Raw genomic sequence first — 71708 nt, 5'->3', positions numbered from 1 at the left:
ATGACACCTGGAGGTGCTCTGCATCCAAAGGCCGGGAGCTGGGGCCACTCCTGTGGTCCCATAGGCAGAGCTCCGTCAGGTGTGACTGGAGCCTCGGGAGACAGTGTGCATTCAAAGTGCTCACAGTAACTTGGAAGCCTGCACGGGGAGTATTTCTTTAGGAAACAGAAAATCTCCAGGAACAGTTTGGGCAGACAAGATCATTAATGTGCTCACTCCCTCTCTCCGCCTCCCCCCAGATGCCAGGGCTGGTGTGTTCTCCATTGTTATAAAACCACTGTGTACAAATGTGAAATCAAAACTTTACATTTCTTTAAAACTCCCCTACTCTCCCTCAAGTCTTTTGTCTGGAAGGGCTGCAGGCAAGAAAGACAAAAGTACTTTCACAGCAAAACATGTTTTATAATTTAACTATAAAGACATTATGTTTAGCAATCAGCCAGGACAAAATCCTGAATTTTAAAACATTTTCAAAATGGGTTGACACAACCTCCTGTCCTTGTGTTTCTCTCATTGATTCCATGAGGAGGCTAGAAAAGCGCATTCTCTTGCAGCAAAGAGTCACGTGCCTAACATCTCATCTCAAATGATGCGTACATCCAGATGGAACAGCCACAATGTACAAAGCCACTTTTAAAATTCCCCCTTCTCCCTCTCTCAGGGATGGTTTACTCAAACCCCTAGCAGTAAACTGACACTCACCAGGGTACCACCGCACAGTGGCCGGGGAGCTTGGGCACGAGTGCTGGGAAGGGCTGTAGCAGCAGAAGGCAAGTCGAAGGAAAGCCTGGAGAGCTTTTTCCCCTTCTGGCCTCTAGTTATCTAAAGCTTTCTCCAGCCCAGAAGCTGATTTTATTCATTTCCTCTCAATTGTAGGAGACAGCGGGTCACACTTTTAACAAATGTACAGCAGTAAATGCTTGTATTAGAAAGAAGAACCCAAATCAATAAGGAAAGCTTCCACCTTAAGAAACTAGAAAAAGAAAACCCAAATAAATTCAAAGCAAGCAAAATAAGGGAAATAGAGATTGGAACAGATATCTGAAAAAGACCAGAGATACCCAACGGAACCCAAAGGTGGTTCTTTCAAGAGGTCAATACAAATTCATAAACTTCTACCCAGAAAGACCAAACAACAGCCACCAAAAAAAGCAAGACAACTAAAGACACAACTTACCAATATCAGGAATGAAATTGGTTACAGATCCCACAGAAATTGAAAGGATTCTATGAATAATTCTACGTAACCACATCTGGCAATTTAGGTGAAGTGGAACAAACTCTCAAGGCTCAGCCAAAAAGAAACAGATCATCTATTTTGAAATCGGGTTTGTAGTTGAAAACCTTACAGAAAAGAAATCTCCTGGCCTAGATGGTGTCCCTGGAAAACCCTACCAAACATCTGCAGTAACAGCAAGTCTACACAATCTCTTCAAGGAAACAGAAGAGAGTGAACACTTGTTGAATCATTTTATCCGATTAGCACCACCCTGATACCAAAATCAAACAAAGACAGTAGTAGCAAATCAAATTCAATATGCAAAAACAATAACAGACCACGACCAAATGAGGTTTATCCCCAAAATGCAAAGCTGGTGCAGCATTCAAAAGTCAATCAGCCAGGGGCTTCCTAGGTGGCACAGTGGTTAGGAATCCGCCTGCCAATGCAGGGGACACGGGTTCGAGCCCTGGGCTGGGAAGATCCCACATGCCACGTAGCAAACTGAGCCCGTGCGCCACAACTGCTGAGCCAGCGTGCCACAACTACTGAGCCCGTGTGCCACAACTACTGAAGCCCGCACGCCTGGAGCCTGTGCTCCGCAACGAGAAGCCGCCGTGATGAGAAGCCTACGCACCGCAGCGAGGAGTGGCCCTCACTCGCTGCAGCTAGAGAGGGCCCGCATACAGCAACGAAGACCCAACGCAGCAAATAAATAAATCAATCAATCAAATTAATAACAAAAAAAGATTAACCAACCAATCCACCATAGTGGCATACCAAAGAAAAAGAACCCCATGATCATATCCACCGGTGCAAAAAAAGCATCTGACAAAATTCAACAGTCATTCATGATGAAAACATTCAGCTAACCAGGAGTAGAAGGGAGCTTTCGTAACCTGATACAGAGCACAAAAATACCTGCGCCTCCATCCTACTTAATGGAGAAAGACTAAATGCTTTCTCCCTAAGATCAGGAACCAGGCCAGGTGGAGGGCCAGTCTTACTCCTGCTATAAGCCAACATTGTACTGGAAGTCCTAGCCACTCCAGTAAGAAAAGAAAAAGAAATAAATGGTTTACAGATTGGGAAGGAGGAAATCAAACTGCTCCCATCCAGCGATGACATGATTATCTGCATAGAAAATCCCATAAATCTCTTCACAAAATCTCCTGTAACTTATACGTGAGTTTCACAGTGTCGCAGGATACAAACTCAGCACAAAAATATCAGGCATATTTGTCTGTGCTAGCGATGAACAATTACAAAATTAAAAAAAGAAAAAAAAGACTTGTGCATACCATTTATAACAGCTCCCCCCCCCCCCCAAAACCCAGTGAAACATAAGCAGGATCTGCATGCTCAAAACTACAAAATGCTGAGGAAAGAAACAGAAGAAGATCTAACAAAATGGAGACACATACTGTATTCACGGGTTGAGAAATTCAATATAATTAGGATGTCAATAGCCCCCCAGTAGATCCATCAATATCATACAATTCCAATCACAACTCCAGGCAGGATTTTTTTGTACATATAGACTAACTGAAGATAAAATGTCTGTGGTAAGGCAAAGGAACTAGAATAGCCACATAATTTTGAAAAACAAAGCTGGAGGACTAACACCAGGTTTACAATTTACTATGCAGCTTCAACCAAGGTATGTAAGCAACTAAGTGTGCATGGAGGGATGAATGGATATAGAAAATGTGGTGACATGTACAATGGGATATTATTCAGCCACCAAAAAGAAGAAAACCCTGCCTTTTGCAACAACATGAATGGACCTTGAAGGCTGCATGCTAAGTGAAAGAAGTGAAAGAAAGACAAATATTGTATGTTCTCACTTACATGCGGAATCTAAAAACGTCAAACTCACAGAAATAGAGTTTAGAATGGTGGTTGCCACGGGCTGGGGGAAATGTTGGCCAAAAGGTACAAAGTTCCAGCTACAAGGGTAAGGTGAATAAGTTGTGGGGACCTAATGTATAGCGTAGGTGACTACAATTAACAAAGCTGTATTATACATTGAAAGCTAAGAGGGTAGATCTGAAATATTACCACCACAACAATTTTTAGAAAGGTAATTATGTGAGGGGATAGAGTGCTAACTAACCTTATTGTGGCAACCGTTTTGCCATATATACAAGTATCAAATCATCACATTGTGCACCTTAACCTTACATGTTATATGTCAGTAATACCTCAAAAGACCTGGAAAAAATAAAAGAGTCCCTAGTTTTTCCAGTGGGAGAGCCCTCAAGCTATATTCTGTGTCCCTCTGACATCTCCCCTTCATTCTTTAACTTTCCCTTTTTACTGGCATTGCAAGTTGAGCCAGGCTCATTTATCCTGTCCCTCCTCAGCCTGGGAACCCATCATCTAGTGGAGAATGGTATTCAGAAGCTAGGACCTAGGGGGAGGTGTACTTATTGCCATTGGGATGGTGCTGTTTCCAGGAACTGTGGAATATACGTGTGTAGACAATCACACACACACACACATACACATCTATATTTATATATCAATCTATCCACATATGCACACATACCTATTGCAAACCAGGAATTCTCACGGATACTTTTAATTCCAGTACAATGCCTCAGAATTTGTTCTAGTTTACTTCCTTTCCATACTGGAAATTCCCTTTTCCAAAAGTGACAGACGTGGCTCCCACCATCCTTATATATTTACTGAGCTGATGAATCCCAGTGTTTATAAGCCATCCCTCCTCCACAAAGGGGTCCTGCTCACATGCTATGCTAAACCATCCCCTGCCCTTGACTTCCACACCTCACTCAAGCTTGAATCTCTGAGCCAATTAGCCTCCTCCCCACAGAACCTCCAGGGATATCCTCCTTACCGCTGTGAGCTCTTACTTCCCAAACCGGGATGCCCCTGCGCGCATATACTTGCCTTGCCCGGCAACACCTAATAACTTTAGCACTGAACTGCTCAGACACAAGAGAAGGGAAGGGAAAGAAAGGGTAGGGACGGGGGAAAGTGAATATAAATACAATCAGTTAAGCAAGGTGAATTGGGCCGAATCCAAGCAGTATGATGAAGGCAGTGTTTTTGTTGTTTTCTTCCTCACTGTCCTCCAGCTTCCCCTTCCTGCCCCTCTCCTTTGCCCCAGTTCCTTTCTCATTCTTAAGTCCTGCCCTCCAACAAGAGCAGCACTGTCATGAAAGGCATGATTCCCATAATACAACTGTTCTCCGCTGGCTGGCTGACGTTCAGTGTGGACGGCGTCCTCCCTGCAGCTCTTGTGATTGATACCGAGCAGGGCCCTGTGGGGGCTCCTGGGCACAAAGCCTTTCTGTGTCCCCTATGTCTTTGATTATAGGACATAGCCTTCATTCAGCCTCCATGACCTTCCCTGAGTTTCAATGGGCAGATTCAAGCAGTTGTTAATGAGTGAAGGGAGGGGATGTGTGAGACCTGGGAGAAACAGGCAAGAGCAGCCTTGGCGAAAGGTCCTGTTTCCCCAGCAACAACACACACAACAATATCTTTGAGCTATTCTGCAGAAGTTGAAACCCCCTCCAGGTGCGAGCAGTTAATGATTAACGAGGGTATGCTGCCCACAAGCATGTAGGCCCCAGACCAGCTGCACTTGAAGGTTGATGATGCGGACTCCTACTTACCTCACCACCCACCCATCAGAAGACTGCAAGACTGTTACTGCCTTGATCCTTATCGCCTACCCCTGACCACCAGCCCCGACTCTAAGACGTCTCGCTATTCCCCAGAGAGGGGGGGCACCGTTCTTGAGGCGCTAGCCACTGTGTTCCCCCTTTCCTTGGCACAGTAATAAAGCTACTCCTTTCTACTCCTCCAAAGCTCTGTCTCCGTATTTCCACTCGGCATCGGTGAACAGAGCCCAGGTTTTCCTCGGCAACATACTCAAGCCCTGTCTCTCATGATGGAATAGAAGGTTTCACCCCTCTTCAGTAATTTCAGGTGTAGGCAGGATAGAAGGTGCAGGGTACATCTTGGAGCCTCGAGTCCTTCATCTGTGAAATGGGGATGACCACAAATTGGAGTAACAGAGATAGCAGCACCAGACACCTTTCAATGAGCGCTACGTGCCAAACCCAGTGCATCACAGGACTCGTTGATACCCAGGAGCACACCAAGTAGATTTCCCTGCCAGGACTGTGGCCCCTATTCTTCCTTCTGTCTGGAATGCTCTTCCTTCAGGTATTCCCACGGCGTGCTCCCTCACTACCTCCAGGTCTCTGCTCAGTCGTCACCGTTCAGGGAGACTCTCCCTGATTACTTTGAATAAAATAATAACATTCTCCCCACATACCCTTTCCCTGGATCCAGCCTCATTTTTCCACGTAGCACCTGCCACCTTTGATGTGCTATATGTATTTACTGAAATGAGAGACTTTGTCAGTTTTGTGGTGTCACAAACTTCTAGAACAGTACTCAGACACACAGCAGGTGCTCAGAAAACACTCGCTGAAGGATGGCTGGGAGTCAGGTCCTTTACACACAGTGCTAAGATGCACAGAAACTCTCCAAGATGGGCACTGGCCCCGTTTTGTTAATTATGATACATATTGAGACTCCAGGAGACAAGTGAGTTGCCCAATGACACACGACCAGCACGTGGGGTTCCAGGCTTTGGAACCATATCTACCAGGTTTCCAATTCCCTCGGTTCCTGGACAGAGACCTCATAGCCAAAAAAGTCAAAAGAGATTTTCCTCCTTCACACAGACCCTAAGCAGCTCATATATTTTACACCTTTAGACAAAGACAAACCGCTCCCTGAAGCAGCTGAGACATCAGACCTTGGGAACCAGAATCACAACGAGTTTAGAAGCCTCACACTCTGGGGTTCACACATCTACCTAAGGGTCTAACACCCAGTGATTCTAATGCCCAAAAGCTCAGAAAATGCACACCCAGGTGTACAAGCACACTAAGCCCTAGAGGCTTTGTACCATGGCTCACGAAATCCACTCACATAAAATGTCCCCTTCACCAGAAACTCTCCAAAATGCTCAGAGACATCAAATGTACTCAGACAGCACCTGTGATTTCCGAAGTAGCGGTACACATCTCCAAACTGCATGACACACGTTACCTCCCAAGGAGAGTAACCAAAAAAGTTTAGAGATCTGTCCTTGGAGTTTAAGTACATGCATCTGTGCGAATGACCCTGCGGTACCACACGCTCCTGACTGGGTGAGAGCTAAACAAGAGTGAAAGAGCTCACGGGAAGACAGTCACACCCGTCACCCTGCACAGGTAGCGACTGAGCTGAACCGCGCCATCGACCTGTGCAGCTTATCACCACCCCCTTAGGGATAGTCAGTCTTAGAGTAGTCAAACTCGGAGAAAAATGTACATTGTGAAAACGTCCACGCGCGCACACAGGTGCACCCACGTTTCACCTTGACCTCCAACTCCGTGACCACTGTACCTATCCCAGCCAGCCGGCGAACCGAAACTGGGCAGGCGCGGAGGGGTGGGGCTGTGGGGGAAGAGCGGCATTTCCGCCGCCGCTTTGCGCCCCGGAAGAGCTTATTCCGGCAATCTAGCGGTGACCAATCACCGCCCAGGATGCTTCCTGACCCCCGACCCCGCATCCCAGAGCCAATCTCCCGTCCCATAGCCTTCCCCACCTGGATGTGACCACGTAGAAACGAAGGGGTGAACTTGGAGTAGACAGACACGAAGGCTGCAGCCTGATACCCAGTGTCCGCTGAGGCTCGAATGCTCCGGGAAGATGGTGTGGTGGGAATGAGGACGGACCCAGCGGGGCCATGAGTGCCTCCGCAGGGAATTGGGGTTGATGCCCGACGCGGTGTAAGGGGACCCTCAGTTTTGTCACACGCACAATGGCGTATTCCAGAACCGACGCCCCCTCCCAATGGTTCCTTCCGGAACCGAGGTCTTCCCTCTACCCCTCAGTGGTACATGCCACGACTTAACTGTTTCATGTGCGCGCCCCTTGGTGGTGGGATGGGGGAACAGCAAATGTAGATGTCCGTGCACCAGTCCAGGATGGTCCCCAAAGGGTGGGATGGCAAATTCAGGATGAATACCTCACAATTCTTTGTGGAGTCTTTCACTCGCGTGAAAGTCTTCCTAAACGGAAATTTACCTCACTGCTCTGTGGCAGGCATTGTGCTTGCTTGTGCGTCCGTGGATAATACAGAATACGTCTCATGGGGGAAGCCAGCCACAGTGCCCTAATGGGCAGGAGGGTAACCCCTGTGGGGGGAGCTCCCGATTGGGGTCTGAAGGCCTGGTGAGAGGCAGGCCCCTGTCCTTGACTGGGAGTAACAGGCGAAAAAGACAACAGGACCTTCGGTTCTGCTAGGAAACGTGACATCTCCAGAGGTCCCAAGGACACTGAGTACAGGAGATAAAGACCGTGGGCTTTGTTACCCCTGAACACGTACGCTGGCCGAATTATCGGCCTGTCGAACTATACCTGTCGCGACAGCCAGTTGTTGAACAGTCTAAGAGCAAAATGTAGTCTGAAAATCCCCGCGCGCACACCGGTCACCCAGAACTCCCAAGTCCGCGACCACCGCGCCGGTCCTAGACAGACGACCAACGGGAACTTGGTAAGCAACCAGAGAGGGCGGGAACAGCCGGACTGCCGGCGCCGCTTTGCGCCCGGAAGAGCTTATTCCGGCAATCTCCCCGTGACCAATCACAGCCCAGAACGCTTCGGGACCCCCGACCCCCGCAAACCGGGAACCAATCTCTCACCCCGTTGCTCTGCCCACCTGGATGTGACCATGTAGAAACGAAGGGGTGAACTTGGGGAACAGACAAAGCAGCTTTCAGCTTCATACCCGGTGTCCAGTGTTTATTGCGCCGGGAAGATGGAGTGGTGGGAATGGGTTGGACCCAGCGGCGCCATGACTGCCTCCGTCGGGAACTGTGGTTGATGCCCGACGCGGTGTAAGGCGTTTCTCAGTGTTGTCACACGTACAATGGGCTATTCCAGAACAGACGGCCCCTCCCTCAAGATACAGTCACAAGTCGAGGGTCTTCCCTTTGCCCCTCAGTGGTACATTCCACGACATTACCGCGCCCCTTGGTGGTGGGACCGGGAACAGCTGATATAGATGCCCGTGGACCATTCCAGGCTGGTGGCTAAAGGGTGGGAGGGCAAAGTGAGGATGAAAACTCTACAACTCGCTGCAGTCTTGGAACTGGAAAAAGCCTTCGTAATCTGAAAATTTACTTCTCTGTGATGCCCACCAGTATAACAGGGAGCATTACAAAGCGTTTTCTCTGTGTTGGGCATTGTGCTTGCTTGTGCCTCCCTGGGTAATGCAGAATAGGTCTCGTGGGGGAAGCCAGCCACAGTGCCCCGTCGGGCAGGAGGGATAAAGCTTCCGACCGGGATCAGAGGGCCTGGTGAGGGGCCGACCTGTGTCCTTGACTGTGAGTAATACGTGGAAAGGACAACAGGGCCTTCGGATCCGTTAGGAAAGGGGCCACATCCCAGGGGTCCCAAGGACACTGAGTACATGAGATAAAAAGCATGGGCTTTGTCACCATTGTGTTACACCTGTACACGCACCCTAGCGGAATCCTCGCCCTTTCTAGATATGCCTGTCGGGACAACCAGTTGTAGAGTAGTCCAACCCTGAAAAATGTACATTGTGAAAATCTCCGCGCGCATACGTACATCTCTCGCCCTGAACTCCAACTCTGCGAACACCTTGCAGGCCCCAGACTGATGGCCAATGGGAACCGGGCCGGCGGGGGCTGGGGGGGGGGGCGGGAGTAGCGGGATTTCCGGCTCCGCTTTGCACCCCGAAAGAGCATATTCCGGCAATCTCGCGGTGACCAATCACCGCCCAGAACGTTTTCTGACCCCCGACCCCCGCATCCCGGAGCCAATCTCTCGCCCCGTTGCTTTTCCCATCTGGATGTGACCATGTAGAAACGAAGGGGTGAGCGTGGAGTAGATAGAAAAGAAGGCTGCAGCTTGAGACCCGGTGTCCGCTGGGGCTCGAATGCGCCGGGAAGATGGAGTGGTTACAATGGGGATGGACCCAGCGTCGTCATGAACACCTCCGCTGGGAACGGTGGTTGATGCTCGATGCGGTGTAAGGGGGCCCTCCGTACTGTCACACGCACAATGGACTATTCCAGAACGGATGCCGCCTCCCCAGTGGTTCCTTCCCGAGTCAAGGTCTTCCCCCTGCCCCTCGGTGGTACGTTCCACGACGGAACTGTTTCATCTCGCGCGCCCCTTGGTGGTGGAATCGGAGAACTGTAGATGTAGATGCCGGCGGACCATTCATCCTGGTTCCCAAAGGGATGGAGGGCAAAGGTAGGATGAAACCCTCATAATTTGTTGGAGCCTTGGATTTGGGTAAAAGTCTTCCTACATGGAAAGTTACCTCCCTGCAGGGACCATTATAAGACGTTTTCTCTGTGCTGGGCATTGTGCTTTCTCGTGCCTCCCTGGGTAATACAGAATAGGTCTTGTGGGGGAAGCCAGCCACAGTCCCCCGAGGGGCAGGAGGGATAAAGCTTCTGACTGGGATCAGAAGGCCTGGTGAGGGGGCAGGCCTCTGTCCTTGACTGTGGGTAATAGGTGAAAAGGACAGCAGGGCCTTTGGTTCTGTTAGGAAAGGGGCCATACCCCAAGGACACTGAGCAGGTGAGATGAAGACCACGGCTTTTTCACCATCCTGTCACCCCGAACATGTTCCATGGCAGAATCCTTGGCCTGTCTAGGTATGCCTGTCTCAACAAATTTGCATTTATTTATTTATTTACTCTCTCACTCATTGATTCTTTCCAAAGTCCACATCAAGCACAATTTTGGGTGTTAGGAAAGAGAAAAAACAAACAAACAAACAAAACAACTCTTGCTCTCATGGAGCTTACATTCTATGGGGATCGTATAGCCCCCACATGTAAGTAATTTGTCAGGTGTTTGTAACTGCTGTGATTAAAATTAAATTGGAATAATGAAATAGAGGGGAGCATATCTAGAAGTGTGGTCAAGGAGGGTCTTTCTAAGATTGTGACATTTGAGCAGAAGCCTAGAGGAGATGAATATCTGGGAGAAAAGCATCCCAGAGAGAGGTAAGTGCCAGTAGGAAATTTCAGCAGTGGAACTCAGTCTAGTGTGCATGAGAACAGTGAGGAGGCCGATGTGGCTGTCATAGCATGATGGAGGGAGAGCTAGGAGATCTGGTGAGAGAGGTGATGAGGGCCAGGCCTTCTGGGCAATGATGAGGACTTTGATCTGAGCCATGGGAGGGTTCTTAGCAGAGAGGACCCCATGCCTCTCTCAGAGGCCAGAGGCCCACGTCACCCAGTGTATACTGAGGAGCTCCTGGTTTGCCCCAAGGAAGAAGCCCTTTCCCAGCCCCTCTGCAGCTGAACATGCCTTTCCTGGAATCCCCTAGACTCAAGGGGAATGCCCCCTACTGCTCCCTGTGAATATCCATGTCAAAGGATGATACCCTCAGGAGAGGCGGAGCAAGGACCCTCATGGTGTGAGTGAGGTTACATCTAGTAAAGGCACAAGAGCCACAATGTAACAGGCATATAGAGAAGACAGAGAGAAAGCGCATTAGAGAGACAGGGACAGAGACAATTTCTGGCAGCAAGGTATCCCCACTTAATTAGCACCCACCTGTGGGCCCCCAGCCCTGCTACTGGATGATGTGCCTGTCTCTACAGGAGAAAAGAAGCCGCTCCCCAGGGACTGTCTCTAGGGAATGACTCAGCTGCCCATGGCCTGGGCCTCAGTCACGCTGCCTCGACACACATCAGGGCCCTCTGCCCATCAGGACAAAGACACATTCCAGTTATGGGGAGGCTCACGCAGTACCCAGGGTCCCCCACAACCTCTCCAGCCCCGACTGCCCTCCTGCTGATCTCAGTGCCAAAGAATGCTTTAAAGGGGGACAGAGAGGCAGGAATCTCTACATTTGCGGTGGGGCCTTGTGCAAATTGATGAATCTGAGGTATTTCCCCACCTGCTTGGAGGCTCACCACCACCTCCCCAGGGAATGTGAAGATTACATTCCGTACATCAGGTAACGAGCAGGGTGTGTGATGGAGAGACACAGAAGCATATCCTGACAGTGAGTCAGTGACAGGGTCCTTGTGGCCCTCTGCAAACCTCCCCCTACCCCCGCCACGACCTGGCCAGGGTTGTGCTGAGTCTCCCCTGCCTCCTCCAAGGAGCCTAAGTTTACATCCAGTTCCTCCCCTCTTCATGAGCTGAGAACTCCCATCCAGCTCGGCCTCAGGCTCCCCACCCGCAAATGCTGCCCTCCTTGTTGGGGGTTGGGCAGATTAACTGAGGGAATATGTGTACATAGTTTTTGTCACAGAGCCCCTATCAAGGGTGGTAGTCATGTCAGCAAGTATTGTTCTTATCAGTATTATTACCATGGGCTCCTGTGAGCTGCACATGGCTGAGGACTTGCCCTCCAACAGGATGCGGACCCTAAGCTTTCATCTCTGTAGGGAGGCATGGTAGAAATCACAGCAAATGTGAAATCACAGGTCTACTTCTGAGACCTGTGAGAGTAGGGTCCATCCAGCCTTCCTCTCGGGAACATTCTCAGATGCCGATACGTGAACAGCTCAGAGACCCAACCCGCAGGACAAAGATCCCCCAAGTAGTTCAGAGAGTTCATGCCCTGGGACAGAGACCCACAAACAGTTCAGAGACCTCTCATCCCAGACACCAACCACAAACAGCTCAAGTATGTCACACCTGAGAACACAGACGTCCACCAGCTCAGACAATTCCTACTGGGGTGGCCTCAGAAAAATTAGGATCCCCAAGACAGAGAGCGTTGCTTACCACCCAGTTCTACAAGGGTTAAGTTGTAACCACTGTGGTTGCTGACCGACGGTGCACTCTGAAGGAATTCAGAGTGAAAAACAGGATGAGGACTCCATGCTTTGGACACGCAGGCCCTTATTTAGTTACCTGCATACCTCAGGAGAAGATTCAATGACCCCAGATTCTTGTATCTTCCCACACACAGAAACGCATGAAAATCATTAACTTGAGATATCTGATCTTTGTGGCTCACGGTAGTCTTTTACCAATATGCATGTTCGACTGCATGTATTTCGTAGCCAAAAATCACATTGACGTCTCCTCTGTCTCTTCAGAACAGTTTCCTGAGAGCTAACCGAGTAGCTGTCTCCTGGGCTATAGTCCTCAGGAGACCCTGGATACAACTTGAACTCACAACTCTTATGTTGTGTGTTTTTCTTTCAGTGGGGACTGCTCTAGGTAACAGCTCCCCTTCAATTCAGAGGCCTCACACACCTCCCCACAGAGCCTACAGGCTGCACCCTGGGACACAGAGCCACAGATCTTCCACTCTGGGCTGCTCTGTGGGCCACAGTGAGTCTCTGTTCAGTCAACCCCAAGGGGGAGAGGCTTCCAGTCTTGCAGTCCCTGCAGCCACCAGCATGTCATCCTGAAGAAGGCAGGTTCACTCCAGGGACAGGGAGTGCCTTAGAGCTGAGGGGTTCTGAAATTGACTTCCCATGTCTGAGTCCTGGGAATGGCCATCGTCTGACCCACCCTGGCCATCTCTGGTCGTGGTGACTTTGTATCCTGCCCCACGGGGCGGGGGGGGGGGGGGGGCGGGGTTAGAGTGAATCCCAGATCCACAGGAGGAGCCCCGGGGACCTCTGCCATCTCTCAGCACCCACTGTGGGATACTGAATCCTGGAGCTATGAGAGGTCTTCCCGTCTCAGTGCCTATGACAACCCCCGTAAATCCCTCTGGTCATCCCCGTCATTTTCCAAACTCCCTCTCCTGGTGACAGCTGCCACAACTCCTCTCTCTCTCCAAATCCCCACCCCTCCCCTCGCCTGCCACCAGGCCTCCCCTCCCAACCCAGGGGCCTCTTTAGCCCCCCTCCCCAGCCCTATTCACATGGCCTCAGTTATACCCTCACCCCATTTGCAGCCACTCACCCAACACCCAGTGCTGCCTCAGAGGATCCCCTCAGGACCCCGCCTGCTCCCTGCAAGGGCAGAACATTCTGCAGGACACTTCTCTCCTGCCCACACACAGGGGTCTGTCATAAAGTCCCTATTAGGGCGGAACTGAAAATCTCTCCAGGATCCAGATGAAATCCAGACCTAGACCAGGAGTCCCGGGCAGTTCCCGCAGGGCTGGGGGAAAGGGAGAGGGTCTCTGAGAGGAGGAGCTGGGCTGGGTGTCCTGCAGGAGATGGGATGATACAGGGCGGGGCTGGGTCTGTGAAGACAGGGAATGAACCCTGGGAGGGCTTGGGGCAGCGTAAGCACCAGGACTGCCCCAGATGCTATCCTCATGGGCTTTGGCACCTGCCCTACCTGAATGGCGGGGCCGGTTAAGTGCCTTCTCTGTGGTGGGAATGTAAGTTGGTACAGCCACTATGGAAAACAATTTGGAGGTTCCTTAAAAAACTACAAATAGAACTACCGTATGATCCAGTCATCCCACTCCTGGGCATATACCCAAAGAAAACCATAATCCCAAAAGAAACATGTACCATAATGTTTATTGCAGCCCTATTTACAATAGCCAGGACATGGAAGCAACCTAAATGCCCATCAACAAATGAATGGATAAAGAAGATGTGGCATATATATACAATGGAATATTACTCAGCTATAAAAAGGGACGAGATGGAGCTATATGTCATGAGGTGGATAGACCTAGAGTCTGTCATACAGAGTGAAGTAAGTCACAAAGAGAAAGACAAATATTGTATGCTAACTGACATATACGGAATCTAAGTTGGTACTGATGAACTCAGTGACAAGAACAAAGATGCAGATGCAGAGAATGGACTGGAGAACTCGAGGTTTGGTGGGGGGGGGGGGTGAAGGGGAAGCTGAGACGAAGCGAGAGAGTAGCACAGACATATATATACTACCAACTGTAAAGTAGATAGCCAGTGGGAAGTTGTTGTATAACAAAGGGAGTTCAACTCGAGGAAGGAAGATGCCTTAGAGGACTGGGATGGGGAGGGTGGGGGGGACTCGAGGGAGGGTGGGGGGGGAGTCGAGGGAGGGAGGGAATACAGGGATATGTGTATAAAAACAGATGATTGAACTTGGTGTACCCCCCCCCAAAATAAATAAAATCTAAAAAAAAAAAAGTGCCTTCTCTGGGTCTGAGTGTCCTCGTCGGTGCCAGGGGTGACAGGGTTTTCTTACAAGGGGCCTCTTAGAAGTGCTTAGGACCCTGCAAATCAGAAGAATGACCACCTAAAACTCACAGCCCCGCGCACAGGTGCCAGCTGACTCCTAAAGTGGCCTCACTAAGCCAGCTCCAGCCTGTTGACTGGGCAGGGGACACTCCTGGAGACGGTTCCACTGGTCCTGCGGTGCTCAGCTGCGAGGCCCGCAATGCGACCTCCTGCTCATCAACCTCAGCACCTGACTGCAGGCACGGGGAAGGGTTTGAGGGCTCTGCCCCGGTAAGAGCCTGAGCCGGCGGTCTCCACGTGGGCTGCCCAGAGCGGTCCAGGATTCCTCGCCTCCCAAGCCCCACAACCAATCAACTGCCCCATGGCCAGCTCCCGGTTTATTCAAATCTGCAGGAGATGGGCGTGGCCAAAATAGACTGGCGCGGCCTCCCCAACCGTCTGAGAAAGGACGCGGGGGCCGTCCCTCAATGCCGCTATTGACGGCTGGGGCACCAGTACAGCGTTCTCCCCACCTCCGGCAAAGGCTGGCGCTGGTCCCCCCGGAGAGGGGCGGGCGTTATCGTCCCTCCATACACAGTATTTGCATTGTTCCACAATGGAACCTTCTCTCCCGTGGCACCTGTGGTGGTGTCTTCCATCTCTGCCCTCGCAATGGTACGTTCCAGCAGTGGAGTGTTCCATCCTCACACCTCATCCTCCGACACCCCCAGGAGGTGAGACCCTGGGGGGGGGGTGCTGTTTCTCACTTCAGTCCTGTGGGTTACACTCGTGGGTCTAATGTGAATGTGAAACGTTAGCATGCATCCCATCACCTGGAGGGCTTGTTAAAACACTGACTGCTGCCCCCCATCCCTGGGTTTCTGATTCAGTGGGTCCTGGGTGGGGCCTGAGAATTTGCATTTCTAACCAGGCTCAGCCTCCCTCCCACACAACTAAGTGGTCGAGTCTGTGATTCCTCCCTCCCTCCCTCCAGCACATCACTTGTGAACTGTCCCTTCCCTTCTCTCCCTCCCTCCTTACCCCCCCACCCCCCAACACGTCCAAAGGAACAATCTCACCGCCAGATCCTGATGATCTTGGAGCGAGCAAAGGTCTAAGCATCCTGTTCACAGCAGCAGAGCATCTGCCCCAAGAATGATGTGAGGAGCCAGTAAACAAGCTTTACTTCTCCTGCACCACTGATGGACAGCATTGTGGCAGCATCTATCAAAGTGAAAATTCCTTACAATGCTAGGTCCGTGAGGGCAGAGAGACTTTTTTTTGTCCGGTAAGGTCCGTCTCCCCACTGCCCAGCGCATAGTAGGTGCTCAGTGGATGATTGGTGAATGACTGAGTTGACCCAGCAGCTCCAGTTTAAAAATGTATAATCAACACACACAGTCACAGAGCTGTGTGTCGAAGGAAGGCAGCAGCAAACAATTTTGTAAAACCTCTTTATGTCAGTTAATAGTCAATGATGTTTGGATGGTAAATGAACGGTGAGGGGTTCATGTTATACCATGGAACACACACTGGCCATGGAACACAATGAGGGGACCAGTGGGTACTGATCAGAGGGCTCTTCTTCAGGACATGCTATTAATATTTGGGGGGAGGGGAAGCACATGGGAGATGCTCATAGTGGGGCCTGCTCTGTGTGTGTGTGTGTGTGTGTGTGTGTGTGGTTTAAATACAGAGAAATGTGTTTGAAAGGAATAGAGAAGCACCTATAACTAGCCCCATTGGCAGGCCCAGAAAGAAGGGAATGTGGAAGAATGTGATGACCTGTTTAATCCATGTACGGGTGTACTGATGGAATCTTTTACAGTAGCCCGTTATTCAAGTATTATTTGCATAACTGTATATACAGCAAAGTCATGTGGTGCAAACAATACCTGTACCACAGAGCATTTGTATGTGAGGGCATCTGGAGGGTCTCTAGGAACAGGGTTCTCAAACTTACATGGCTCAGGGCCAGGCAATTATTGTGCATCAGGAACCCAGCTCATGTGAGGGTAGGGAAGAGCAGCACATGGGTGTGGTAAGTGTTCCCTTCCAGTCTGCTTCTGGAGTGGGTACAATATAGAAGATGAGGCTGGTGCAGACCCCAGACCCTCATAACAACCTCCTCTGCATTAAAAATAGTGGTAATTGTCAGGATAGCAACTGTTGTTACATCTTTACACTGATGTAAACTCTTCAGGATTTTCCCTCAACTTCTTCATCACAGGACACACGCACGAATCATATGAGTAGGATAACCGATCCTTTGAATACAGCATTCAAGGACTAATTAAGACTGACTTAAGAATTGGTTGTGCCCGTGATGAATTAACAGGTTTGGATTTATCCTTCCACTTTAAGTAACTAAAAATTCGGAAGTGACAGTTTTCAGATATAGTACAACAAGCATGTAGGATGCTGATACCTGAGAAACGGGGAAAAATGAAGTGAGCACTACAATTTCCCCCAGCTTACTTCCTGGAGAGGATTTCCAGGCATCAGTGCAGGGGGAGGGAACCCAAACAGAGGCCAGCATTCCCACAGAGTTGAGGAAATAGAGTTCAACATTCAAGGAGGCCAAGGCAGCTAGAATTCCTAGAGCACAGGACCAGAGAAAAGGGAGTTGCATGGAGAGGGAAGGACTGCAGAGAGAGAGAAAGAGAGAGAGAGTGCTCTTGAGATCTGCAGAGGTTTCCCTTGGGAGTCTCCTGCTGAATTCTGGCTTAGAAAAGTACCACCAAAAAGGTGTGGGTGGACGACTTCAGAGTTCTCAGGGGGATGGAAATAGTTTATCCTCTCATCTGCCAGAGGTAACAAAACCTCAAAATATTCAAGGTATTGGGTTGATTTCTCAGCTAGGTATTATCACAGTGATCAGAAAAATTCACCTTTGACTAAAGACTGTTCTGGTTCCTTCTTTTTTTAAAAAAATTTTATTTATTTTTGCCTGTGTTGTGTCTCTATTGCTGCGCACAGGCTTTCTCTAGTTGCGGTGAGCAGGGGCTACTCTTTGTTGTGGTGTGCGGGCTTATTGTGGTGGCTTCTCTTGTGGCAGAGGACAGGCTCTAGGCACACGGACTTCAGTGGTTGTGGCATGTGGGTTCAGTAGTTGTGGCTCACGAGCTCTAGAGCGCAGGCTCAGTAGTTGTGGTGCACGGACTTAGTTGCTCCCCGACGTGGATTCTTCCGAGACGAGGGCTCGAACCCATGTCCCCTGCATTGGCAGGAGGATTCTTAACCACTGCACCACCAGAGAAGTCCTGGTCCCATCTTAACAACATTTGAAAGCAAGCCTCAAAAGGATAAAACTGTTTCCGAGTAACTCAACTTTGTCCCAGGATGAAGCTCAAAATCATTTAAAGGAATTATTACTATTGTTATTATAAAATTCAGAACTCAAGAAGATAAAATTCACATCTGGCATCAATAAAAAGTTATTAGGCATGCACAGAAGCAGAATATGTAATCAGTAATGAAGAGAAAAATCAGGCAATAAAAAACAGGCTCAGAAATAACACAGGTGATAAAGTTACCTGACAAGAACATTAAAACAGCTATTATAAAAGTATTCTGCATGTTGAAGAAGATAAAGGAAAAATTAAGTATGCTAATAGAAGACATGAAGTTATTTTAAAAGACCCAAGTTGAACTTCTAGATATGAATAACACATGGTCTGAGACAAAAAACACACTGGATGAAATTAACATCAGATTAGACATTTCAGAAGAAAAGACTAGTGAGCTTGAAACATCATGAGATTTTAAAAACATCCAAAATGGGGACTTCCCTGGCGATCCAGTGGTTAAGACTCCGAGATTCCAAAGCAGGGGACACAGGTTCGATCCCTGGTCAGGGAACTAAGATCCTGCATGCTGCACCATGCAACCAAGAAATTAAAAAAACAAAACAACAACAACAACAAACATCCAAAATGAAGCACAAAAGAAAACAAGAAAGCTCCCTTAAGAAAGCTACAGTTTTCAAGACAATGTAGTATTATTGTAAAGATATACATAAGAGGGACTTCCCTGGTGGTCCAGTGGGTAAGACTCCATGCTCCCAATGCAGGGGATCCAGGTTGGATCTCTGGTCAGGGGACTAGATCCCACATGCATGCCACAATTAAGAATCTGCAGGCTGCAACTAAGATCCCATGTACTGCAACTAAGACCCGGCACAGCCTAATTAAAGAAATGTATTTTTTTTTAAAAAAAAGGAATGGAGTAACGGTGAAATGTAGGACAACTTCAGGTAGCCTATATATTAGAAGTTGCTGAAGGAAGGTGAACACAAAAAATAGCTATAGAAATAATAGCTGAAAATTTTCCAAATTTAATGCAAACCATATACCTACATCCAAGAAGCTCAATGAATCCGAAGCACAAGAAACAAAACTACACCAAGGCACATTATAATCAAAATGTTTAAAAGGTATAAAAAGGAGAAAATCTTAAAAGCATCCAGAGGAAAAAAACGACTCATCATGTAAGGTGGAACAAAGATAAAATATAACAGCACATGTCTCTTCAGAAACAAAAAACAGTGGAACAGCATCATTAATGTAAAGAAAGAAAAGAATTATCAAACTGAATTTGAAACCCAAGATAAAATAATGTTTAATAATGAAGACAAAATAATGACTTTTTTAGAGATACAGATGCTGAAAGAATTCATCAGCAAACCTACACACAAAAAAGTTTTAAAAGTCCTTCAGATAGAATGAAGATGATATCAGATATAAATTGACGCACAGAAAGAATGAAAAAGCACCAGAGATGATAAATATGTGTGTAAATATGAACTGCCCATTTTCTCATTTTTAAAACAACTTTAAAAATTGACAGTTTAAGGCAAAAAAAATCATATATTTTGTCATTTATAACTTAAGAAAAAGTAAAATGTATGCCAACAAAAGCAAAAAGGCTAGAAGTGAAATGGAATTATACAGTTGTAAAATTCTTACGCTGTATCAAAATGGTATAATACTACTTAAGAGTATATCGTGATAAATTGTGGATATGTACTATAAACTATAAACCATGAATAAACTATTAAAAAGTAAAAGTACAGCAAATCAGCCAACAAATCAACAAAGGAGATAAAATGGAATCATAAAAATACTACATTACTCCAAAACAAAGCAGAAAAAGAGGATACTGAGAACAAAGAACAGATGGGACAAATAGAAAATGAATAACAATATGAAATATGTAAACCCAGCCATAACAATCATAAAATTAAACAGAAAGAGTCTAAATGCTTCCATTAAAAGACAACAATTGTAGGATTGGGTAAAAGAGAAAGACTGAACTATATACTGCCTAAAAGAAACCAAATTAGAATACAAAAACACTAAGTTAAAAGTAAGAGGATGGACCACTCAGGGGAGTCTACCTCCAGAATAGCAATATAAGATGCTCTGTGGATCTGTTCACCAGTGAAAAAACTAGTGAAAATTATTTTTTAAAAACCAGTGTTTAAAGTCTCCAAATATTGTCCTAAGGGTATAAAACAAATAAACATTTATTCAAAAAATTCTAATAAATCTCAGAAAAGTGAAAATTTGTGGCACTTGAACCATGACCCACTCTGTCCCTCAATTCCCAGCTCAGCTAGACGGAAGCGCCACTGTGGGAGGATGTGCAAAAAAAGATGAGGCTCCTTCTCCATTCAGCTCCCAATTGAGGGATATGCTATCTCACTGAAAAGGGCAGGACACCAACATTTTTCATCCCCTCCCACTCCAAGTTGCAGAGGCTAAATTCCTAGTGAATGTGTCTGAGAGGCTGGGGACTCCCTTCCTCCATCCAGCCCCCATTCATAGAGTGGAAACTTTACCCTAGGCACAGCAGGCCAAAAATACTAGAGCATCTATAGCCCCTGCCCCAGCTTACTCATAGAAGAAGTTTCAGTTGAGAAAAGCAGAAGTTACCACCATCACCCAGTGCCTGGAGCAGTGGCTCAGAGATTTTACCCAGGGAGATAGGCAGTCCTTAAGAAGAGAGAGCTCCAAAGTTAACCCCAAGGGAACTGACTTTATTTGAAGTAGAAGGTGGAGAAGTTCAAACTTAAGGGCCCTCAAAAACAATGGAGATTTTGCTGTAAGCAATTAAGAAGAGGCTAGTAGCTCTATGAGAGCAACAAGCTAAACTGACTGCAGGCTCTAGCCAGGGCAATTAGGTAAGAAAAAGAAAGAAAATCCATCCAGATTGGAAAAGAAGTAAACTATCTCTATTTGCAGATGATGTGATCTAGTATATAGAAAGTCCTAAGGAATCCACTAAAAACTATAAGAGTTTAGAAATGACTTCAGAAAGTTTGCAGGAGAAAAGATCAATACACAAGAAAAATTTGTATTTCTATACAGTAGCAATGAACAACCTAAAATGAAATTAAAGAAACAATTCAATTTACAATAGCATCAAAAATAATAAAATACTTATGGATCAAGTTAACAAAAGAAGGGCAAGACTGTGCACTGAAAACTACAAAATATCACTGAAAAACCTAAGACCTAAATAAATGGAAAGGCTTAACGGATCAGAAGAGTTAATGCGTATAAGAAGGCAATACTCACCAAATCGATCTATTTCAATGTAACTGCATTTTTTTTTTTTTTTTGCAGAAATTGACAAACTGGTCCTAAAATTCATATGAAGCTGCAAGGGACCCACAATAGCCAAAACAATCTTGTAAAAGAAGAAAAAAGTTGAAGGAGTCACACTTCCTGATATCAAAACTTACTGCAAAGCTACAGTAATCAAGACAGCGTGGTACTGGCATAAGGATAGACACATAGATCAATGGAATAGAATTGAAAGTCCGGAAATAAACACTCATATTTCTGGCCAATTGATTTTTGGCAAGAGTGCCAAGAGGATTCAATGGCAAAGAATATTTTTTTCAACAAATGATACTGGAACAACTGGATATCCACATGCAAAAGAATGAAGTCATATACCTATTTCACACCATATACAAAAAACTAACTCAAAATGGATCAAAGGTCTAAATTAAGAGCTAAAACTACAAAAATCTTAGAAGAAAATATAGACATAAAACTTCATGATTGTAAAATAGGTTCCTTAGGTATGACAACAAAAGCACAAGTAAAAGAAAAACAAATAAATTGGACTTCATCAAAATGAAAAGCTTTCATGCTGCAAGGGACACCATTAGAAAGTAAAAAAGCAACCCACAGAATGGGAGGCATTTTTTTTGGAAATCATATGCCTGATATCTAGATTGTAGAGAGAATCCTTACAACTCAATAGTTAAAAGACAGCCCAATTTTAAAATGGGCACAGATATGAATAGACATTTCTCCAAAGAAAATATGCAATGACCAATAAGCACAGGAAAGAATGCTTAACATCATTAGCCATCAGGGAAATGCAATCAAAACCGCATGAATGATCACTTCACATCCAGTAGAATGGCTTAACTCCAAAAGACAGATAATAACATGTGTTGATGAAGCTATGGAGGGTGGGACCCCTCATACACTGCTGAAAATGTAAAATAGTGCAGTTGCTTTAGTTAACAATTTGACAATTCCTCAAAGATTATATATACAGTTACCATATGACCCAGAAATTTCACTCCTAAGTACAATATATACCCAAGAGAACTGAAAATATGTCCACACAAAAATTTGTACACAATTATTCAAAGCAGCATTATTAATAATAGCCCCAAAGTGGAAGCAACCATAATGTCTATCAACTGATGAATGGATAAATAATATGCGGTATATCCGTACAATGGAATATCATTCAGCAAGAAAAAGAAATGAAGTATTGATACATGCTACAACATGGATGAGCCTGAAAACATTATCCTAAGTGAAAGAAGCCAGTCACAAAAAAATCACATATTGTACAGTTGCACTTATATGAAATTCTGGAATAGGCCAATTGATAGAGATGGAAAGCAGATTCATAATTGCTTAGGGAAGGGGTGGGGAGTGATTGCTAACGTGCATAGGGTTTTTTTTTTCCCCTTTGGAGGGGTGATGAAAATGTTCAAAAATTGTGGTGAGTGTTGCATAATTCTGTGAATATAATTTTAAATTTTAATAATTTTAATTGTATCTTTAAAAGGGTAAATTGTAAGGCATGTGAATTAAATCTCAATTAAGCTGTTATTTTTAAAAGGACATGATAAGATTTTTGGGGGTGACAGAAATGTTTTGTATCTTGTGACGGTTGTTATATGAGTATATATGTTGGTCAAAACTCATCTAAATGTACACCTAAAATGAGTGCATATTATGGAATGTAAATTGTACCTCAATAAAGTTGTTTTCTAAAGAAAAAAGTTAAAAGATGATAAAAGATATCCCATGCAAATACTAATATAAAGAAAGCTGGGTGGCTATATTAATATCAGAAAAAATAAAGAAGTATTTCAGAGTAAAGGATGCTACCAGGGATGAAAAGGGCCATTTAATAATAATAAATGGGTCAATTCATCAGGAGGATACAGCAATTCTGAATATTTATGCTCCTAATAACAGAGCATCAGTATACATGTACAAAAACTGACAGGAAGAAAAAACTGATAGAACTGGGACTTCCCTGGTGGTGCAGTGATTAAGGCTCCGCACTCCCAATGCAGGGGGCCCAGATTCGATCCCTGGTCAGGGAACTAGATCCCACATGCATGCCACAACTAAAAGTTCACATGCCACAAGTAAGGAACCTGTGAGCTGCAACTAAGGAACCTGCCTGCTGCAAAAAAGACCCAATGCAACCAAATGAATATTAAATAAAATTTTTTTAAAAACAAAAACTGTTAGAACTAAAAGGTGAAATAGAAAATTCATAATTACACTTGTAGGATTCAACACATCTCTCTTGTAATCTATAGAACAAGTGGACAAAAAATTAATTAGAATATGAGTTGAACAACACTATCAACCAAATTTACCTGATATTTATAGAACACACCATCCAACAACAGAATAAATATTCTTTTCAAGTGCATACAGAACAGTCATCAAGATAGGCCATTGTGCTGGGTTTAATAATGGCCTCCAAAAAGATATGTGCAAGTCCTAACCTCCAGAACATGTGAATGTGACCTTATTTGAAAAAAATAGTTTTTGAAGATGTAGTTAAAGATCTCAAGATTAGATCACGCTGAATTTAGGGTAAACCCTAAATCCAATGATAGGCATCCTTATAAAACAAAGGCAGAGGAGATTTGAGACACAGAGAAGGCAATGTGAAGACAGAGGCAGAGATTAGAGTGATGCATCTACATGCCAAGGAATGCCAAGGATTGCCAGCAGCTAGCAGAAGATGGTGAGGAGAGGCATAGAACAGAGTCTCCCTCGAAGTCTCCAAAAGGAACCAACCCTGCCTACACTTTGATTTCAGACTTCTGACCTCCAGGATGTGAGAGAATAAATTTCTGTTGTTTTAAGCCATCAAGTTTGTGGTAATTTGTTACGGCATCCTCAGGAAACTAATACCATATTCTCTGGATTGTAAAACAAATCTCCATAAACTTAAAAGACTCAAATCAGACAAAGTATTTTCTCTCAACACAGTGGAATAAAATTAGAGATAAATTTTTAAAGGTATTTGAAAATATGCAAATATTTTGAAACAAAATACTTCTAAATATTGTGTCAAAGAAGAAATCAAAAAGGGAAATAGAAAAATTTTCAGCTTTATTGAGGTATAATTGACAAATGAAATTGTGATATATTTAAAGTGTACAACATGATAATTTGATATGTGTATATTATGAAAGTATTCCCACCATTAAGTATTCCCACCTCACATATTAACTTTTTTTGTTTTTTGGGTTTTGTTGTTGTTGTTTGGTGAGAACATTTAAGTTCTACTCTCTCAGCAAATTTCAATTATACAATGCAGTATTATCAACTATAGTCATCAAGTTATATATTAGATCCTCATACCTTATTCACCTTATAACTGAAAGTTTGTACCATTTTACCAGCCTGTCCCTATTTTCTCTGCCCTCCAGCACTTGGCAATCACCATTCTACTCTCTGTTTCTGAGTTCCACTTTTTTTTTAGATTCCACATATAAGTGATACCATGCATAATGCCTTCCAAGTTCATCTATGTTGTCACAAATGGCAGAATTTCCTTCTTTTTTAAGGCTGAATAATATTCCAGTGTGTGTGTGTGTGTGTGTGTGTGTGTGTGTGTGTGTGTGTACATGCACACGCACGTGCACACCACATTTTCTTTATCCATCCATCTGTTGACAGACTCTTAGGTTGTTTCCACATCTTGGCTATTGTGAATAATGCTGCAATGAACATGGGCATACAGATTAACTCTTTGACATAGTGATTTCATTTCCTTTGGATACATACCCAAAGGTAGGATTGCTGGATCATATGGTAGTCCTTTTTTTAATTTATTGAGGAATCTCCATTCTCTTTTCCATAGTGGCTGCACCAGTTTACATTCCCATCAACAATGTTTCCCTTTTTCCACATCCTCACCAGCATGCATTACTGCTTGTATTTTGTTTTTTATAACAGACATCCTAACAGGTGTGAGGTGATATCTCCTTGTGGTTTTGATTTGCATTTCCCTGATGATTAATGATGTTGAGCATCTTTGAAAAACCTACAGCTAACATCATACTCTATGGAGGAGAGACTGAATGCTTTCTCTTTAAGATCAGCAAGAAGGCAAGAATGTCCAACCTCACTTCTATTCAACATTTTACTGGAGGTTCTAGCCCTTGCACTGTGGTAAGAAAAAGAAATAAAAGATACCCAGATTGTAAATAAAGAGATAAATCTATCCTTTTGCATATAACATTATTGTCTATAGAAAATCCTAAGAAATATACAAAAAAACTATGAAATAGTTTAGAAAGTTTGCAGGATAAAAGGTCAATATTCAAAATCAACTGCATTTCTATATGCTAGCAATTAACAATTGGAATTTGAAATTAAAATACCCTTTCTAATAGCATCACGATATATACTTAGGGATAAATTTGACAAAAGATGTGCAAGGCCTGGGACTTCCCTAGTGGGGCAGTGGTAAAGAATCTGCCTGTCAATGCAGAGGACAAAGGTTCGATCCCTGGGCCAGGAAGATCCCACATGCCATGGAGCAACTAAGCCCATGTGCCACAGCTACTGAGCCTGCGTGCTGCAACTACTGAAGCCCGCACACCTAGAGCCCATGCTCCACAACAGGAGAGGCCACTGCAATAAGAAGCCCACGCACCACAACGAAGAGTAGCCCCTGCTTGTCACAACTAGAGAAAGCCCATGCAGCAATGAAGACCCAACACAGCCAAAAATAAATATTTTTTTAAAAAAGATGTGCAAGCCCTGTACACTGAAAATTACAAAACATTACTAAAAGCAATAAAAGATCTAAATAAACAGAAATATACCCTATGTTCACAGACTAGAAGATTTAATATTGCTAAGATGCATAAATTGACAAGCCAATTCTAAAATTTACATGGAAATGCAAAGGACCTAGAATAGCCAAAATAATTTTTAAAAAGAACAAAGAGGACTTACACTACCTGATTTCAAGCTACAGTAATCAAGACGATGTGGTATTGGAGTAAAGAGCAGTAAAAAAAGAAGAAAGTCAAGGAATAGGCCCATACGTGTATGGTTAATTGATTTTCAACAAAGGTATAAATGCAATTCAATGAGGAAAAGAATAATATTTTCAATAATTGAATAGCCATATGCAAAAAAATTGAACTTTGACCATTACCTCACAACATGTACAAAAATTAATGCAAGGTGGGTCGTAAACCTAAATGTAAAACCGAAAACTACAAAAATAAACTAAAGAAAACTTAGAAAGAAATCTTAGTCACCTTTGGTTGGGCAAATATTTCCTAACTAGGACTCAGAAAGCATGGATATAAAAGCATTGATAACTTGGACTTTATTAAAACTAGAAATTTTTTCTTCAAAAAGAGACAATAGTGAAAATAAAAAGGCGAGCCACAGACTAGAAGGAAGATTTTTGCAAAGTATGTAACTAATAAAGGACTTGTATCCAGAATATGTAAAGAACTCTGTAAACTAAATAACAAGAAATCAAACAACCCAATTTTTTAAATGGGCAAAAGATCTGAGCAGATACTTCACTAAAGAAAATATACAGATGACAAATAAGCCCACAAAAACATGTTCAATATCATTAGTCATTAGGAAAATGCAAATTAAAACCATGATTAGGCACTAATGCACACATTAAAATGGCTAAAATTTAAAAGACTGATCATACCAAGTTTTGGAAAGGATATGAGGGAACTGGAACTCTCATACACTGCTGGTGGGAATGAAATGGTACAGCTACTTTGGAAAACAGTTTAGCAGTTTCTTACAAAGTTAAACATATACCTACTATATGATCTAGACTTCCCACTCCTATGTATTTACCCAAGGGAAATGAAAGCATATGTCCATACAAAGATGTGTGCACAAATGTTCATGGCAGCTTTATTTATAATAGACAAAAACTGGGAACAAACCAAATATCCATCAATGGGTGAATGGATAAAGAAATTGTGGTATATAAATACAGTGGAATACTACTCAGCACTAAAAGGAATAATCTATGAAACGCAGTCACAAGGGTGAATCTCAAACTAATTATGCTGAGTGAAAGAAGCCGGACAAAAAAAGAAAACATATTGTATGATTCTATTCATATGAAATCTAGGAAGTGCAAACGAATAGATTAGTAGACTTCAGGATGTGGGATGTGAAAGAGAGGGAAGAGTGATGTAAAACTCTAAGAATGAGGCCTGAGCAACCAGAAGGATGGAATTACCAACATAAGAGAAAGACTGCAGGAGGAGCTGGTTTTGGGTGTAAGGTCAGGAGTTCAGTTTTGGTTGTGTTGCGTTTGAGAATGCCTATTAGACTTTCAAATGTGGATACTGAGTAGAAAGCTGGATATGGGAGACTGGAGAACAGAAGAGAGAACTGGGCTGGAGAAAATTTGGAAGCCTGCCTCCAGGACTTTCAGGCATAACCACCAATATGTATCACTCCATGAATGTTGCTATGGCTTCCTCACAGGTCTCCCTGCCTCCTTCTCTTAACCCTCCAATCCATCTTCCCTGCCCACTGCTGGTGGAATCCTTCTAAACTGCAAAATAGGCCATATAATGCCCCTGCTTAAAAAATAAAGAGGAAATTAAGAAGGAGAAGAGAAAAAATTTTTCAGTAGCATCCCAATCCCCTAAGGGATAAAGTCTCATTTTCTTAATCCAGCACCCTAGGATTTTTGTGACATGTTCTTTGCCTCATCAACCTACCCTACAACCTCATTTCTCCCCTCCATCTCTAAATGGAGCACCCTGTGACCCAGCCTTCCCAAAATGGTACCAGCTCCTAGATCTCCCCCTGTGTAGAATCTCTCTCTCTCCCTATCTCTCTCCCTCTCCATCTTCCTCCCTCTCCCCCTCCCCCCTTCTCCGTCCCTTCCCCCCCCCCATATCCTCTTAAGGACATTATATCTTCTCATCCTTCAAAACTTTCCTCAACGTCTCAAAGTCCATCTATCCATAACCCCACATGTACAACTCTCATGAAGAGTTTATGCTGCAACTCTCAGCCTCATCTGTCTGTCTCACCTGCAGGGCCATGATCTTCAGGTTATTTTTTCCCTCTTTTACAAACTATGTGTATACAACTCAAGTTTCCAACAATGCCAGTGAAACAGATTTTTGAAATTGTGGCATATTCATACAATGGGATGCCATTCAGCCATAAAAATGAACTATCTGTTCAGTCAACAGAGTGGAGAAATTGCACAAGCATAATTAAATAAAAGAAGCATATACTCTATTAGTTTTCCATTTATATAAAGTGCAAAACCAAACCATGGCCTTAGAAATCAAAATAGTGGCTACCCTGAGGTAGAAAGTGACTAGGAGAGGGCACAGGTGGGCCTTCTGCGGTGCTAGTCATGATCTGTTTCTTGACTCGGGTATGTTCAGTTTGTGAAAACTCATCAAGTTGTGCATAATTTTTGTGCACTTTGGTATATGTGTTATACTTGAATAAAAATAAAACTAAACTAAGGTGATTAACCATAAAGAAAAGCAAGGAAGTAAATAGCATAAAATTCAGGGTGAGAGAGGGGGAGCTATGATTGGTAAAATCACCCAGAAGACTTCTAGGGTGTTTACAATGTTGTGTTTCTTAACCTGTGTGGAATTTATACAGGAATTTGAATTATAATTATTCTTAAAAAGTGGATATATGTTTTCTGAACTTTTCTGTATGTATATTATATTTTATCATTAAAATGTTTTTATAAGTACGTACATTTTCAGGATATATTTTGTAAAGCAAATAGTGCAAAAAAGCAAAGTGCAATAGAACATCTATAGTATGCTATCTTTTATGTAAGAAAGAAGTAGAAATGAAAAACTACATTGTTCACTTGTGCAAAAAGAAATACAGTAAGTGTAAATCAGAAATTAGTGGGATTTATTACCTACAGGGGATGAGCAGGAATAGGGTGAAAAGGATGGGAGGTTGGGAATGGGGAACAGGGGACAGGGGAGTGACACTTCTCTGGGTATAATTTTTCGTATGGCTTTCTGTTTTTAAATCATGTTACCCTTCTACATAGTTGATGGGACTCTAAACTGGTGCAGTCACTACGGAGAACAGTATGGAGGTTCCTTAAAAAACTAAAATAGAGCTACCATATAATTCTGCAATCCCACTCCTGGGCATATATCCGGAAGAGATGAAAACTCCAATTTGAAAATGCACCCCAGTGTTCACAGCAGCACTATTCAGAATAGCTAAGACATGGAAGCAAACTAAATGTCTATTGACAGATGAATGGATAAAGAAGATGTGATATATATATATACACAACAGTATTACTCAGCCATAAAAAAGGATGAAATAATGCCATTTGCAGCAACATGGATGGACCTAGAGATTATCATACTAAGTGAAGTAAGTCAGAGAAAGACAAATATCATGTAATATCACTTATATGTGGAATCTAAAAAATGCTACAAATGAACTTATTTACAAAACAGAAATAGAGTCACAGACATAGAAAACAAACTTAAGGTTGCCAAAGGGGGAATGGGGGAGGGAACAGTTTGGGAGTTTGGGATTAACAGATACACACTACTGTATGTAAAATAGGTAAACAGTAAGGACCCTGTACAGCACAGGGAACTATATTCATTATCTTGTAATAACCTATAATAGAAGAGAATCTGAAAAAGAATAGGTATATGTATATATGTATAACTGAATCACTTTACTGTATGCCTGAAACTAACACAAATTGACTATACTTCAATTTTCAAAAATCATGTTAATGTTCTACATAGTTAATCAATCAACAAGGATGGGGGAGAAACAAAATGAAATACAAACGGAAACAAATGAGTCTATTTCAAATGAATAACATAACTACACTGAAGTGGAAAAAAAACCTAAACAAATATTAAACCCTAGTTAGTAGCTTTATTTTTCACAGTAGTGGGTTAGCAGTTCTGAAACAACTATACGCATATCCTAGGATTGAACAAATAAGTAAATATATTGTGGATAATGAGAACCAGATTTCTCACTGTCAGAGAAGGGAGTTAGAAATATGGAAAGCAGGGGAAGGCTAGAATGAATCTTTTGGTTTGAGATTAGAATTGGAGTACCACTATGAATTCATGATTTTAAGATGATACAGAGATTTCATAGATAGATAGATAGATAGATAGATAGATAGATAGATAGATAGATAGATAGATAGATAGAGGTAGATGGTTGATAGATTGATAGATAGACAGATAATGTTTGTGTATGTTTAGGAATATATACATACACCAGCTCTATCCACTGAGATGGACTATAAGCAATGACTCCTAGTTGCAGCAATGAGTACACTTCATGCCCATATTTTGGTATCTTTACCAAAATGAACCAAGGCTGAATTCTTGAAGAAATGGCTGAATCCAGAGCTGGGGCAGGAAAAGTACAAGATGAGCCTGGAACATCTTGATGTTCCAGAAAGTAAGGGAATGCTCAAAGGACGATGGACATATCAAAAGGACATAAAAGCAAGCTTGAAAGGACTCCCCTTGTCAATTTCTCGGACAATTTGGGCATCAAAATAAATAATGAATGTAGCCATTTATAACTCATTGAATAAAATAAGAATCCACAAATCCATATGACAAAACTAAATGAATGAATAAATGAAGGAAGGAAGGAAGGAAGGAAGGAAGGAAAAGAGAGAGCGCTCTTCCTTATTGTAGAATGTGAACTAATAAATGTAGAAGTAATAATAGAATTAGAAAATCACCATTTGGCAACCACCATAGGAATAATTGTTTCAGTCAAGTACAGTGGGATGGGGCGAGAGTAAGGGCAAACCATGGCTTGTTATTCCATACACTGCTGTGTTGTTTGAGCACCTCACAGTGTGCATGTTCTGATGCATCACTTGTGTAATTAAAAATATGTTTGTTCTTTTGATATGCTGAGGGACAAGTGTTTGTCACTGTCAGTGCTTGTTGCAAGGTAGTGGGAGATAAGTCGTACTGAGGCGGCACCCAGGAGCACTGTCTCCTGAGAGACAGAGATAAGAGCAGCAGCTCTAATTAACTGTAATACTGAAAAAATACACTAGAACATGGTGATAAGTGGGATCACTCTTGCCTGAGTACCTCAGCACAGTGCTGGGAATATAATAAGCACTCAATAGAAGCTTGCATAAGGTGTAAAACAGTATATCCAGTTGCTACCTTTGCATAAGAAAGGGAGGAAGACAAAGTATTATATATTAGTATATATAGATATACATATATAAGCATATAGGTACTTATATTTTCAAAGAGGAACACTGGAAGGATAAACCAAAAACTCATTTTTAAAAAGTGACCTATGAAGGGGAGGGTGTAACAGGATGTAGGGACAGAATGGAAGTTATATAGTTTAGACCATATACTGAAAACATAAAAATGTTTTACATATTCAAAAATTTAAATTCGATTAAAATTTTAAAAATAATCCCTAAAAATTGAAAACAAATGGGACTGAAAAAACCTAACTATATCACATTCATAACATAACTTCCAAAGATAATACTGTATATTATTTCCAGCAACTTTAGGACACCATGATTTGAACACATGCCCTTAATGGAATATCGTCCAAGGACAAATAGAGCTGCTAAGAAATCTTAGACTTCTTTCAGGAGTCTAATTGCTAGTAGAAATATTGGCTTTGTTACTTTACTGCAAAGAAGCCGTTATATAAATGTTGTTAGGAACCAAGATTTTCTGTATAAAAGTGCCACTTTTGAAGTATAAAATTTTAAAATTGCATAAACACCTTGGAATGTTCATTTTGAATTGGAAATATCAATATGATCCAATGACTTTTTTGTTTCTCGCAAAGAAAAAATTTTCTTACTCTGTTCATTGAAAATACCTAGAAGCAGCGACACCCAGTATCAATGCACACACCTAGCACCCTTATCTTGTTCAAATACATCCCAACTAAAAAGAACCAGGACTCCTTGGAGAAATGGCTGATTTTAGATCTGGAGCAGTAAATGTCTACTGTGAGCCTGGAACATCTTTTCATACTAGAAACCATGAAAATTATCAGTTTTACTAGTCTCATGTCAAAAAAGTACAGGAGCAAACTTGAAGGGGTTCCCACTGGCCAAATGAGGGGCAATTTGAACATCAAATAGAATAATAATTGCAATGGATTGAAACACTAAATATATTAAAAACAAAAACAAAAAACATGAGTTTGGGACTTCCCTGGTGGACAAGTGGGTAAGACTCCACGCTCCCAAGGCAGGGGGCCCGGGTCAGGGAACTAGATCCCACATGTAGCAACTAAGAGTTGGTATGCAGCAACCAAGACCTGGCGCAGCCAAAAAACAAAACAAAAACAAAAACGAAAAAACCATGAGTTCATAATGACACTAAAAACAAGAAGAAGCAAAAAAGAAGTTTAAACAAAACCTTCATTTGAACCATTGGAACCATAGGGCATCAAATCCTTGCTCTAAAATTGGCATTTATAATGACAGAATTACATCTTTCCTCTACTAACTGTATTTTGGGTAACCCAATAGCCTGAGTTGATGAAGGAAAGTTTTTACTTATATGAAAATGCCAGTTAATATGTGTAGAAAGGTGATAGAATTTTAGAAAAATGACCACTCTGCAGGTCCTAATAAAATAACTGATCCAGGCAACTATCATCAGTAAATGAAATCATTGAATGAAAGGTTGATGGGGAAATTTTCCACGGAGGTATCAGGCTATTACCCACTGATGAATCTTAATGTCATTAAAACCAAGACCACCAGATATTATATGACTCCCAGTATGATGAAATAGGAAACTCACAGCACCACCTATGAAGTGTTCTTAATAATAATAATAATAATAACCTGAATGCAATAGAGTCCTCAGAGCTAACTTCCATCTCCAGGAAAAATGGGGAGTAGAGAACATATTAAATGACACCACAAGGGAGCAAACACATAAATTCAGAAGAGTCCTTCTACAGCACAACAGCAGTAAGTCAAGGGCATAACACAAAAAGTGTGAAGAGAGGACCCGCTCTAGATAAAGGGACCCTCAAGAGACATATCAAACAATGCAGTGTGTTCTGATTAGAACAAGCCCACTGTAAAAAGTCATTTGATTATGAAAACAATTGGGTGATTGCGGACTTGCTTGTCATTAGACATTACCAAGGAATTATTGCTATGCTTAAGTGTAATAATGGAATAGTGGTTTTATTAAATTATGTCCTTTTTTAAGAAATGCACACTGAAGTACATATGGGTATGATTCAATGTCTGAGATTTGCTTTTAAGCACTTCAATGAAAGAAAAAAATGGAATAGATTAGACAAATATGGCAGAATCTTATTATCCAATCGTGGTTGTGTGTTTCTGTGTGTGTGTGTGTGTGTGTGTGTTTATGATACTACTGTCTGTTCGTATGTTTGAAATGTTCATAATAAAAAAGTTAAAGTTTGCTGAGAGAATGAAAAGGGGCCCCGACTAAGAAAAATTCCAGAATAAGTTGGAAAGAAGCATTTTTATTCAAGCCTGGGGTAAAAGCCTTGTCTAGATTCAGTAACTAGGACAGGTAAACATGGGCGAAAATGTACCAAACAATTCCCAACTGTTTAGACATCAAGTAGAACATGCCTTATGATAAGCATGTGTTTTTTGTTTTTTTAAAACAAAAGACTCATTAATGCTAGGGGCTTCTGGATACCGTTAGTATTCTATTTCTTGAGCTCAGCAGTTAGTTACATGGGTGTTCACTTTACTTGTTAATCTGTATGTGTACATCTCATGCACATTTCTATCTGTATATTACATCTCACACTTTAAAATGTTAAATTTTTAAAATCATAATTGAGTGGTAAAACATGGCACTCTTTCTCCCAATTCAGTGCAGCCTGGACTTGTTAAGCAGGCCACAGCAACTCACTAAGATGCTTTTGCCCACCTGATAGTGGATTACTGTTATTTCAGAGAAAAGAACAGGAGGAAATGAAGAACTTTTAAACTCCTCTACATGGGGTAGGATGAATTGGGAGATTGGGGTTGACATATGTATGCTAATATGTATAAAATAGATAACTAATAAAAAAATTTTAAAAACTGTGAAAGTCATCCAAAATAAGGAGAGTTTAAGAAACTGTCACAGTCAAGAGGAGCCTAAGGAGACAAGACAACTGAATGTAATATGGTGCCCTGGATGGAATCCAGGAACACAGAAGAGAAGCTAGGTAAAAATTAAGGAAATCTGAATAAAGTATGGGTATGGACTTTAGTTAATAATAATCTTTCAATATTGATTCTTTAATTGGAATAAATGTACCATACTAATGTAAGATCTCAGCAACAAGGGAAACTGTTACAGGGGACATGGGAAAGTCTCTGTATTATCTTTGCAACTTTCCTGTAAATCTAAAACTATGTTAAATAAAAAATAGAGTCCCCTCCCCCAAAAATTTAAAAAATAAAATCCTCTAAAATGTGTTTATATCCTCACCTGCTCAGAGGGTGTAAACAGAAGGGCACAGACAGAAGGGAACCAGGGTTCTCTCATTCCTGGAATATTGGAGTTGATTAAAAATGGGGGGCTGTGGCTAGAAGTATATGACACAGTTTCCCCTGTCTTCTCCCCCTACAGCTCTGCCTGTTGGATGCTATGTGCTTATCTCATAGAGACATGCCAATTTTTGGAGAACTCTTTTTTTCCCCGTGCTAAAGGAGGAAGGTTACTTCAGGGTGGAGGGTAGGTTGAGGGGCTTGAGTCCTGCTGGCCTCTCCCACCCTCCTTTGTAAAAGCCTCTTTCCTCATCGCCGTTCTCTGTCATCTCCAATGACCTCAACAGAACAATCCTTTTCCCTGAGGGCCTTAGAAGGACACGAGTTGGAGGCCAAGTAAGGGCAAATCAGGAGAGCAGGAGCCCAGGTCAATATCTCTGTGTTCAAGAGAAAGTCTGAGAGCCTTAGCCTGGCATTCAGGGTCTGGCCTGTGTCGGAGGAGCCTCCCTCACCCAGGCCACAAAAAATTGCTTCTGCCATGCTCCAAATGCATCTTGCCTTCTGGGACCCTCAAGCTTTTGTACAGGCTGTACATTTTTTTTATTTAATCAAGATGCACATGGTACTAATTTTATGTCTTGACTTTATTATGAACACTTTACAAATATCTCATTTATCTTCACAACCCTATGTTGTAAGCACTATTACTATCGCATTTAACAGATAAGGAACTTGAGGTACAAGGAAGGTAAGAGACACAGATTTAAACCCCAGCAGCCTGGAGCCAGAGTCAGTGCTCTTAGCCACCACGCTATGTTGCCTCTTAAACTTCTTCCAACTCACTTCCACTTCTTCCACGCTTATCCTGGGTATCACCACCTCTCCCCACACTACCCTTGACATCTTCCAGCTGCCACAGCTACCAGTTCCTACCTTTGCCTCCCATTATGATGAAACATTGTGACTGCTTGTTTCACTTTTTCATTTTCAAAAACTTTAAAAAATTGAAGTATAACACACATAAAGAAAAGTACAAGAGGCATAAGTGTACAATGAATTGTTACTAAGTAACCACCTATGTAATCAGCACGGAAATCAAGAAACAGAACATTTCCAGCACCTGAGAAAGTCTCCTTGGGCCTCCTGCTCAGATCCCAAAGGCAATCAAGATTCTGATTCCTATCACCATAGATTAGTTTCACCTGTTTTAGACCTTTCTATAAATGGAACCAAAGGAATATGTGGTCTTTTGTGTCTGTTTTATTCTCCGCAGCATAATGTTTGCAGAATCCATCCACATTGTTGTATGCGGTTGTGAGGCATTTCTCCTCACCAATGTGTAGTATTGAATCGTGTGAATATACTACAATTTGTTTATCATTCTTCTGTTGATGACATTTGGGTTGCTTCCAGTTTGAACTATTACAAATAGCGCTTTTATGAAATGAACGTTAATGTATATGCCTTTTGGTAAACATATATAAGCATTGGTGTTGGGCATATACCTAGGAGTAGGATTGCTGGGTTATGGGGTGTGCATATGGTCACCCCTTGTAAATATTGCTAACCAGGTTCCAAAGTGATTATATAAATTATATCTCATCAGCATTGTATAAGAATTTCAGTCACTCCATATCCTCACATTCATTATTGTCTTTTTAGTCATTCTAGTGAGTGTGGTTTTATTTCATATTTTCTTCACTACTAAATGACATTGTATGTTTATATCTTCCTTTCTAATCTTTATGTCTTTTATTTATTTTCTTGCTTTAGTGTACTAGCCAGGACCTCCAGTACAATTTGAATAGAAGCAGTTATAGCGGGCATCTTTGTCTTATTCCCAATGTTAGAGGAAAGCATTCAACATTTCCCTATTAGGTATGATATTTGCTAAAGATTTTTTGTAGATAACATATATTAAATTAAGGAACTTCCCTTATATTCGTAGCAAACTTAAGTTTGCTAAGTTTTTTGTCATGATGCTTTTTTTTAATCTATTGAAATGATCATATAATTTTTCTTCAATTCCCCTGAAAATTTTGTGTGAAATTAGAAAAGTGGTGGGGTCTCTTTCCTTAAATATTTCGTAGAATTCACCATTGGCAGTTTCTGGGTCTGGAGGTTTCTTTGTGGAAAGCTTTTTAATTATAAATTCAACGATTTAATAGTTATAGCGTTATTCAGATAAAAATGTTTTTCTTGTGCAAGTTTTAGTAAATTGTATTTTTCTAGGAATGTCCTCATCTTATCAAAATTTTCAAATTTATTGGTATAAAGTTCTTCATAATACTGCCTTATTATATTTTTTAATGTATATCCGACTCATGTTGTTGTGCCCCCTTCTGTTCCTGATACTAGTTATGTGCCTTCTATATACTTTTTTCTGGCTCCGTCTCAGGGATTTATCATTTTTCTAGTTTCTTTTTTTTTCAGAGGAGCAACTTTTAGCTTTTTCAATCCTTTGTTGTAGGTCTGTTTTCTATTTCATTGATTTCTGCTTTTATCCCTGTTATTTCTCTCCTTCTACTTTCTTTAGTTTGCTTTATGTAACTTCTTAAGATGGATTTTCAGCCTTTTAAAAAATAATACATGTTTAAGGCTATAAATTTCTCTCTAAGCATAGCCTGAGCAGCATCTGACAGAATTTCAGATATAATACTTTCATTATCAGTCAGTTCAAAATATTTTCTAATTTCCATTGTGAATTTATATTTGACTCATGGGTTTTCCTCCCTCTCCAAAGCATGATACCCAAACATAACAATAACCACCTGAGGCCTTGTCAAAATGCAGGTTTTAGTGGACTTCTTAGGTGGCGCAGTGGTTAAGAATCTGCCTGCCAATGCAGGGGACACAGGTTCAAACCCTGCTCTGGGAAGATTCCACATGCCATGGAGCAACTAAGCGCGTACACCACAACTATTGAGCCCGTGCTCTAGAGCCCGTGAGCCACAACTATTGAGCCTGTGTGCTGCAACTATTGAAGTCCACATGCCTAAAGCCTGTGCTCCACAACCCACTACAATTGAGGAGCCAGCACATCACAATGAAGAGTAGCGCCCCCCCGCCCCGCCCCGCGCCCCCCCCCGCCCCGCCCCAGCAACTAGAGCAAGCCCCATGTGCAACAACGAATACCCAACGCAGCCAACGCATAAATAAAATTTTTAAAAAATACAGGTTTTGGAGCTTCATCTTAAATCTCCTAAATTAGTATTTCTGGGAGGTAGGCCTGGGGATCCACATTTCACAAAGTCTATAGGGGTTCAGATGCAGGTGGATTGCAGGACCACAGCTTGGTGATGGAGCAAGGGTATCCTAAGGGCAGAGAGCAAGTCTGATTCACCTATATCGCCAGGGCCCACCACTGGACCTAGCATACAGCCATGTTTAACAAATGAGTGAACTAACGAATGAGGGAAGAAAGAGAATAGAAGAAAATCGCTTATATCAAGAGAGCTGGAATTCTTAAATGCTATATACTAGGGGAACCATGGCATCATTTGGTCCCAATTTAATCTATTTAGGAGAGAAATATTTCTTCCTTGCTTTCAAACCTCTGCCTACAAGGCTTCCTCCTCACCTGTCCCATTCTGCTGTCCTGGGACGTGGCCTTAAGTATGGGTGCATGTCTGTCTACTGGCCCAGAAAAAGTAGGGGTGGCACGGGAGATGACGTCCTGAGAAGGGCTGTTCAGAGATGGGCAGCGCTCCCTGCCCCGCCCCCACCCCCCCACCCCCGCCCACCTGCAGGCCTTGCTGGGAAAATACCCATAGAACCCATTCTAAATAAGGTTGTCTATCCTACCTCTCAGTGCTTTAAGGATGCCTCCCATGAGAAAGCTTTTGAGAAACTTCCAGAGGCCCTTTCTGCCCTGACCCCAACCGCAGATCCCCCCACCCCTGCCGCCTCTGCACTTGCAGCCCACGTGAGTTGCTCTCTCAGCAGCCTCTTAGCCACCTCTCCCCACCTCCACACATGCCTCTCTCCAGAATCTCAGAAAGGCCAGAGTCTGAATTCCCCAGCCAGCTATTGTCCTGGCAGCACAGCCGCCAGGCCAGCATCCCCACCCAATCGACCGGCCAGCCAGCCGGCTGCTTCCCGGCCCCCCCCCCGCCCCGCCCCGCCCCACCCCGCCCCAGGGAGGACCGGGCTGGCGGCTGGGAGTCTCCCTGCCTGCTCAGCCTACCTCCTTCCTTCCCTCTCCCTTCCTTCCTCCCTCCCTCCTCCGCCCGCTCCTGAGGCAGGGACCGTGCAAATCGAGGAGAGGGGGGACGGACAGGCCGGATGGGGTCCAGCTTAGTGCCCTGGGCTCCCCGCCGATGCCCTATCCAGGCTGGGTGTTCCCAGCATCTTGGGACCTAAATTTGCGTGAGCTGCGGTGCTTCGCAGGCCCGGAGGGTCCCTTCGGCAGGCCCACGGTGCCCCCGTTTTGCATCAGGACCCCCCCTCGGATGCTCTGAGCCACCCTCCTCAACCCGGATCTAAAACCCGGGACACAGCTATCAGGCCAGCCTCTCTCTCCACCCCACCCCCTCTTTCTGGCGTCCATCCCCTCCCCAACTCCACCTCTGCTGCTGCCTGTGGCTGTGGACCTGCACCTCTTCCCCATCCCCGACAGGCCTGGGGAGCGGGGAGAGCCTGGATGAGAGCTCCCCCAGCCTGGGGCTCTCCCAGGCCATGGCCCGAGTGCTCCCAGGGAGGAGCCCCGGACCCTGAGCATCTGCTGGAGGCTTGGCAGAGGCCCCGCGGGGACCGTGTCTTCTGAGGACAAAAGGCGGCGGCCAGCAGGCAGACAGGGAGGGGGAAGGGGGGGGACCGGCAGCCAGGCGGGCAGACGGGTAGCAGGGGCCAGTGCTGGCCCCCCTCCCAGCTTGGCGGTGGCATGAAGATGGGGGTGGGAGTGTGTAGTTGGGGAAGCACCTGCCCAGACTCCCACCTGCCAGCTAGCTGGGCACCCCAAGGCTGTGTGTTGCCCACCTGGTGTTCCCCAACACCCCCAGCCCTTCCCAGTGCACTCCTCCAGTGCCTGCTTCCCTTGATGTCTGCAATTTAGACCAGCCCGGCTGTATCCACGGCAACAGAAGCAGGAGTGTCACTGGCTGCCAGATCACTGAGGGTCCCACAATGTGGCCTGGGCTGTGATTTATCCGAGTGAGACAGCTTGAGCCCCCTCCCTGGATTCCAAGACAGCCCTGCTGAGAGAGCCTAGGTAAGTAGTCAGCATCCCTCCACCATGGATGGGGGGCTGGGACTTCTCTTCTGACTCCCCACACATATTCCAGAGTCTCCATCACTGCCATGCTCTCTGTCTCTCTCTGACTCTGTTAGTCTCTCTCTCTTTCTGCTCCATCACAAGGGCTACTTGGGCACCCAAGCCTGGAGTGTCCTCTAGCCATCCCCATCTTCCTAAATCCCAAACGTCCCATGAGGAAGGGAACTACCACCTGTTTCCCCTTACAGGGTCTGTTTTTATCATTACGGTTGTGTTTGAGCACGAGGCTGTGTTAATATTGTCTTGTGTGCTCTCTGTGGAAGCCCGGCTGTGTTCCCCTAATGATGCCTGCACCCTGGGCAGGCTCAGCCTCCTGCAGCTGCCTCCTCTCTCTCTCCCTCTCCCTCCTCCTCCACTCTCCGCCAGGTTCCTTGGCCAGCATGCAGGGTGTGTGTGTGTCTGCCTGTGTGTGTGAGCTGGCAGGTGGGTAGACGTGACAGAGAAGCTGCTCCCAGCCCAGACCACCCCCCCACCCCACTCCTTCCTTGTTTCCTTGTTTCCTTCTTTTCTTCCTTCCTTCTTTCCTTCCTTCCTTTCTTCCCCTGTCTCTCCCCACAGGTAGCACAGACTTTTGCTCACTCACCATGGAAGATACTGCTGTGATTTCCAGCTAGGGGGAGGAAGCCACTGTAGAGCTAAAAGGAAGGTGAGGTGGGGGTGGGGAGCACTTCCAGGCCCTAGACTACCTGATGCCTTGGTGGGGGCAAGGACCATGCCACACAACACCCTGCAGGGGCCAGACACAACATGGCTGTCCCCACAGAGTGGGCCCCAGCCTTCATCTAAGGCTCTCAGTATCTGTTTCAGACTCCCAATGTTATGTCTAGGACTCCTCAGATATTATGGCCTTGTGGTCCCTCTGTCTGAAGAGGCAGGAAAGCCTGGTATACGGAGAACATGGATTCTCCAGGGACACCTCCCTCAACTACTGTGCAACTTTAGTGAATGTGTGCTACTTACTGAACCTTGGTTTTCTCGTCTGTCAAAGAGACTGTAACCCTTCCTTCATGGGTGTGTGTAGTGACTAAATGAGTTGGTGCATGTAAGAAAAGGATGTGTATAGAAGTGGCCGTGAAGCAATGTCAGCAAAGCTCATGGTCATTATTGTTGCTGATTGTTCATGATTAATATTGTCATTAATTATTTTGGGGAAGGTCTGGCCCCTCTGCTCCGGGGTCTTGGCTGAGATCTGGGAAGAGCAGCAGGTAGGTAAATGGGGGAGGGGAGTGGAGAAGGAGGCAGGAGCAAGTCTTTGTTGTTACTCCTCATTTGTAAGGAGGAATAAGTGGTGGCTGTGGGCAGAGCCTCCTGCCCCCACCCTCCTCCAGGCTCCTTCCCTGCACTTTCCCCTGGCTGTGCACACGTGCGTGCATACACACACACACACACACACACACACAGGCTTGAGCCCCCATGAGCTAGCAGAGGCCTGGTTTGCAGCCTGCAGCATTGCTGACCCTGGTGATGTGTGCATCTCCCTGTTGAGGGGAGACTTGGCAAGAGTTTGGCCTGTGGTCAGTGGTTGGCAGGGCCTGGGGACAAGGCTGAAGCTTCTGAGATCGCAGGGCTTCGGGTGTGGCCCATGCAGCAGCCAGAGCTTTGGGGGACGGGTCCCAGGGTTTTACTAACATAGAGTCTGGGCTGGAGGTATTGTTGGGTCTGCTGGCTGGTTTCTGGGCGTGGAGATGTGGTGGAACACTGAGTGAAGGGTCAGTGGCTGGAGGAGAGTCCTCAAGGCCAGGGAAAGAGTAGGAGGAGGGGAAACACTGAGGCCCAGAAGACCTCCTCTGTAGTGGCAGGGAGGGGTGGGGTTCTGGGATATAGAGTAGACTTTTCTGAAGAAGCATTTGGTGCAGAAGGGAGAGAACCCCGCCTGTGGTCCAGAGGCATCTAGGCCTGAGCGTGGGTGTATATGTGCAACTGAAAACATATGACTGTGTGTGTGTGTGTGTCTGTTCATGGGCATTATGAATATGTCTGTGTGTGTGAGCAGGTCACGTGATGGTGTACAAGGGTATGGGTGTCTGGGTAGGATGGTATGTGTACAAGGGAGTGGGTATGACTTTGCATGTCTGTCTGGGTGAGCAAATGGGCATGTTTGATCCTGAGCCTGAGTGAGGGTGTGTTTCTCTGAGCCAATAGGCCTGTTGAATGTCTGGCTGTATATGTATGTGGTATACATTTGTCTTTTAGTTTACATGTCTGATTGTGTGTGTGTGTGAATGTGAGGGTTTCAGAACGCCTGGGTGTGCATGTCCTGTTAAGTGATTGCCTAGGTATATCTGACTGTATATATTTGTGTGTGCCCATATGTGCATATGAGTACAGGTGCATGTGAATGGTGTGTTTATAAGTGTGAGGGTGTGTGTGTGTGCATGCATGTATGGGAGGGTAGGTGTGTGTGAACATGCTCCTGTGTGGGTGTGCCTGTCATGTATACGTATGAGTAGGCCTGTGTGTGAATGTCTTTGTGGCTTCTCCAGCATTTTGAATTATGTCTGTGTCTGTGTACGCTTGTTTGAATACGTATTGTCTCTAGACAGACCCATGGTTCACATTTGATTAGGGAAATATTAGTGTAGATGGTTACACTGGTGTAAGGAGGACTGTGTGGGTAGGAGAGAGTGTGTGAATGCACATGTTTTGTGTATGAAAGTATGTCTTGTGCATTTGCCTATGTGTGCACATTATACATATGGGTATGGCTGGGTGGGGTTACACCTTTAAATATATGCACAAAAGCTTGTGTGCATGGGTAAATGGCTGCATTCATGTATATGTCTACTTGTGTTTGTGGGTACACTGTTGTGTGTTAGTGCATGTCTGAGTGTAGTGTGCGTGAGTAACTACAGCTCATAATACTTGGATGCATGTCTCGTTATGTATTTTGTTTGAATTTCTGAGTGAGTGTGAATGTGTGTGTGGAAATGCCTGTGAGTGGCTGAGTGAATGTGTGTGTATATGCTAGTATGTGTGTGCACTTGAGTGAACATGTCTGTATGTTTGCCTGTGTATTCAAACACATCTAAATGTATGTGTATGTAACTGTGCCTGTGTGTGTCTGTCTGAGTGTACAGGTGTCTGAACTGTACCAGTTTGCACAGTTCTAATTATTTGCATAGTGTATTTGTGTTTATCTACCATTGTTTGTTCTGGAGCATATGCTGTAGAACAGTGTAAGTGAATGTAAGTACACACCACTCTTGGCCTATAAGTGCATTCGAATGTGTGTGTGTGTGTGTGTGTGTGTGTGTGTGAGAGAGGATGTCTTTGCATGTGTGTGTCTGTGATGAGTGTTAGCAATTCTTGTGCAGCTGTACAAGTGTGTGAGAATATGTGACTATTCTTCCATGTGTGCATGAGTCTTATTTTGTTTGCATAGCTTCTCACATGGGTGTATGAACGTGTGTCAACATACATGGCGTGCGTAACTGTGTGAGTGTGTTTTGTAAGTACATTTGTGTCTCCACATCTGGTTCTGTGCATGCAGGAATGAATGCTGTACAAGCCTAAGTTCATGTGAACATGCTTATAGGTGTACATGCCCAGTTGTGTGTATAAGTCTGTGTGTGTTAGAATGTCCATGTATGAGTATACCATCTAATTGACAAGCATGAGCACCTCTGGCTGTTTGTGTGTGTGAGTACATCCATGTGTGAGTATGTGTGAATATGCTTATGTGGTCGTGCCTGAGGCTGTATGTGTATACATTTGGGATGTGTGTCATGTTTGTTCATTGTCTCATCGGGTGTGATACAGAGTCTGTCTGTCTGTGGATGTATGTAAATATGCCTGTGTGTACACCTGTGTTTGTGAGTGAATGTATGTCCTTCATGGGCATTATGTCATGTGAATGTATGCAATGCATATATGTTTGTGTTTGAGAATAAATGGATGTGCATATGTGGGACCCAGTGCAGTGTGTGTGTGTGTGTACTGCTGTGGGTGTGCCTGTTGTAGGGGTGAGTGTAGGTATTTGTGCATGTGCCTGTCTCATGGTATGTATGTGAGAGAGGCAGAGAGATTTGGCCTTGGGCTTGTGCAGATAGGACTTATTGAGGGGGTGATAAGGGAGGGTACTTATGAGTCTGTGTGATGCTATGTGTACCCTAGCATGTATTTATATGCATGTCTGATAGTCAGGTACCCTGCTAGACCATGTCTGGCTCTAATTATATAGACATCCTAGATGATGGAAACCATAACACTCGAGCAATCCATGACCCCCTTCTGGGGTTTCTCTGGCCTTGACCATGTGCTGGGCTTTTGTGAGGGTCTCAGGATAATTCTTTTCATCATTCACACTCAAGAAGTGAGAACCAAAAATGACAGATATCCTGCTAGGGAAGAGGGCCTGTGACCTCTTTAGGAAAGGATATCTTGAAACACAAAGACCTTCCCCATCCTTCCCTGCACCATCAAAGGCCCAGGACAAAATGGCATTGTGTGGTATCAAGGGTTGGTAAATGGTTTTCACACAGCACCCAAATTGTGCTATCCAGGCAGAAATCTAGATCTAAATGTGTATGTATAAGTGAAAAGTGAAGGTATATCCAGGTAGAGTGGGGTGTGTGTTTGGAGGGGGTGCTATATTTGAAGAAAGAGAGAGAGAGAGAGAGAGAGAGAGAGAGAGAGAGGAGGGATCTGGGTTGTGTGTATGTAAGAGAAGGAAGGCCTGGGTGTTTCTAGGTAGGGTTTGTATGTGAGACATTTGGGTGTATTTGAGAGGGATGAGTATGGATGTGGGTGTATGTGAATGGTGCATTTGTGAGGCACTGTGAGACCTTTGGCCTATTTCAGTGGAGGATGGTATGAGTAACACTTTGGGTGTGGCTGTGTGGGAATATGTGTGAGGATGTATATATTTGAGGGGTGTGTGGCTATGGGTGTATCTGGATGGTGCAAGAGAGAGCGGGGGGTTATCTAGATGATGTATGTTTTACAGTATGGACCTATCTATGCTATGTGTGTAAGAGAGAGTGGGTGTGTTTCTGGGTAGAGTGAGTGTATGAAGGAGTATGGGTGTATTGGAGTGGGGGGCATTCAAGTGTGGGTATATCTGGATGGTATGTAGGTGGGTGAGAGCACAAGTGTATCTAGGCAATGGAAGTGTGTGATGGAGTTTAGATAGGGTGTGTGTGTGTGTGTGTGTAGGAGAGAATTTGGGCACATCTGGGTGAGGGTGGGGTGTATGTGAGTGTGTATATAATTGGGAGTATCTGTGGATGCTGTGAGGGGTATATGTGAGTGAGGTGTGTGTGGTATGTGTGAGAGAGCATGGATATATCTGCATGGTGTGTGTGGAGTGTGGGTATTCTGGATGATGGTGATTAAGGTGGGGGAGCTAGATTGTATGTATGTGTAAGAGAGTGTGTAGGTGTTTCTGAGTGTGATGGGAGTGTGAGAGCATGAATGTATCCAGGGGAAGGAGTGTGTAGGTATATCTGGATGGGGTAGAAGTGTTTGGGTTTGATTGAGTCAGAGAGTGAATGTGAGTGTGTTGGGGTGTGATTGGGTGTATCTGGATGATTGTGAGAGAGTGTGGTACATCTGAGCTGTTTGTAAGACTGTGCGGGTGTATTTTAGGTGGAGTGTGTTTGAATGTGCATATCTGGATGGTGGGTGGGTGAGAGCACATACACAGTTGGGTATGTGTGTGAGTGTGTATATAACTGGATGAGGTGTGTGAAAGAATTTGGGGGACATTGCTGGGTGGGAAGTGTAAGTTTGGAATGTGGGTGCATTTGAGTGGTGTGGAGAGGATGAGAACATTGGACATATCTGGGCAGTGGAGTGTCTGGGGAAGTGCACCTGGACAGCATGTGTGAAAGTTGGATATATCTGGGTGGGATGTGTGTGTGAATTTGCAGATGTATCTAGATGGTAGTGGAGTGTATCTAGATCATGTATGTGGGTGTGAATGTATCTCAGTGGTCCACATGGGATGAATCTGGATGTTGTGTGTATGTATGAGAGTGTGAATGTATCTGGCTGGGGCTGTGTAAGTGGAGCTCTTTTGTGTGTATATGTGTGAGAGAGGCAGAGACAGAGAGAAGGAAAGAACATGAGCAGTGTGGGTGTATATGGATAGGATTTTTGTGTGAGTGGGTGTCTCTGGATTACGTGTAGGTGGGTATCTGTGCATGTGGATGTATTTGAGTTGGGTGAGTGTAAGTATCTGGGTAGGGTGTGTGTAAGTGAAGTATCTTTGAATGGTGTATGTGTCGTTGTAGGTGTATCTTGATACCATGTGTGAAAGAGACTGTAGGTGTGCCTGGGTTGGGTATGAGGGCTCTGGGCTGGGAGTGTATGTGAGTTCGGGTGTATCTGAATGTTGTATATGAGAATGTGGGTGTACTGAGTTGGGAGTTTGCGTAAGCGTGGCTGTGTCTGGGTGGAGTGCCTGTGAATGTAGTTGTATTTGAAGTATGCATGTATGAGGATGGGTGTGTCTAGATGGGATTTGTGTGAGAGTGTGTCTGTATCAGTATTGGGGGGGCGTGTGAGAGTGGGTACATCTGAATGGTGTGTCTGAGAAAGAGTATGTGTACCCACCTTGGTTGGGGTGTGTAGAAGTTGGTATATCTAAGCAGGATGTGTGGGGTTCTCTCTGGATGATGTATGGGAGATAGAGTATATCTGGGTGATGTGTGCATGTGAATATATGTGGGTAGTATGTGGGTATATCTGGGTGGGGAGTATATCTGAGAATATGGGTGCATCTGTATGTGAGTATGGATTTATCTAGATGGTGTGTAGGTGGTATATGTGGGTATTTTGTGTGTTTGATAGTGTGGGTGTGTTTTGGTGAGGTGCATGATTGTGGGCATGTGTATGAATGTGTGTATTTTTCCTGGGGCAAGATATACTTCTGCTGGAGTGTCTGTAAATGTGAGCATGTCCATGTTTGTGTATGTGTATGTGTGTGACTGTTTGTACCTGAGCCTGTTAGTACATGGCTTGTGTGTACATGTGTTTGTGCTAAAGCAGTGTGTATCTGTATATGTGTATGAGGTGAGTGTGTTTCTACATGTGAGTAAGTTGGATCTGTAAGGTCCTGAGCCTGGCTTTGGGTTTGCATCCTAGTTCTGCCTTTATTAGCTGTGTGGCTTTGGGCAAGTCACCTAACCTCAACTAAACCCTAGTTTCTTATTTGTAAAGTAGGGGTAATAATACTACCTATTTCATAGAATGAGAATTGGATGAGTTAATATTCGAAAAGTGCTTTGGACTGTGCCTGGTACATAATGAGTCCTCTGTGCCATGCAAGGTGTTACCCAGTACTATAATTGTTGCATGCACCTATGTGTAGGTGACAGTATGTGTCTATCTGCAGGTGTGAACGGGGTAGTTTCTATGTGCATATTTGCCACATTATCAGTATCCACATGTATGTGTGAAAGAATGAGCAGATCCTGGGTGTATGTGAGAGTGTGTCTGTACATAAAATTGGGTTTGTACTTATATGTGTCCCAGTGTGCATATAAAACCATGGGTGTATGAGAATGGAAGTGAGGGTCTAGAAGATTGATGGAGGGGATTTGGCCCTGTGTGTATATTTCCCAGCATACACACATCTGAGTGTATGAGTGCATATACCTGTATCTGTGGTAGTGCACAGTGTGTTTTTATCTGAATATGTAAATGGGTTTGTAGTGGTCAGGATGTAAATGTGTGCGTGTTGTTAGTGTCTGTAAATGTAAGAAGGTTGGTATTCAGGTTTATATGTGATGATGTGGGTGGATGCGTGTGTGTGTGTGTGTGTAGAGGATTTATGCCTGTATGGCCATGTACTAGGATGTGTGTGTCTGTGTCATGTGGGTATATGTGTAGGTGTGAATGAGTGTGTCTGTCTGTGTTAATAAGCAACAGTGGCTATGTGGGTGTGTATGCATGAGTCTGCATTGCTCCACTTGCCTGCCTGCCTCTGTGTGTGTAGCAGTGAGCCTGAGCCATGTGTTTATATGTGCGGGCAAGTCTGTTCTGTGTATATGCATGTGTGCCAGGGCAGGGTTCATATAAGATAGTAGGTTTTAATCTCTTAATGTAAGAGCCTGGGGTGGGGAAGGGCCTGGATCTGTAGGATGTGAGCAGGACTTGCCCTGCATCTGAATGTCAAGTTCTTACATCTGTGCATGCATGGCTGTGTCTGAAAACATATAGGTTCATATGATTTAGTCTGTAGGTGTATGTGTCTGCACGTGCCCATGTGAATGGCAAATGTATTGTGCCTAGGCATGTATTTCTATAGAAGGGTAATTATGTGTGTGTGTGTGTGTGTGTTATAAATCTTTCCATGATTTGCTGGTAAGTGGGCACCTACACACATGCCTAACTCTTTGTGTAGAAGAGGAGGTATGTGTGAGTGCATCTGATTGCACTTACCAACTGGAGTAAGTCTGGATGTGTGTGCAAATTTGAATCTGCAAGTACACCTGTGCCTGTGTGCTGTGTATCTGTTCATGTGGGCAAGTTTCTACACAACATGACTAGCTGTGAATGTGTCAGGCACACAGAGAAGGTGAGATATTTATATGGCACACTGTAGTAAACTTATGAGGATTTCGGGGTACTGGGGTTTGATGAAAAGAAATTCCTTATATTTTCTTTATATTATAAAAATTGTGGTAAGAAAAATAAAAATGCCAAGTTTTAGGAGAGTTATTTAATATTGAATTTGTATGCAACTTTCAAATGAAATCTTTTCCAAATTTTTTCATAGCTCACTTCTGTAAACATAACTTTTTAATTCACTCATGCTCACTTCTTCTGCATCTTTGGTCATGACTGCCTTGACTTATTTTATGGTCATTTTCATCATGATTTGGTAAATCACTTGGCGCTGAGCATAGATCCTTTATATCAAGTTATTATATTTCTTGATAAAAACCCAAACAAAACAAATGAAACAAATAACCATTGGTACTTTTTTTTAAATTGGAATATAATTGCTTTACGCTCTTGTACCAGTTTTTGAGGTACACCAAAGTGAATCAGCTGTATTTATACATATATCCTCATATTCCCTCCCTCCCTCGACTCCCCCCCACCCTCCCCTTTGGTACTTTTGACATGGGTAGAAACTTCCATTGTGGCCTGTCTCTTTTTGATCTTGGAAGGCATGGGGTTTTTTTGTTTGTTTGTTTGTTTAATTGGCTGTGTTGGGTCTTCCTTGCTGCATGCAGTTTTTCTCTAATCATGGAGAGTGGGGGCTACTCTTCGTTGCAGTGCGCAGGCTCCCCATTGCAGTGGCTTTTCTTGCTGCAGAGCACGGGCTCTAGGTGCGTGGGCTTTAGTAGTTGTGGCACATGGGCCCAATAGTTGTGGCTCGTGGGCTCTAGAGTGCAGGCTCAGTAGTTGTTGCGCACGGGCTTAGTTGCTACGCGGCATGTGGGATCTTCCCAGACCAGGGATCAAACCCATGTCCTCTGCATTGGCAGGCGGATTCTTAACCACTGTGCCACCAGGGAAGTCCTTGGAAGGCATGTTGTTGAAGGTAAGACCCATTCCCCGGAGGTTGTTTAGGCACAGTTTGCCCTAATGTCCTCGTAATTAGCTTGAATGTATGAAATGTAGCAGCATGGTTCTGCAGGTCAGCAAAACTCACTTCAAAAGAATGAGCTTTGGGGTCATCAGGTATCGTTTTGGTTTCTCTGAAGCATCAGGTGCAGTTTCTTGTGTTGAATATGGCTGGTGCTTTCACACCATACCAACCTTTCTTAAGAAATGGAACGACTGCTTGTTGGTGCCTTCCTTTTTCACCTCCCTTTTATTACTCACTTGTTCTTGCCATGGCCAGGCAGAGACCTAAGTTTTACGTCTGGAATAGCTACATGACCTCTTCTGTCTCTTGTAGTCACCATCAACAGGAAACCATTTGCATAGTGGCAGCAGATGGTCAAAGGGTGTTTTTTAATTGATTAAAACTCTTTTCCCGTCAATAATCAGTAATTCTTAGTCTTTGAATCTTGTGCTTCAAACTGAGATCCTTCTTTAAATCTAACACCTCTTTCTTTTCTTTCAATCACATGTGATGTTGAAATTCCTTGTAACAAATGCTTATGAATTTTGAATCCAACAGAAAATTTTCATTTTGAGTATTTAAAAATAATGATGAAGTGTTCCCCTGACTAGAACTTATTCTAGTCATCCTAATAAGTCTTCTTTAGTATTGAACTTATAATGCTAACTAAACATCACCCAAGGAACCATACTTGACCTGATTTCTTCTAAGTTTAAGTTTGGCTTCAAATCCATAAACCTTGTCAGTATACTTTCATGTATCTTTGAGTGCCTAAAATTTTTGATGTAATTTTATTCATGTGCTCAAAGAGCCATGTGTTAAAACCAGTAAGCATCAAATCTGCAAAGTGAGAATCATTCACAAAAGAATGCTGAAATTTTTCTTTTAGCTTATAAATCCATTATAAAATCCTTACACACTTAGCCTTAAAACAATAGAGAAGGGTATACTGATTCCAGTGCTTCACAGAAAGCTGACAAGTGGGTGGGTAGTGCCTTGGATCTAATTAAATTCACCTGGCATCATTTACTGTGGCAGTTAGACTTTCAAGTAAACTTTTATAGGTTAAGGCTCCTCAGTGGATGACTTTCAGCATTTTCAGAATAAATTCCAGCTGTAAACTTCCTGCCATCACAACAGCAGCATCAGTCCACAGACTTATGCAGGGTTTCCACAATATTTCAAAATATTTATGTATCACTTTGAGTATTTCAACCTTAGTTTATTTTGGTGCTTCTGGCATTTCTTTTCAGGCTTTCTGACTAGTACTATAAACCAAGCACAGTTAATCAACATCCTGAGATACATCAATATAAAATGAAAACCCCTTTGATGCAACGATCTTCTGGGTTAGTGTTATCTCAATGTCCTTTGACCTGTCATCAGTGTATCTCCTAACAAAAATAATTGAAAGTGACTGCTTTCCTATTTCTTTTACCTTGTTGGTCTCAAATATAGTGTGGACAATTTCCCGGCAGACTGCTAACATATGAGATTCTACTGGGCGGGCAACTTAGCTTTACTTGTTAATTGTATAACCCTGTTACAGCTGGTTGAACTCCATCTAAGAATGTTCTAACTAATCTCAAAAAAGAGCCCAGTTTCTTAATTTGCTCTTCCAGATACTTCAAAAAGTCCAAATCTTTCTCTGTGTGTTAGTGTTTTGTGGTCAGTTGACCAACATAGCCTACTGGGAAGGTTTCTTTTGATAACCTTTCCACCCAAATTGGATATTTGGCTGAGGAAAAGAGGGTTAGTTGGGCAGCTGAACACAAATTTGAGATAATCCTCATTAAACTGCTTAAATTAGGAACATCCTGGATTATTTTGGAGGGGAGACTACTGTGTTTGTCTTATGAGTCTCCTGATTTTCCAGCTTTAATCCAGAAGTCCAATTTGATGGGGAAAGAAATATCTTAAAAATTAAATCTACTTGAATATAAAGTATTAAAGGAGTCAGCAGACCTTTGTGACTTCTGAAAACTGATTTTTTCCAAAAATCAAGTTTTAGGTCTTCTGCATTTTTAAGCAGCACTCTGAGACAACCCAGAAAGGCCTAGAGTTCCCTTTAATGAGTCAATTCAATTCAGCTATAGTCAGGCTGCACTCATTTATTGACAAATATTTTTACCTAAAAACAAAAGATAATAATTATGAAATTAATTATGAAATCCCACCAAGAATCAGATTTGCCAAATTTTAAATATTAAAAGCCAATAGCAAATAAATCAATCAATAAATAATAAAAATGTTATAATGTTTTTAAAAGAGTTCTTATCTTTTGGAAATACTTACTGAAATTCTTATGGATGAAATGGCATGATAGATATGCTCTGAAATACTCTGGAAGTGGGGGAAGTTATAGGTGAAACAAGACCCTATGAGTTGATCATTGGTGAATCTGGGCGATGAGTACACTGAGGTTCATTACAGGATTCTTTCTACATTTTTGTTTGAAGTGTTCTAGAAGAAAACATTTTTTTAATAAAGAAGCAACAATCAAGGGAATTAACAAAATAGTTATATTCTCTTTAGGAACACCTAATACTTTATAATAGTGATAACAGCTACAATCATACAGCCCTTCTATTTTCGTAGAAAAAATGTGGAAAAATAAGAATGAGATCAAATTAAAAGAAAAATAAACATTGTACACATATGGGCAAAACTAAAAAACCTCACTGATGATGAACAATCAGTGGCAATCAAAGTAATAATCCAACTATCTGGGAGGTTTCGACAGGAAGCAATCCAGACATTTACAACCTCCCTTCTCATATGGTCCCCTCGATCCCCCTCTTGCTCCAGCCCCCGGCAGCTCTGCTAATGTTTCCACCTGTGTGTTCTGGAGTTGGCTGCTCTGTGCATTTGCACGGGTTTGTCTCTGGGTGTATACCTGTTTCAGGATGTATAGGTCAAGTAAATGCATCTGGGTTGTGAGCAAGTTTGTTTTGTGTATAGATGTCTGTGTGTGAGGGTGTATCTGTATGCACTATATCTGGCTTTTCTCTTTGTGTTTGCTTGTGCTTGCATATTGCTAAGGGGTGTGTGTGTGTGTGTGTGTGTGTGTGTGTGTATGTTGGAGCTGGTCTACTTCTCTGCATAAGTGAGCATGTCCATGAATGGGCATCTGTGTGTACCCGTACTAGGGTGTACACATCTGTGTTGGTGAGTTTGCCTAATCTATGTGAGAGGTTTTGGATCAGTTGGTCTCTGTGTGTTAGAGTATGTACATGTGTGTATGTGAGCAGTTTTTTACTTGTCTATTCTTTCTGTGGGTATCTGAGGGGCAGTCTGTGTATACATACGCATGTGGTTGTGTGTATATATGCGTGTGGCAGGGTTCAAGTGCATTTGAGCATGCTGGCATATGTAAGTGACTGAGTGTTAATGTGTAACCATGTTTGTACATGTGATGATATAGGTATGCCACTGTTTTCATACCTGTGTTGCAAGAGTTTGAATATGTGAGAGGATTTGAACAATCAGGTATGCTGGGATAAAGGGTATGTATGAGTCTATGTATGAGTGACAATGAGTAGGTTTGTGTGTGTGTATCTATCAGGATTTGAGAGTTTGTGTGTGTGTTAAGGGAGTTACAATTGTGGGTTTGTGAGCCGCTGCACATGTATTTGTGTGTGCGTGTGTATCTGAGTGTGTCTGTGCATATGAGCAATTCTCAGCCCTCTCATACCCAACACACTCTTTTATGTAACATATTTTATAACACCCCTTTACTATCTGGACATGAGGTTCTTAGATAATACAATCTCTCTGTGTATATAATTTCAAAAGAAAATTCATATAGGATTTTATACAATATCCACACTGTACTAACTCTAATATAAATAAGAAATAAAAGTGATTAAAAAATAATTTGTATTTCAATATGGAAGTGCTTGGGCATGACACTCCCCAGGAGATTCAGTGAATTAGAAGCTTGTAACATCTTATAATGAGTAAATGTGGATTTAGGAGAAGGCGAAAAATCAGAAGCTGCCCCTTGTACAAAGTGCAGGAAGTGACAGGCAAAAGCCTAGGGGTGAGAGTTTCTGAAATAGTGAACAACTCAAGGAAAGTGCTCCACAAAACAAAGTATAGTCTCTAGACTTATGTGATAGCCACATTCCTGGATAATTCAGGGTATATTAAATCAAAGGAACAACTATGTTTATCTGTGAAATAGAGTTAGATTCTAAGTTCAGTTCATCCCATCCTATGGGATGCAGGACATATGTTGGCTGTGTGGGACTGCCCACTGGATGGCCAGCATCCTTGCCCAGGACCCCAAATGTTAGGACACACCCAGCACTGTGGCAACCAAAAATGCTCCTACAAATTTCCAAGATGTCCCCTAGAGGGCAGTAATGCCTTTGTTGAGGACAAAGCGCTGGTGTTTAAGCAGGGTGCACTGTGCCTGTGTGAATGAGGCAGCATGCACGATATACCGTGTGTGTGTGCGCGCGCGCATGCACACTTTTATGCACACCATTGTCCCTATGTGTGAGCTGGTTGCTGTCCATGGGTCTCTATAGGAGTAGCCTATGTGTTTGTGAGTGTGTGTGTAGGTGTTTGTATCTCTGTCTAAGGGCATCTGGGCACGAATGTACCTGTTATGTGTATGCACACGCATCCTTAGTCTTGGATGGTCCAGGCTGTGGCTGCCAATCTGTTCTCAGAAGAACCCTCTCCTCACTTTTTATGTAATAGCCCCAGCTTTCCAGGCAACACCAGTTTTGTTTGTTTGCTGCTATTGTTTTATGGGTTTTTGTTTGTTTTGTTTTAGTGTTTGTTTTTGTTTTCACTGAGACTCTGGGCTACATATTATCCACCTTCTTGGTCTTAGTGTGTCTCTCTGTGTCTCCCTCTCTCTGTCTCCATCTTTATTTCTGCCTCTCTCTGTCTCTGCCTCTGCCTCTGTCTCCATCCCCTCTCTATATCTGTCTCTTACTCCCGTTCCTGTCTATTTCTCTTTCTTTCCTGGCATTATCCCTCTCCTTCTATCTCTCTGTCTCTGTCTCCCTCCCTCCTTCCCTCTCTCCCTCTGTCTGTATTTTTTCTGTCTCTCTCTCCCTCTCTGTCTCTGTTTTTCCCCTTTCTGTCTCTGTTTCTCTCCCTTGTCTGTCTTTTGCACTCTCTCTGTTTCTGTGTGTGTCTGTCTCTTTTTTCTCACTTTCTTCTTCCTCTTTCTGTCTCTATTTCTATCTCCTCTTCTCTGTGTAAGGCTCTCTCCTTTTTCTGTTTATTTCTCCCACCCTTTCTCCCTCCCTCCTATGTCTCCATCTCTCTCTCTCTCTCTCTGCTCCTCTCTCCTTCTTTGTCACTTGTGTGTCTCTCTCTGTCTTACATTCAATCTCTGTCTCTATCACTACCCCCGCCTCTCCTCAAGGCTAAGGTGTGTGTGTGTGCATATTTACACACACCCAGCTATTGGCTGGTCTGCAGTTCTGTGGGAGCTATGAGGCCTTGAGGGGCCAAAGGGGCCCACCAACTCCGTTTCTCTCAAGCCCCTGCCCTCGTACCCTCTTCTGGCCCACTGGCACCGGCTGTGAGACTTTGGTATGCCATCAAAAAAGCCTGGCCCCAAGTGGCTGTGGCAGACCAGGTTGGATTGAGCTGGGAAACAGTACAGAGGGGAGCCGTTTTCCTGGGAGGGAGGGAGGGGGTAGAAAGACATCCAACCTCAAGCCCATCCCAGCCCCAGCAGCAGTTCTGAGCTTCTCCAGCTTCTGCCTTGCTGCCTCTCCTGGGGGACCTGCCCTGCTACCTTATCACACCCCACACCCAGCCCGCATATGCTAGGAGCTTTCCTGCTTCCCCCCAAGTTTTGCCTGTGCTGTCCCATTCACGCACTGCCCAGACAGCTCTCTCAGCAAATCCTGCCTGGACAGCTCCAGGCAGCCCTCCATGAGCCACCAGCCCTTCTAGTCATCAACCAGTTGATCTGCCAGCTTTTGACTGAGGGCCTACCATGGGCTGTACACTGCCCTTCTAGAGGAGAGTGTGTGAGTCTATAATCCCTACCCTCGTGGAGCTTTCCTTCTAATAGGGAGAGGCAGGCAATAAACCAAAATTTAAAAGTAAATATTTTATACTAACTATAAATGGAGTGTAACCTTTAAAATTGTGGATCACTGTATTGTCTATCTGTAACATATAATACTGTACATCAACTATATGTCAATATAAATAAACTATTAAAAAGTAAATTATATAGTGCATTAGAAGAGAGAAATTCTAGGAAGAGAAATAAAGCATGGCAGGGGGCACAGGGGTGCTGTTATTCCTTACCTGAGTTACTGCAGGAGCCTCCTAAATAGTCTTCCCTACTTCCACCTTTGCCTCGTGTGATCTGTGCTCCTCATAGCAGCAAGCAGGATCCCATTCAATCCTGAGTCATATCACATCTCGCCTCTGTTCAAAACCCTCCCACAGCTCCCATCTCGCTCAGTGTAAAAGTCACAGTCCTCACCATGGCCTATGTGATCTGGCCTCACCACCTTTTTGACCTCACCTCCCACCACTTTTCCCTCACCCACTCCATTCCACCTACCTCCCTGTTCTTCTTCAAATGCACCACATGCAGTCTCACCTCAGGGCCTTTGCTCTGGACTGTTCCTTCTGCCTGGACTTCTCTTCCCCCAGATATCCACATGACTCACTCTCTCACCTCCTTCATGTCTTTGCTCAGATGGCACCTCCTCCATGAAGCCTTCCCTGTCCACTTCATCTAAAACTGTACTTCCCCCACCCCTAGCACTTCCTTTATTTTTATTTTTACAAACTTATCATCTGACCTACTATACTTCACTTGTGTATCTTCTTTATTATCTAGAATGTCAGTTTCACAAGGGCTGGGATCTTTGTCTGTTTGTTTCACAGCTTTGTCTTCAGTGCCTGGCATGCAGTAGATGCTCAATAAACAGTTTTTCAACAAATGAATACACACAAGCATACCTACATCTTTATATTCACACATACTCTCCACCTCACTTAAAGTAAAAACCCAAATCCTTGTCATGGCCCACAGCCCTGCATGATCTGGCCCCAGACCCCTCTGTGAATACACTTTCCAGTGTCTCTCTTGCCCGCCCTGTTCCAACCCCGTTGGTCTTCCCACTGTTCCACATTCTTGGTTATGAATGAAGAAACCTATTTAATGAGTGGCTACCATCATTAACCAAAAAAACTGTGAATTAGAATAGAAACGAATGAGGTACATTACACATAGGATCTGTATTGTTTTGTAAAACTTTTGCTTCAACTCTATGTGCACATGCGTGTATGTGTACCAGGTTGCGATGTAAAATGTATTTCTTACTATGGGTGGCAGTTTTAAAAGTTTGAAGAACACCACCTTTGGGCTTTGTAAAGGGAGAGAAGAGCTGCACCAATATCCCTATCCCACAGACCCATCAATGGGGGAAACAGGTAACTGAAGACATACAGAGAGACAAAGCTCCCCTCACCCAGCAAGGAGGGAGGAGGAGCAGCAGTGGGCCAGGGGCAGGACCTGACACCAGCCGGGGAGAAAGTGGGGAGGCTGTGTAGACACACTAACACTGCCCTTTCTGTTTCTTCCTCACCTTTCCTTTCCACCTGTTTCTCACTGTCTCTTTTTCTTGTGTTTCTCTCTCCCTCCCTCCCTCCCTATGCCCTCCTTCCTTACTCCTGCTCTTTCTCTCTGGTTCTGTCTCTCTCCCTATCTCTTCTCACTCTTTCTCATCCCCTCCATTTCTGTCTCAATTTGTGTCCATTTTCTACCTCTTGGTTCTGTCCCTTCTCACTCTCTGTGCCCATGTGTGTGTGTTTTCTATCTCTCTCCTGCCCTCATATCTCTGTCTGTCTGTGTCTGTGTCTCCCCCATTATCCTCATTTGCAGGTGCAGCCCAGCAGCACAACTGATGGAGTCCCCTGGGGCCCATCGAGTACCGGACTGGCTGACCCCGTAGGGTTGGGAGCAGCCCCTGCCCCTCAGTATGGCCAACACCACTGGAGAGCCCGAGGAGGTGAGCGGTGCACTCTCCCCACCATCAGCATCGGCTTACGTGAAGCTGGTGCTGCTGGGACTGATCATGTGCGTGAGCCTAGCAGGCAACGCCATCTTGTCCCTGCTGGTGCTCAAGGAGCGTGCCCTGCACAAGGCTCCTTACTACTTTCTGCTGGACCTGTGCCTGGCTGACGGCATACGCTCTGCCGTCTGCTTCCCCTTTGTGCTGGCTTCCGTGCGCCACGGCTCCTCATGGACCTTCAGTGCGCTCAGCTGCAAGATTGTGGCCTTTATGGCTGTGCTCTTTTGCTTCCATGCGGCCTTCATGCTGTTCTGCATCAGCGTCACACGCTACATGGCCATTGCCCACCACCGCTTCTACGCCAAGCGCATGACACTCTGGACATGTGCAGCTGTCATCTGCATGGCCTGGACCCTGTCTGTGGCCATGGCCTTCCCACCTGTCTTCGACGTGGGTACCTACAAGTTCATCCGTGAGGAGGACCAGTGCATCTTTGAGCATCGCTACTTCAAGGCCAATGACACACTGGGCTTCATGCTTATGTTGGCTGTGCTCATGGCAGCCACACATGCTGTCTATGGCAAGCTGCTCCTCTTCGAGTATCGTCACCGCAAGATGAAGCCCGTGCAGATGGTGCCAGCCATCAGCCAGAACTGGACATTCCATGGCCCTGGGGCCACCGGCCAAGCTGCTGCCAACTGGATCGCTGGCTTTGGCCGCGGGCCCATGCCACCAACCCTTCTGGGTATCCGGCAGAATGGGCACGCAGCCAGCCGGCGGCTGCTGGGCATGGACGAGGTCAAGGGTGAAAAGCAGCTGGGCCGTATGTTCTATGCGATCACACTGCTCTTCCTGCTCCTCTGGTCACCCTACATCGTGGCCTGCTACTGGCGAGTGTTTGTGAAAGCCTGCACCGTGCCCCACCGTTACCTGGCCACCGCTGTTTGGATGAGTTTCGCCCAGGCTGCTGTCAACCCGATCGTCTGCTTCCTGCTCAACAAGGACCTCAAGAAGTGCCTGAGGACTCACGCCCCCTGCTGGGGCACAGGAGGTGCCCCAGCTCCTAGAGAACCCTACTGTGTCATGTGAAGCAGGCTGGTAGGCAGACAGGCAGGAAGAAAGTCATGGCCACCATGATGGGGGCCAACAAAAGGGGAGAGATGGGGCTCCATACAGGAGCCTTTCTTTCTGAGCTCCAGCCCCAGCCCCTCGAACCACCTGGAATCTAAGCACCTTTGCCAACACTTCCCCAGGATTGGGGACTGGGAAAGAGGCATTTCTAGTCCTGTGGGGCCTGTCTCCGCTGCCTCCTCCTCCACTTCTACAATCTCTCTCTCTCTCTCAGAAATGACAATTCAGAAAAAAAAAACTGAAAATGCAGGTTTTTCTACTCACAGCTGAGGAGACAGGCTTTCTTGCTTTAATGTCTCTCCTCTGACATTGTCCAGAAGGGGGAAATTTGTCCTGTAAAATAGACTTCCAGAGCTCTTATTGTCCCCTCGCTCCCATGCACCCTCCCCTTCCAAGTCCTTTAGCAAGGCCTGGGTGTTTAGGGAGAAATTGATGTGCTGACAAGAGGGACCGAAGGGGGTGCTGGGTCCCCAGGGAGTAAGGAATGTTTAATTGCTATGTTATGTGCAATGTTGTTTTAGGCTAACCCCAGTCCCAAGCCCAGTCTTTTCCCCATCCCCACCATGTCCAGACCTCCCAAGTGTTTCCTGAGCATCTATTTGAGAAGCCAGGAGGGGAGGGAGAAGGGCCTCTGGGATGGGCTCAGGTTAGGTGAAGAGCAGGATGTGAGCTACACGCCTTGAGCTGAAGAGACCCAGCTTGGCTGCATTCTCTCAAGCTGCTTCCTGGATCCCCGTCCCTCAACTCTTCTTCCTGAGGATGGAAACCCACTCCAACCCCACCAGGGTCGATGTGGGTGCCATACAGGCAGGAGCAACTCCCCCCCACCCAGGGAAGTGTAGAGGGAAAGTCAAACTCCCCAGAATGGCTGGATCCCAAAGCCTGGGGTCAGAGAGGAATTCAACCCCAGAATTGCCTCCTGAGTTCATATTACTCACCTGAAGATGAAAATTCTTTGAGGGCCTTGGTAAGTCATAGTGGTATAAGCTCTAAGGCACTGTGGACTTGAGTCCATTCCTCTCTGACCTCTTTTTGTCCGTCTCAAGCCCCTCTGTGGTAACCCTTGGCCTTCTGGGCCCTCAGCCCCCAACTTCCTTGCACTGAACAGCCCTTCCCTTCTTCCTCCCTCCATCATTACTTCCACCCCAAGTGGAGCCAACTGCAGCCAGATTCCCCAGGTGAGAGATCCCAAACCTCCTTCCCAGGGCAGAGTCCACTGTGGGCTCATATTAAGTCTTATGGATTGGTGAGCCAAGCTGGCATTCTTTGCCTGGTCTTGCCCAAGCTCTCTGTCCCCCTCTCATCTCCTGGGAGAGAGGGATATCAGTATTTATCCACCCCCTTTCCCTTCCCTACAGAAGCCCTTGTCCTATATTCTGTCCCTACTCAAAGACAGCTCAGAACTGGGCAAGCCTTGACCCAAGAGGAGTGGAGAAGGCACTCTACACAGGAGAGACATTAATGAGCCTGGCTATGGAGTGGCCCTGGAAAGGCAGGCCAGAGTGGCTGAGAAGCTGGGGGTGGGGGGTACCTGTTCTCTCAGTGATAGTGATGGGGGTGCCTTTCCAAGGGGGTGGGGTTGGGGTACCACAGGGGTGGGGGTAGATAGGGTACATTCAGGAGGATTTTCCTCCACTTCTTTTTTCTAACTGCCTGGATTCACCATTGGATTTTGTAAATGGAAAACTGAAATGAACAATGCTATATTGGATGTTTTCTCTTTGTGTGTGTGTGTGTGTGTGTGTGTGTGTGTGTGTGTGTGTGTGTGTGTGTGTGTGTCCTGTCTGCATGACTACATGTGGGGAGGTATGGTCAAGTGAGACAATGTGTCTGTGTGACTTTGTCGGGGGGCACTCCTGCCTGGGGCACATGTGATCAAATGCCTGTATGTGGAGACATATACAGCACACGTGTGCACACACGTACACATATGCACCTAATTGAGAGGAGAAAAAAGAGAGTATGTGCTTGCAGCAGGAAGTAGAGTGGTTGGAGAGATGAAACTTGAAAATGGTACATGTGTATGTAGCAAGAGGGTAGACTCCCATCTCATAAGATCTTCCTCCCTTGGCCCAGCTTCTGAGCATGGGGGACAGGATACTTGAGAACCCCATCTCTTCCCAAAGCCTGGAGCCCCCATGTACGACTCCTAACTCCTGTATCAATCTCCCCTCAAAAACACAGATCAAGTGTTCCTGAAACTGGACCACCATGGAGAATGGGGACTGGGAATTGGTGATCAAACTTGAGGGGAAATTTTGGGGTTAGGTAATGCCCCCCCACACAGTTAATGGCTTCTGGAGGGACTGCTCAGTCTGGGATAGGAGCCCTTCGGAAGGGGCTGCTGTATACAGCTGGGATTTTGGTAAGCTTTGATTAAATTCAGAGGGAGGGATGTCACCGGGAAGAAAAAACAAGCCTGGGAGTCTCCCCAGCCAGCCTGTTCCCCTGAGCACTCAATTACTTTACTCTCTCAAATGCACAGAATTGAGCTGACCATACTCCTCAGTTCTTGGCACACTATATCATCATTGGTCCATATGAGGCCCTTATATTCTTTTGTTTTGTCCCCTTCATCACCCATCCCTGATCCCATCCCCCCTCCCACATAGGCACCCACTCCCGTGTATTTAACGTACGTCCTTCCAATCCACCGTTCATGTGTTTATTTACATATATGTGTATCTGTGAAAATGTATGGTATTGTTACGTGTTTTAATTTACATAAACAGTATTGTACTATAAATCTTGTTCTGTTTCTTTCTTCACTCAACATTCTGTTTTTGAGAGATCCAGCTATGTTGCTGTATGTAGGTCTAATTCATTCTAGTGGTCCATCTTATACGTGTATCACATTTTTCTTATTCATTCCCCTGGGTGATGGGTCTCTAGGTTGCCTCCAATTCTCTGCTACCACAAGAAGGCTGCAATGGGCAGTTTCCTACATATGTTTTTAGGGACCCCTTATTTAGAGGAAACAAGCCCAGAAAGAGGCAGTGATTTGGTTAGGGTTTAAAAGTGAGGAGCAGACCCTTGACACGAATCCCAGACTGAAGCCAGAATCCCATCACCGTGCCTCACGAGAGACCATCCAGCTGTCCCCCCAAAAATCTAAAATACAATTAAAAACAGCACACACTTAGAAAATGGGAAGGAAAGGATGGGAAGCAGAAGTATGGAGTCGATGGATAGAAAGTCCTAGAAAGATCTAGGAGATGAACTGAATCACAATCATTTTCATGACGCAGAGGAAGTTACTTTTTTGGTGTGATTATTATTGCTAGAGCCATTTTGCAGAAATGGGAAACGCCACGTCAAAACCTGGCCGCAAACCAAAGACCCTCGATTTCTAAACCCCAGGCTCCTTGAGGGCCACTCGAGCCCCGAGTTCGCCGCCTCCGAGTTCGCCGCCGCAGGGGCGAAAGCCAGGGCGAGGGGCAGGGACAGATTTAAGAAGTGCGTAGCTGCTGACGGGGAGGGGAGAGGAGGGGGAGAACGAGAGCGAGGCTCTCGAGTCTCTCTGAGCACATCCTGCTCACTGCTTGCGCTTGTTTTTTGTTTTGCGTTTGGGGCTTCAGAACCACTGGTACTTTTCCCATTGGATAAAACCTCGGCAAGGTGAGGGAGAGGGGCTTCTTCCCCTCAGCTCTCCCCGCGGCCAATCGCCCTGCACCGTCCCTACAGTCGCTGAGGGAGTCCGCCCAGTGATTGGCGGGCCCGAGGGAAGCCAATGGGAAAGTGCTGAGGTGCGGTGTTGGCAAGCAGATTGCGTGCGAGCGGGCAGGGGGCGGGGGGGCCGCGAGGGCCGCCGCGGCGGCTGGCAGCCAATGGCGAGGCGGGACGGCCCCTGGCGTCGGCGAGGGGGCGGGGCCTGGCGCTTGGCGCGGAGGGAGTAGGGCAGGCGTTGTGGGAGGGAGCGCCAGAGCGAGGCCGAGAGCAGAGCTGGTCGCGTGAGGCGCGGCGGCTCCGCTTCAGGTGTGACAGGCAGCGGCGGCCCGGCTGAGAGCGAAGGGGCTAGCGCGAGCCCCTGAGCTGTGTAAACGCGGTTACCATGGACGGCCCGGATGAGGGGCCTCCGGCCAAGGCCCGCCGTCTCAGTAGCTCCGAGCCCCCTCAGAGCGAGCTGCCGGCGCCGCCGCCGCCGCCGCCTCTCCTGCGCTTGCCCCTGCCTCCACCTCAGCAGCGCCCGAGGCTCCAGGAGGAAACCGAGGCGGCACAGGTGCTGGCTGACATGAGGGGGTTGGGACTGGGCCCCGCTCTGCCCCCGCCTCCGCCCTATGTCATTCTGGAGGAGGGGGGGATCCGCGCGTACTTCACCCTGGGGGCTGGGGGTCCCGGCTGGGAGCCCGCGATCGAGTCGGGGTACGGGGAGGTGCCCCCTCCCACGGAGAGCCTGGAAACGCTGTCTCCCTCGGAGGTTTCTGGGGGAAGCCTGGAGATTGACTTCCAGGTGACGGAGCCCAGCAGCTTTGCAGGAGAGAAGGCCCTAGAAACCTGTAGCGCAGCGGGGCGGGGGTACCAGAGATTAGCCGGTCCAAGGGGGAGGGAAGAGACTGTCATCATCGTGGAAGACGACGACGAGGATGAAAAGGAAAGTGTGAGGAAGAGGAGGAGGAGGAGGAAGAGGAAGCCCAGGAAGGTGAAGAGGGAAAGCCGAGAGAAGAATGCCGAGAAGATAGAGTGCATCCTGCAGGCGCTGGAAAACATTCAGCTGGACCTGGAGGCGGTGAATATCAAGGCGGGCAAGGCCTTCCTCCGTCTGAAACGCAAGTTCATCCAGATGCGGAGACCCTTCCTGGAGCGCAGAGATCTCATCATCCAGCATATCCCAGGCTTCTGGGTCAAAGCAGTATCCTTGTCATCTATACTCATGGGCCAGGAGCCCATGACCAGAAATGGGGGGTGGGGTGGGGGGAGGGACAGGCTGGGTGAAAGGGTGTGGGGGCGGGCCCCTATTGGAAGAATGACGAGGTCTGGTGGAGGAGGGATGGAAGGAGTGTGGCAAAACATCAGAGAAGCTGGACTGGAGATGGGGGAGGGGGGCACATAGCATAAAAACGGGACCACAGATGGGAAAGGGGGAGAGGAGGAGCATAACATTAAAAAATGGATCACAGACAGTGAAAGGGGGAGGATAGTAGAGGGGCACACAGCAGAAAAATTGGACCAGAGATGGTGAAAGGAGGAGGGGAGGGGCACACAGAAGATAAACTGACTCAGAGAGAGTGAAGAGGGAGGGGAAGGGCGCACAGCAGAGAAATGACCCAGAATGGGTGCCCAGGTCACACATGGCTGTGCAAGCCTAGGTCTCTGCTTACATATTAGGAAGACCCCAATCTTGGCTGGAGAGGAGGGGGTAGAAAGGGGCTGGAGCCCTGAAGGATCAGGAAAAGGAGTACCTAGGAATGGAGATCAAGGAGTTAAATGAAGGAAAGGGAAAAATAACAAGAATTCACTATTGGTGATCAGCTTATCTCTGGGGGACCATGCAACCTGTTAGGAACACATGGATTTAACATCTTAATAGAATGACATGGACACAGACCCTTGGCACTCTCATACAAAGTATCACATGATCACAGGCCCTTAGCACCCAGGCACAGTATTATGTGGCTACAGGTTCTCAGCACACGGACCACAGCATCACCTGGACACAAACCCTCAGACCCAGACACAACATCATGTGGACACAGACCCATAATACCCAAGTGTATAACATCATGTGATGACAGGCCCTCAGCAACCAGATATAGCATCATTTGGGCACAGGCCTTCAGCCCCCAGACACACAATGTTTTGTGAACACAAGCCCTCAGCACCCAAAGATGCAACATCACTTGGACATAGACTCCCAGCACCCAAACATAAATGTGAACCACGGCAAGGCCACCTAATACAGAGGTCTGACATTTTATAAACACAGGCTCTCACCATATAGACAGTATCATGGGAATAAAAGTATGGGTCATGTCCCGTGACCCACTTGCTCCACACACATCACATGAGCACAGAAGGAATTCTCCTGCTCCAGCCTCTTTCTTGTTCTGCCCTGCCTAGTCCTGCCTGGCTTTCCTTCCCTCCTTCTCATTGAACAGTCACTCCTTGACCTAAACTGCTCCCTCCATCAGTTCCTCAACCACCCCAAAATTTCAATCTTGATCAACCAACGCGATGAAGACATTTTCCGCTACTTGACCAATCTGCAGGTCAGGCCAAAGAGATATCTTTTCAACTGGGACCGGGCAAGGAATCTGGTCCTTGGAGGTGAGGGGGGGTTGGGTGGGAAGGGTCATCGTGTGGTGGGAATTCCACCATTATCCCCACCCTGAGCAGGTACAGGATCTCAGACATATTTCCATGGGCTACAAAATGAAGCTGTACTTCCAGACAAACCCCTACTTCACAAATATGGTGATTGTCAAGGAGTTCCAGCGCAATCGCTCGGGTAAGAGGCAGTCCCAGAGCAAATTCATGCCCCTCCCCCATCTATCCTTGTCCAGTGCCCTCTCCATAGCCTCCTTTCCCCCCAGGCCGGCTGGTGTCTCACTCCACCCCAATTCGCTGGCACCGAGGCCAGGAACCTCAGGCCCACAGGCACAGGAACCAGGATGCCAGCCACAGCTTCTTCAACTGGTTCTCAAACCATAGCCTCCCAGAGGCTGACAGGATTGCTGAGGTGGGGCCCCTCTTGGCATTGCCAGGGAAGGCCTTCTTGCTAGGCTTGCCCCTGGGTGCCTGGGGGTTTGGGAGTAGGCTCTGGGGCTTGTACTCATAGCTCTCTTCTTCCTTCCCCCATCTCTTTCAACAGATTATCAAGAATGACCTGTGGGTTAACCCTGTGCGTTACTACATGATGGGAGAAGGGGGCTACAGGGCAAGCAGAAAGAAGCAAGAAAAGGAGGAAAGGTGATGGTAGGGGTTGATGACTGAGAGGTGGTTTGTTAGGGGTGGGGCAAAGACTAGACTAGTGTCACACAGTATTTGTAGAGCCAAAAGGGACCTTTGAGATAATCCAGTCCAATATGTTTTACAAGTGGGGAATGCTGCCCAGAAATGGGCATGATCAGCCTGAGGTTATGCAGTCAGGGGCAGAAATGGGACTCTCCCCACCTAGCCTCGTCCCTGGGAATCCTTGTAGCCTACTGCCTCCCCAGTTACTTACCACCTTTCAGTGTCTGCTCTGGGTACACCACCTCCCACCAACCCTATACTCAACCCCAGGCTTCCCCACAGTAAAAACAGGGATGAATATGAGGTGGTGATTGTGGAAGACTCCGATGACTATCACATCATGGAAGACATTATTGGAGAGACCTCAGACAGTGATGGTATCACCGACAATGAGACCATTCATGACATCAAGATCTCTGACTTCATGGAGACCACTGACTGCTTCGAGACCACTGACAACGAGATAACTGACATCAACGAGAGCCTCTGTGACAGCGAGCGCCCTGACCACAATGAGAGCCTTGACAATGAGACCACCGACAACAATGAGAGCCCCGATGACAACGAAACCACTGATAACAATGAGAGTGCTGATGACAGCGAGACCACCGACAACGAGAGTACCAATGACAACAATGAGAACCCTGAAGACAACAACACTGATAACAAAGAAGAGAACCCTGATGACAACGAAGAGAACACTAATGGTGATGAGAACCCCAAAGGTGGCAACCAGAGCAGCTACGGCAACAACCAGGACAGCAGCGACAGTGACAATGAAGGAGACAATGACGGCAGTGATATTGAAGATAATGACGGCAATGAAGGTAGTGATGATGACGGCAATGAAGGTGACAATGAAGGCAGCGATGATGACGACAGAGACATTGAAGACTATGAGAATGACCTCGAAGACTCTGACAAGGATCACCATAACAGCACCAACCAGGATGACTATGAGGACGAGGTAGAGAACATCTCCGAAGAAGAATCATCAGTGGAAGAAGAAGAGGAGGAGGGCAGTGAGGAAGGTGAGCTAGACCCTCACCTCTTGTCTTACCTCCTTTCTCTTCTCTCAGAGAAAATCTGCCCAGGGTCAGAGTATCAAGGCATGAGCAAAATCTGCTCTTGTGGAGAAAAGAAAAAAGCATTCTGAGTAAGTTTTTAAACAAAGCAAGGCCAGGGAACATTTAACTTACATATGTAACAAAACCAAAGAAACGAATTTCAATTCTTGGTGATGAGTAGATAGGTCGTAACAGAGCACAAGATAAATGAAGCAGAGAGAAGAGATAGGAGGCAGTGGGTGGTAAGCTAAGAAAGACAGGTTCCAACACAGAGAGAGGGAAAAAAAAGTGGCAAACACATTGCAATTCAGCACACTCTGTACCCAGCCCTGGCCTTCTGGGAACTCCCAGGCTTGTTTGGGGAGCTGGGGGTGAAGTGAACAGTGTGCTCAGTGAGTTTAGAAGAGGGAGGAGCTAATTCTATCTCCAGAATCGAGAAGGGGAGAACTAGAGAAAGGAAGTGACATTTGAATTGGAGGCTGCCTTCACATTAAGGAGCATTATGGGGCATTCTTGTTGGAAGGGATCACATGAAAAAGAACCTGGAAGTGTGAAAATGCATGATATGTTGGGCAGGGTTTCCGAAGCTGTCTTCTGAGGACCCTTCACTGGTTCCAAAAGCTGCTCACAAAAAGGCTCAGTGGTCAAATATGTTGGGGAAATACTGCATACTATAATATCCTTATGTAGAGTCACATGTATGTTGGCACCTTAAAGGCTCTGATAAGTCTAAGAAACCTATTTAAACATTGTGGAAATCAGCATTTCCCACGTATCTTGATCACAGAAGCCATTGTTCACTGTCCACCAAAGAATACATTTTAGGAAATGCTGAGGAAGGATTGCACGTGGGGAGTTGAGGGAGAACGCAGTATTTAAGGTGACTGCTAGGTTTGGTTCTGGCCTGGATGACTGACCAAAGGAGGTACCATTTCCTGAGATGGGGAAGGGCATGATGGTGGAATTGGTGGGATGCAGGGAGGAACATGGAGTCGGAAGGGCTTGTTGGACATAAGGTACAGGTGGCTCAGAGGCAGCTGGTTGGTGATATGTCTGAGAAGTCAGAAATTGTAAAGAAAGGAGATAACAAGCCAGAGCAGAATCCTAGCTCTGGATTCTGGGGCCAGTTAATGTTAATTGGGTCCAATTAACATTAATGAAGTGTTTACTATGTGCCAGGCACTATTCTAAATGGTTTCCTTGCTTTAACTAATTTAATCCTCACAGCAACTCTTATGAGGTAGGTACTATTATCCTCCTTTCATAGATGGGGAAACTGAGGCTCTGAGAGGGTAGAGTTAGGAGAACTAGGTGGTGGAACATTCTAAGGAGGGGATTGTCATCAGGGTCCAGTGCTTCTGAAAGGTCAAGTAAAATGAGGACTGGGATGTGTCCATTGGATTGGGGGCTGAATAGATCATCTGTGACCTTGGGAAGAGTAGTTTCAGTGGATTGGTGGGGGCAGAGCCAGACCACATTAGGAAGACGGAGGGAATGAGCAGGGGTTAAGGTTATAGAGTCAAACCTTGGCTAGGAAGGGGATGGCAGAAAGCAGACAAGGGATATGTTTGAGCCTGGCTGTAGGCAGGCAGATGGAGGAGAAGCAGGCCCCCTGGGGTAGGTGGAAGGAGCAGGAAGACCAACCACTTCTGGGGGTTTTGGCCATGGTATCCCTGGCAAACTTCCATTCAGGGCACCGAGGAAGGAGGAATTGAATGAGCGAGTAGACTCAATCTAGACATGTTTTTAGGTAGGAAACTGAGGGAATTGCCGGCCCCATCCCCTCCTACTCAGTGGCATCTCTTCTTTCAGAGAAAGGGAAGCAGAAATATCTGCACAACCCTAGGGTAGGAGCGGGGGTGGGGAATTGGGCTGAAGAAGACAGACTGAGACCTATTTGGATCAGACTGGGAAGAAAGGGAGCTGCCTCTGGATGAATAGAAGGTTTATTCCGCTGAGGTCAGAGCTCAGGAAGAGACACACACTACACACAGGGGGAGAAAAAGCTACTTTCAGAGATACATCTATTTTGATAGGACAGACGCAGCCCACCCTGCCTTCCTGCTTCCCTCCCACTCCCCCTTACTTTCTGGGCTTGAGTTCCCACACACACTTGGCAGCTTGTTCCAAGCAGAGGCATTTGGTGAGTGGTCCAAGGGCCCCAAAAGCCCTGACTGTGGGCTCTGTTCCCTGTTAAGAGCGACATCTACCTGCCCACCTCACGATCCTCCTCCATTTTCCCCTCCTTGCTTCTCCCCTGTGCAGACAGTGAGCAAGAAGGTGAGGACAGCGATGATGAGGAAGGAAGCGAGGAGGAGGAAGGAATGGAAGAAGACTCAGAAGGAGGGGAAGACTCGGAAGACTCCGACATGGAGGAGGTGCTTCAGGCCCAAAACCCTTGGGCTAACCCGGGGAAGAGGGGCAAAACGGGATAAACGTCTCACCCTTGTGGGGGCTGCCTCTCTGTATCCCTCTCCCTCTGCCCCATTTGCCCTCCCTATCAGCTAGGGCCGAGCGGCCCCACATTGCACTTCTGGGGGGTGACTGACTTCGTACACGGGTTTAAAGTTTATTTTTATGGTTTAGTAATTGCAGAGTTCTTATTTTGGAGGGAGGGAAAGGGGGATTCCCCCTTCCTTTTGGCCCTCCTCTCCCGCAGGCTTCTGTGTGCTGCTAAACGTATTTATTGTGATGCCTTGGTCAGGGCCCCTCTATCCCCCTCCTCGTGCTGTGTGGAGTGGACACCCTTGATCCTGAAGCGGGGAGGGCCGCTGTGGCCTTGGGGGGCTCTACTGCCACCCTGTTCTCCCAAGTCTATCTCTTTCCCTCCATCCCTCGCCTTTTCCCACTGTGCCCGCTAGCCCGCCTCGGTGTCTATGCAAGGCCTCTTCGCCACTGCGGTATTTCTGTCCCCCTCCCCCAGAAGTCCCGCCTCGTTCCCTGTGAACCGTGGAAATCCTAATAAAATTCTGAGCAAATTCAAAGTGCTGCTTCAAGTCTTTTGTCCCACCCGGTGCGCGATCCCCAGCAGCCGGTCCCCCTTCCCACAGGCCCACAAGTAGCCGCCTCGTCCACGCAGTAGTTGCTGGGGGTGGGGGTGGCAGGCTAGGGGAGAGCTCCGCGGGACCGCAGAGTGTTGCGTCAGGCCAATGCGGACCATCCTGGCCAATGGCAGGGCGAGGCTGAGGAAGCCCCTCCCTCTCCGGGCGGCCGCAGTAGACCCAGGCAGGTAGCAAACAGCTTCCCACGCCTTCCCCTCCGCGCACGCGCATAGAAACCCCCTGCGTCCTAGAACATCCATTTATTCAGTGATTCATCTTTTTATTTATCGTGCGTCAAACCTTTCCTCGGGCCTAGTGTGAGCTGGATGTGGGGGAGCCAGAGGAATCCATTTTTCTCGTTCGCATGTAGTAAAACAAAAATGATATCGGTCGGGACTTCACAATCCAATAATGCAGAAGTGCTTTCTCGTCTTGGGAAGGCGATGTAGGAGGTGGACCTGGGAGTGAGGTCAAGAAAAGACATCCCAGGCTGGGGAGTTTGCATAGAGATAAAGGAAAAGTAAAGGAAAATTATTGTGTAGCTGTGTGACGGGGGTAGGGTGGGATGGGGGTGGTCGGGAGTTGGGAGTCTAAAAGACAGGCTTTATCTGGGAGATATCAAGGAAAGGCCCAGGGGCTTTACATTTTGGATGCAGTAACTTTATTTCCACGGGCACCAGAAAAAGCTGCCATATTCTTTATGGATCATAATGATAACTCACACAGACATCTGGGTGTGTCTTCTGTAATATGCCTCCCGAACTTTCCATCCAACGCCTTTATTTTTCTGGGAGGCTTCAGACAGGGTCAGATTTGCGTTTTACAGAATGCCCTCTGCTGGCTGCCAGGAGCATGGATTGGAGGGAGGGCGAGCAGTGAGGAAGTTGACGCTATACCTAAGGTGAGAGTGGCGTGATGGGGGCGATATGGGAGGTTTTTAAAATAAATGTTTCCTTTTAAAAGTTTTAGATTTACAGAATTATTGCAAAGACAATACAGAGAGTGTCCGTATACCCTATTAACATCACATTAGTATGATACATCTGTCACAATTAACAAATACCAATACATTATTATTAACTAAGGTCCATATTTTGTTCAGATTTCCTTAGTTTTTACCAAATTTCCTATTTCTGTTCCAGGATGCCATCCAGGACACATTACATTTAGTCATCATGTCTCTATAGACTACTTTTGGCTGTGACAGTTTCTCAGACTTTTCTTGTTTTTGATGACCTGGAGTCATCAATATTTGAGGAACACTAGTCAGGTATTTTGCAGAATGTCCCTCAATTGGGATTTGTCTGATGTTTTCCTCATGATTAGACTGGGGTTGTGGGTTTGGGAAAGGAAGACCACAGAAATAAAGTACCATTCTCTTCATGTCATATCAAGGGTACATGCTATCAATATGCCTTATCACTGTTAATGTTAACTTGATCACCTGTAAAATTACTCCATTCCCCTACCTTCCATACTGTACTGTTTGGAAGGAAGCCACTAAGCGTAGCCTGTGCTTAGGGAGTGGGGAGTTATCCTCCAACTCCTCAAGGGGGAAGTAGCTACATAAGTTAATTGGAATTCTGCTGCATGAGAAATGTGTGTATTCTGTGAGTGCTTTTAAGATGCTGGAATCAACAGGCTTTAGGTATAGGAAAAGAGGGATTGAGAGAAGTCAGAGATGATTGCCAAGTTGCCATGGGACCTCCTCTGTGAAATGGTTGGAATACCAGATCTTGGACATACTCCAGATTCTGATAAGTGTTTTGGGGAGAGCATGGAAGCTTGGATGCCTTTGGTTCTGACCTGGGACCATACTGTCAGAAGTGGGTAGAGGAGTCTCTGGCCCAGAAAGGGGAACATGCTCCAGGGCCAGAGCTGAGAGTGCAGGATGCTGAGTCAAGGTATCTTATGCAGAGTGAAGAGACGCCTATGTGCAGTATCTAGAGCTAGTCCCAATGAGCATGTGATGAAGTGGAGGGGAGAGGGAATCAACGGGGCAAAGGACCTGGAGTGGGCCAGGAAGAGGTCAGCCTGGCAAGAGGATTCCAGTCATTCTGAGAGATAGACGGCCTGGGTATCCTTGAGTCAATCTACTCTGGCTCACAAAATGACTCCTTCACCCTCTCTAGAGGGTCTCAGTTTTCCCATCTACAAACAGGCTAATCATTCTGGGGGATCAGCCCAGGAGAAGCAACCAGCCCAAGATCCCAAGATAGAGTCTAGCCTTGAAGCATACCTCTGAAGCCTGGCCTT

General features: G+C 45.4%; 2 protein-coding genes across 6 annotated transcripts; both read left to right on the top strand.

Annotated features, from left to right (window-relative positions):
* The first annotated feature begins 38733 nt into the window (after positions 1–38733).
* GPR173 (G protein-coupled receptor 173) lies at positions 38734–59954 on the top strand. 4 transcript variants are annotated; one of them, XM_057718300.1, is made up of 3 exons: positions 38734–39664; positions 40286–40373; positions 57133–59954. In XM_057718300.1, the coding sequence occupies exon 3, from the start codon at positions 57230–57232 to the stop codon at positions 58349–58351; it is 1122 nt and encodes a 373-aa protein (XP_057574283.1). In that variant the 5' UTR covers positions 38734–39664; positions 40286–40373; positions 57133–57229; the 3' UTR covers positions 58352–59954. The 4 variants fall into 4 exon arrangements, with proteins under 4 accessions (XP_057574283.1, XP_057574282.1, XP_057574281.1 ...); XM_057718299.1 differs by having other exon boundaries at positions 54640–59954; XM_057718298.1 differs by lacking the exon at positions 40286–40373.
* A 2356-nt stretch (positions 59955–62310) lies between these two features.
* On the top strand, positions 62311–69380 carry TSPYL2 (TSPY like 2). Of its 2 annotated transcripts, none has more exons than XM_057719156.1 (7): positions 62311–63242; positions 64522–64599; positions 64727–64838; positions 64924–65069; positions 65202–65299; positions 65627–66375; positions 68677–69380. In XM_057719156.1, the coding sequence occupies exons 1-7, from the start codon at positions 62445–62447 to the stop codon at positions 68844–68846; spliced, it is 2151 nt and encodes a 716-aa protein (XP_057575139.1). In that variant the 5' UTR covers positions 62311–62444; the 3' UTR covers positions 68847–69380. The 2 variants fall into 2 exon arrangements, with proteins under 2 accessions (XP_057575139.1, XP_057575138.1); XM_057719155.1 differs by having other exon boundaries at positions 64489–64599.
* The last annotated feature ends 2328 nt before the right edge of the window (positions 69381–71708 follow it).

The sequence above is a fragment of the Hippopotamus amphibius genome, chromosome X (assembly GCF_030028045.1).
Source record: "Hippopotamus amphibius kiboko isolate mHipAmp2 chromosome X, mHipAmp2.hap2, whole genome shotgun sequence".
NCBI classification, from domain to species: domain Eukaryota; kingdom Metazoa; phylum Chordata; class Mammalia; order Artiodactyla; family Hippopotamidae; genus Hippopotamus; species Hippopotamus amphibius.
The sequence above is the reverse complement of the archived record's forward strand: the minus strand, read 5'-3'. Positions and strand labels throughout refer to the sequence as shown.

What these genes read in the sequence shown, in the direction of transcription:
- TSPYL2 (XM_057719155.1), top strand. Translation starts at nt 62,445, where the DNA reads ATGGACGGCCCGGATGAGGGGCCTCCGGCCAAGGCCCGCCGTCTCAGT. An exon ending in AAGCAAGAAAAGGAGGAAAG is followed by an intron (nt 65,300 to 65,626) that starts GTGATGGTAGGG and finishes GCTTCCCCACAG; the next exon opens with TAAAAACAGGGATGAATATG. An exon ending in GGAGGAGGGCAGTGAGGAAG is followed by an intron (nt 66,376 to 68,676) that starts GTGAGCTAGACC and finishes TCCCCTGTGCAG; the next exon opens with ACAGTGAGCAAGAAGGTGAG.
- GPR173 (XM_057718298.1), top strand. Translation starts at nt 57,230, where the DNA reads ATGGCCAACACCACTGGAGAGCCCGAGGAGGTGAGCGGTGCACTCTCC.